General features: G+C 29.7%; 2 protein-coding genes across 4 annotated transcripts in view; both read left to right on the forward strand.

The window, feature by feature from the left end:
• Positions 1 to 5,835: 5,835 nt before the first annotated feature.
• On the forward strand, positions 5,836 to 35,814 carry cnir (cornichon-like protein). Of its 2 annotated transcripts, none has more exons than XM_075369549.1 (5): positions 5,836 to 6,030; positions 14,281 to 14,349; positions 17,403 to 17,515; positions 25,187 to 25,327; positions 28,104 to 35,814. In XM_075369549.1, the coding sequence occupies exons 1-5, from the start codon at positions 5,959 to 5,961 to the stop codon at positions 28,162 to 28,164; spliced, it is 456 nt and encodes a 151-aa protein (XP_075225664.1). In that variant the 5' UTR covers positions 5,836 to 5,958; the 3' UTR covers positions 28,165 to 35,814. The 2 variants fall into 2 exon arrangements, with proteins under 2 accessions (XP_075225664.1, XP_075225663.1); XM_075369548.1 differs by having other exon boundaries at positions 5,838 to 6,030; positions 28,205 to 35,814.
• Positions 35,815 to 47,460: 11,646 nt separating this feature from the next.
• The window catches only part of Plc21C (Phospholipase C at 21C), a 275,613-nt gene continuing 250,984 nt past the window's right edge, over positions 47,461 to 72,089 (forward strand). For both annotated transcript variants that reach the window (XM_075369551.1, XM_075369552.1), the window contains exon 1: positions 47,461 to 47,913. In XM_075369551.1, coding sequence (XP_075225666.1) covers positions 47,815 to 47,913 — 99 coding nt within the window. In that variant the 5' untranslated portion in view covers positions 47,461 to 47,814. The remainder of the gene's footprint in view (positions 47,914 to 72,089) is intronic.

Consider the following 72,089-nt stretch of genomic DNA (forward strand, 5'->3'; position numbering starts at 1 on the left):
CTATCGCAAGTTGTTTTAATATTATTTGAATTCTAAATTGAATTAATCTTATATTGTAATTCGTGTGCTACTGAGTTATTGATAAGTGATAATTATCATTTGTAATTATTTCATTGTACGAGTTATCTACTCATTTTTATTAATTGAACTTTATTGTAATCTTATATATTCTCCACTTGTAATGGTGGGAATGAGTGAAGCACAAAACGTTGAATCCCTGACAAATCTCCTCGCCTCTCCGACATCAGAAGTGGGATCGTCTCCATCTGGTCCATCACCTGATCAGTGGAATACATTGTTTGAGTTTATGAAGTGTTGTATGCAAAAGCCATTATCGACAAAGAAAAGTGTTGCGTTACCACGATTTAATCCAGAGAGTGCGGGATCGGATTCTGTTGCTTGGTGCTCTGCAGCAGAATTGTGTCTATTAGAAAATCCTCTTCAAGGCAGTGAATTGATATCTGCGCTTAGCAAAGCTTTGGAAGGTTCAGCAGCCGTAGCGGTCCAGGGAACAACAAGGAGAATGGTAGCGTCGAACGCCGTGTGAATCTTTGCACAGTTGCAGCCCCTACTGGTATTCTAAACCATCTTGGTGAGTCGCTTCCATATTGTTTTGATTCAGGAGCGGAATGCTCATTAATAAAGGAATCGATAGCGATTAAGTTTTCTGGACGTAGAATTAATGAATTAATAATTTTGAAAGGCATCGGAAATGTTGTAGTAAATTGTAGCATGCAAATTTTATCTATTGTGATTATGGATTTGTTTACATTAGAGATTCTTTTTCACGTTGTCCCAGATGAATATTTGAGTTATAATATTTTAATTGGTCGAGAAATTTTGAGCTTGGGTTTTGAAGTAAATATTTCTCAAAATAATTTTAAAATCTGTAAATCTAAAGTAGTAAATGAATGTAGTAAATTCGAAATTATAAATTTTTATAATTGCAGATACGATAGAAGAAGCGTTTGAAAGACTTCGAGTGGTATTTAAAATTCTTATAGATGCGGGATTCTCATTTAATTTTTCAAAATGTTCTTTTCTCAAAACATCTGTTTCATACCTTGGGTATGAGATTCAAGAAGGACAAGTTCGTCCAAACCGTCGTAAAATAAACTCTTTAACAATGTTACCCGCTCCAAGGACCGTTACTCAGCTTAGACAGTTTATTGGCCTTGCATCTTATTTCCGACGGTTTGTCCCTAAGTTTTCACAAATCATGAAACCATTATATGCTCTTACCTCAGGTAAAAAATATATTGAGTGGACTGAGACACATGAAAACGCCCGACAAAAAGTAATTCATACTTTGACCAACGAACCCGTCTTAATTATCTTTGACCCGGATTACCCTATAGAACTGCATACCGATGGGTACGGAGCAATACTCATGCATAAAGTAGACGGTAAAAATAAAGTTATTGAATACTTTAGTAAAAGGACAAGCCCAGCCGAGTCCAGGTATCATTCTTACGAACTCGAAACTATGGCTGTTGTTAAATCTATTAAACCTTTTCGGCATTACTTGCATGGACGACAATTTACTGTTGTAACTGATTGTAATTCATTGAAATCTTCTCAAAATAAGATTGATCTTAATGATAGAGTCCATAGGTGGTGGGCTTATTTACAGGCTTTTCAGTTCGATATAGTTTATAGAGAAGGCAAACGTATGTCGCACGCGGATTTCTTCTCTCGAAACCCTTTGTCCGATTTACCAAAACAGGTTAATAAGTTTAAAATAGGAGATCACGTTTTGATTAAGAACGAAGAACGTAATCAAACGAAACTCGATAGGAAATTTAGAGGTCCATTCGTAGTAACAGAATTACTTGATACCGACAGGTACACACTAAAATCTTTAAGTAGTAGTAGAAGTTATAAGTATAGTCATGATAAGTTGAGAGAAATGCCTGAGAATTATATTCCTAATGAGTTGGATGTTTCCTCGGACAATGAAAGTTGTGCCGAGGAGACTGTTGATGTTGGTCCTGAAACAGGGACTATGGTTTAAAAAGAGACCACCAATGACGCAATGCACTAATGGCTGGCAGCAGGTCGTGGACCTGGAATTTTTATTTTTCGCACATGCATCAGTGTGTAGTCGTAACTGCAAACTAAATTAGTGGCTAATGTTAGTTTGATCAGGGCGCGATGGGCACCTGATGATGTGTCGGGCAGGTAGTTGTGGCAACTACAGAATATGTATGATACTGTATGTGGCATACAGGGTAGCCTAGAGATAGTGCAGAGGTCTATTGGTGGAGGAAATAAGACTGTTGATGTTGGTCCTGAAACAGGGACTATGGTTTAAAAAGAGACCACCAATGACGCAATGCACTAATGGCTGGCAGCAGGTCGTGGACCTGGAATTTTTATTTTTCGCACATGCATCAGTGTGTAGTCGTAACTGCAAACTAAATTAGTGGCTAATGTTAGTTTGATCAGGGCGCGATGGGCACCTGATGATGTGTCGGGCAGGTAGTTGTGGCAACTACAGAATATGTATGATACTGTATGTGGCATACAGGGTAGCCTAGAGATAGTGCAGAGGTCTATTGGTGGAGGAAATAAAATCTTATTTGACAGTTAACTGATAAGGAATAATGATTGATGGCTTTTCGATCTCTTGAGTACTGTACGATGACTATTTAGGATAATGAATAATTAATGGATTTCTGTTACTCGAGAGGACTTCTGAATCTATCTTTTGTACTTTTAACTATTGTAAAATGCTTTATAATGACCGAGGTCAGTTGAAAACAAAAATTAAAATACCACTGTAACTCAATGTTTTAGATACACCCGAGGGCGTGTGATTGTCAGAATGGCCGTGTCGGAGAATAAAGTACAGTGGAGTATCTTCCGACAAAACGATGAGAATATTCTTTAGAATATCTGTATTTTTAGTAGTTTTAAGAAATGTACCATTACTTGTAATGTTTTGTAAAATAAGGTTTAAATTGTTTTATTGCGGTAGGTTTAGGCCTAGGTAGGCACATGGTTGTCAACGTAGTCGGGATCCCAGGACGATAGGGGTATCATAAAATTAACAAGGAAAAGGAAATATGCAGTAGGTATATTATTTGAGAATATGGAGAAAGGAGAGTCTTGCTTTGGAACCCAGATCGAACAGACGTCCTGGTGGTCGCGAATTCGTTATTTCCCTGAGCCTCGGTCTATCGCAAGTTGTTTTAATATTATTTGAATTCTAAATTGAATTAATCTTATATTGTAATTCGTGTGCTACTGAGTTATTGATAAGTGATAATTATCATTTGTAATTATTTCATTGTACGAGTTATCTACTCATTTTTATTAATTGAACTTTATTGTAATCTTATATATTCTCCACTTGTAATGGTGGGAATGAGTGAAGCACAAAACGTTGAATCCCTGACAAATCTCCTCGCCTCTCCGACATATATATATATATATATATATGTAATGACTTTGATGGATTAAAAAAGTAACAATTTACTTATTTAGAAGACCAATATAATAATAACAGAATGATCATAAACTCAATCTAACAATATAAAAAGTATCTGTAACAAAATAACATAACAGTAATAAAATTCCAACAAAAACAAGTAACAACTATAGGCCTATAACAAGATATAATGACTATAAGGTTATATCAGTAATATAATCTTTATGAAGTTATCAATTACAAATTAGCAATATATTTCCACAATTCAAAACAATAAAAGGAAGACATGTGATAATGGATGACTTTAATGCAACAATAATAATAATAATAATATATATTTACCTGAATAAAATAGGTATGTGAAAACTTGTATTGTATAGTTCTTTTCATGACACTTCTAATATGCCGTTATATGATTTTAAACACCTACAGTATAGCCAGATTAAAAATAAACGCTATTAGAAACCTATGAAAACGTGTACCCCGTTGGGCACATGACGCACTTTACTTATGGGCAGAGTGCGCCCCTAAGGGTATATGATGTTGTTTAAAAAAGAGGTTGTGTACCCGTACAGGCAGTCAAGCTCGATCGGATCCTAGATGCAGCCCAACAGGTTTTTGAGGCAGTGTGACGAGCAGAAGTCCACAGTCATTTTTCACATCATGTGATCCTTCTCGTTACATTGGAAATGAAAAACGCTTTGAACTCTGTACGGTGGAGCGATTTATGTTTCAAGCCCTGGAGCATTCATTCCAAGTACCTTGCCTTGACACCTCATTAGAATAGTGGACACATACCTGAAGAACCGCAGTCTCATCTAAAAGACTGCGGCAGGCTAGTGTAGAACCACGATCACAGGACGCAGGGGTCGATCCTTAGCCCCGACCTTTGGAATGCCATCTACGACGGCCTGCTGAGGCAGAAATGCCACAGATGGCCTCGATTGAATACGCTGACTTGTGCTACTTATTATTGCAGACCGTGGCGTGGAGCACGCCCAACTGAGGTTCAGCCAAGTGATGCACAGGGTCAATGCCTGGATAGATGATCATGGGTTGTTTCTAGCCCTCACCAAGATAGATATTGTGATTCTAAAGAAGAAGCTTATTGACGCTCTCCTCTGTTGTGTGTTCTTAGCCATCAGCCAATAAGAGGTGGTTGAGGTTTTTTCATCAGATTTTTTACTAAGTGAATGATTATTCCAGAGCAGATACACATTCCCAGGGACATTAGACTGCAATAGAATCTGCAAAATCATTCATGGACGGCGTTCCAATAGTCATCCAACTTTACTAGTCTTCATGAAAATGAATAGAAAAAAACAAAAAAGTTAGACAATTTACACCTAATTCTTGAAAACTGTTGTTACAAAATTAATTGTTTTTTTTAAAATAAATATTTTATTCTTCCTTTGATTATTGTGTATTATTGTGTATTATTGCATAGCAATCCCTCTCTCATAACTACCCTTCCCCCCATGAAAGAAGTTAAATTCAGAAGGCTGCCCCCCTTCTGTTTGAGCTGTATATGCCCCTGGTAACAAAAGCTTAAAAAATTTACTGAGCTTAAAAACACACTGAAAATGTATTTCATTAGCACATCTAATTATTACTCTGTAGAGCAGTATCTAAAACCAAAGTAAATATAATTATCATTTTTCTGTTAGCTGATTAGCACAATGAAACACAACAAACAACAACAATTTTAATGGCTTTCTTTTAAATGGTGTAAAGAATTTTTGTTACAGAAGATATTTTTAAAGCTAACATCATACCAAGTCAACTGTAGTACATAGATTAAATAAATAATTCATTATATATTAATTAAATCTCCCCATTTTAAGATGGGCAACATTAATAAAAGTTGTGCTTAGGTCCGTACTTAAGTCTACTGATAAATTAGCTAAAAAAATATATCTTCTGCCTGAAAACATTCCGTATAATTTGAAAATAAAATGTTACAAATTTTTTATTGTGTGCGATTACAGTATTGTTGTATTGTGTTTTTATATTATTTTAAATTTGTTCTTAAAGTGGAGAATTGAATAATTATAAATTCTTTATTTGCCTAGAGATGTTTCAATTTACGGTTCGAAGAAAACTCTGCATGAACCGTGTAAATATAAACGACTGTGATATTGTTATGTGCTGTTGCATGTTGAATTGCGTAAATTTATGTATTTATTTATAAATATCAAAATGGTTTTTTATTTTTTAAGAAAATTTATAGTAGATAATTATTATTACTTAAAAAAAAGAAAGAAAATTGCTTGTTTCAGCTTTTTTTAAACGTTCTATTTCAAGAATTACATTCTTTAGAAACGATTAAAATGTGAAACTGCAGTATTTGTTAGTTTTCGTTTCTTCGATGTATCACTATCGTTATGATCGAGTTATCGTAAATTTTAACCTAACTTGCTTCACGGTAATCGAGGTGTGAGCTGTGCTCGTGTAAAGGTTATGTTTTTATGCGTGAGATTAATTTGTTTATGATTTTATTTTGTAAGTATATTTAAATTATAGCGATGTCTGAGGCGTTGATACTGGCCTTTTCTTTAATGAACACCGGATCTGTGCTGTTTTTAATTGTGTATTTTGTATCCTTGTAACTTAATTAAGTTATGTATTTTAACTATTTTCCTGTAGATCATTACTTTTTATTTTTGTTTATATACCAAATATAACATGTAAGTTTTACAATTTTTTCTAATTACTTTAATCTTCATTTTTATCAACAACCTAGCTGGTTTGATGTGCTTCTACATTACTTTTTACTGTGTATTAGTATAATTTGAGCATATTTATTACGTATGAGTCAGTTATTTACTTTCACACTTGCATTTAACGCTTAAATCAGAAAGATATCTCGGATCTCATATATTTTTTTTAGAGATGACCTCTTGAATAGTCCCCACCAAAACAGTTGCTGTTAACTTAATTTGCATTATAGTTTAGTTTTTTTTAATAACATCTTTATTTATACTTATATTAATTATTTTGTTGGTATTTGGTATTTCAGATGTTAAAAAACTGGTCTTGTTATAATGAACAAAATTAAAAATAAGTTGTTTCTTGAAAAACCTAGTGACACTCAAATTTGTTATCCTGGTAATTTTAAGTTTTAGTTATATTGCTTTTTTAATTATTACTACTGCATCTTTTGTATTCTTTCATTTTTTTGTTAATACATGCTGTTTGTTTACTTGAAAATTTCAGTGTAGTTGCAGAAGGAAACTAAAAGTAATTATTATTTGTTATCTGTGATAGTTATTGTTACCGACTTAATGTAAGATAGCACATTGATTGAAAAAACAATAAAAAATTCTGGGTGTTATATGATGAAGTATTTCAATGTATTGAATCAGTGAAAGATTTCTTTTATTACTTCCTTGCAACCCTTTTGTGGAGTATAATTTTTTAAATTAATCCTTGTGTATCACGCCTCGCAACACTTCTAATGAAGGAAATGCATAATATCATTGATAAGATCACCTAGAAGAATATATTCATGTATTTAGATTGGTTCTAACATTTCTTTTAATTGATATATATATATATAATATAAACTTTGCTATTTTTTTATGATGTGTGCTCCACCTTTTTATTAAATTGTTTTTTTCATAATATTATTTAATGAGGTCAGAAGTAACAACTTTTAACCACTAATAAAACTATTAAAAAAAAAAATGAAAAATAAATTAACAAACATGTGCATTCTATATAATTTATTTCTTTTGAAGTGGATATTTTATATGAATAATAGATAATAATTTAAAAGATAAAATTAGCTCCATTAGTTCAGGTATTCAAATGCTGAATCCCACAATATTTATGCTCTAGATTATTATTTTCTTTTTTTATTTATTGTTATCAATTGTGAAAGAATGAAAACTACATGTTTCAACTTAATGTTTACAATTTGAACTATTGAATAATAATTAGAAACAGGAGATAATACATAGATACTTTTTAAAATAACTTTGAGTGGTTGTATCACATGACTCGGAGACATATACAAGCTGCGCAGTGAATAAATAAATATTTTATCAATTTCCGAGTGATCTGTCTCATTATTTCAATCCCTATGTACAGTTATTGGATGGTCTGCAGATCATGGCTTTCACTTAACTTTACTTCTTTACTGCTCCAACTCAAAAAACATTCTCCTCCTTGGTCGTTTTTTTGATGCTCCTAATGCAATCTAACCATCCTTTTCTTTGTACTGTAGATCTTTGTCATATTATGTTTAGATTAAAAATTAATTTTGATACTATAACAATTTGCATTTTCTTTAAGCAGCTAATTTTCTTTAAATCATCTTGCTTTGCCAAATCATTTTGGACATTAAACATTTTTTTTTTAAAAACGACAAGTTACATTGTGTTATAACTGTAAACGATTAAAATATTGTGACACTTCTTTTGTCATAACTGCAGTTATTAGTTTCATGTTTTTAAAAAAAAATAAGGGCCGTTGCTTTTTCTTTGTATTACTACTTTTAAATGGTTTGTTTCATCTGTTAAACAATGTGTAAATGTAAAACAAAAGTTAATTACTGTTAATTTTTATTACATTTTAATTGAATTGTGTACTTATGATTTAGTTGAATGTATTATATTGTTAGTTAGTTATTCAGTTTTGTTAATTTCATATGATTTTATTTTTTGAATATAATAGAATAAAGTTTGTTTTCTCATATTTTATGAGTTTTCTTCTTCTTTCTTGTATCCAGTTAGCTCATACTTTTTTTGGGAGAGGATTTTTACCAGAATCCTTTAATATTATTTTATAATTTTTCCCTATTTTTAATATCTCGCATGTTATTTGTTCTTTTAAATCTAGAGGTTTTTGCAGACCATTTTAGTTCCATTTTTTATTTGTGAAGTGATCAAATATTTTATTTTGTTAATCTATTATTATTCATTCTATAAGGGTGCCCTTAAAATTGAAGATTTTCCTTTAGAGAATTTTTCAGTTTGTTCATATTGTTTTAAATCAGGTTGTATTTTCCAGCCTTCTTCGCTTTTTGTAGGTGGAATGGTTTTATGTAAAATTCTTCTTTAGTAATTGTCTATTTTTTCTACTAAACCTTAAATAAATAGATAAGCATTCAGAGGCGTATAAACTTGGTTTTTATATTGTTTGGTTTAATTTTGCATTTCTAGATAAGGATTTTTTGTTTTATTAAAGTTTTTAATTAATGGATAGACTTTATTAAATCTTTTTATTATTATTGTTACATTGAGAGTAAAAATGAGAGATCTGTAGATCTCTCATTTTTAATCCATTTTGTTCTATTACTTCAATAAGATATTTGAATTGATTGACTTTTATATTTCATTTTTAAAAGTTTTATTGCAATTTTAAATATATTTTGTTTTTTCACTGGAAATTTATAGATCTATTCTGATAGTGATTTTATTGTAGATTTCTGTTTGTTTTTGCATTGATTCTAAATCTTTTGTTAAGAAGGCTAAATCATTTGCAAAAACTTAGCATTCTACTCGTATTTCTAAATTTTGTATCCTAAGAAGATTTTGTTAATTTTTGAGGTTTTTAGTTTTTTTTATTCTCTTATTTTTTTTTTAACTCTGTTAAATAGAATTGATGAGAGAGAGGCTTTCTCATCTCCCTGCCAAACATGTGTACTTATCAGGAAAATAGTTAAAGATTTCTCTTATGAATTCTACTTGTACTGTAAGATTTTATTATTATTATTGTCTCGCCATATTTTAATTTATAAACTGCTGTATTTTGGTTTTAGAGAAACTTATATAAAATGAGTTTCTTCTTATCTGGGTGGTAGATCTTTCTGTGTGCATTTTGGTGGTGATATTTCAGAATCTTACTTGATGAAATCTGCTGTTCCTCAAGATTAATCTTGGACCTCTATTTTTGTGTTATATTTGTTTATATGTTAATTGTGGAATTCAGCAGTATGCTGATGACTTAAAACTTTATGAGGAGATCAAGACAGAGTCAAATCAACAAATTTTACAAAGCAGTAATTATCGAATGAATGCCACTAAATTAAAAAAAAAATAAAATTCATATCCTTTACAAGGAAAACTAATCCTGTGTGTTATGATTATATTATCTCTGGGGAAACAATAAGCAAAGTAGTTGAAACCAAGGATCTTGGTATTTTCCTTGACAGCAGGTTACTACTAGTCAGTCATGTGGAGTCTATAAGTAGCAATTTCTTTTAGAAGAAATTTGGAATTGGACAAAAGTTATTCAAAATCCTAACACCTGCATCTTACTGTATAAGGCACTAGTAAGAAGCCATCTTGAGTATTCCACCTGTACTTGGAACCGTAAGCAACTTTTCTGGTAGGAATTGATCGAAGGTGTCTGGAACAAATTTGTATCATGGCTTTGCTGAAAGTGGATCTTTCTGAGTTAACTGTGACCAAGCTCTAGCATTGATTTGATATTCCTGCTTTGGCCTTGAGAAGAGAAACATTTGATATTATGCTACTTCATAGATTTCTGCATGATGGGCGTCCCCATTGTGTTGACGTCAGCATAAAAGTTCCCAACAGATCAACGTTAGTCCATCAATTATTCCACCCAAAATGGAATTCATAGTTGTCACCTTTTGAAAGGTGTATGGAGGAAAAGTGATATTGAAGTTGATCTCTGGAGCTACTGTGATGATAAAATATTTAAAAATTACTTGCATGCTAGTCTTCACCTGCAGCTGCTGTAGAAGGAAAAAGAGAAGAAAAAGATAATAAAATTTATATTTTTCTCTACTTTCTTATACATTTAAAGCATACACACAATATACAAAGGCTGTTTCGCTATTCTGTTGCGTTTCCTTTTCCCCCCTAAGTTTTGTTTGGAGGTTAGGGGTTCAATAGTAGTGGAGGTGGAGGAGAATGTAAATTATAAAAAAAAGAAGATTTTTATACTACTTTATATACTATATAATACTTTATAATACTAGTAGATAATAATAATATATTACATAAATACTATTTTATTGGTAAAGCAGGCATTTCTTTTGTCACAGAAGGTGATGTCATTAAAGCTACTGCAGCGCTCAGGCCACATACTGCGGCTGGCATTGATCGAATCCCTCCATTTATATTGAAAGGGACTGCAGAAATCATTTCTCTATGCCTTGCTTTCATATATAATCTCACTTTAAAATTTCCTGTTTTCCCAGATTGCTGGAAAACTGTGCTGGTATCACAGTTCGGAAAAGAGATGACTTATGTGATAATGTGATATAAAAAATTATAACCAATCTCTGTGCTGAATTCAATTGCAAAGATTTTTGAGAAAATTTTTTACAAGTAGCTTTATGGGATTCTACACAATGCTATTGATCCATGCCAACATGGTTTTATGGCTCAAAGCTCTATGGCCATAGATTTGAATGAGGTGATGTCATTTGTAGCCTCTGAAGTTGAAAATAGAGGACAGGTTGACATTAAATAAAAAGTAATTGATTTTAAGAAAGTAATTTTCATTGTGCCTCACAACATAACGTTGTCCGCATATGGAGTTACTGATGCTGTGCTAATATGGTTACATTATTACCTAACCAGTAGGTCTTTCCAAGTCAAGATCACAGGAAGAGCTTCTAAATGATATGTTGCAACATCTGGGGTTTTGTAAAGCTTACATCTTGCATCATTGTTATTTAATGTTTTTTAACAATTCTGAGAAAGGCATCAGTCTAACATCTTGCTAGTTACTGACAACCTCAAACTTCTTGCAATGTTGAATAATTATGATGATTTTGTTGTTCTGCAAACAGACATTTTACACAATTGGTCTAATACAAATTGTACACCATTAAATTTAGACAAAATTGACATTTTTAACGTTTTCATGAAAAATCACTGGCCAACTATCAATATAAGATCTCTTATAAAAGCATAAATCACGAGGAAGTAGTATGTAATTTGGGTGTACATATTGATAGGAAGTTACATTTTACTAACCACGTTGACAAAATTGTTACCAAATCAATAAGACACCTTGAGCTGTTGCTTTGGATTGATCGCAATTTCCAAACAGTAAACACTATCTTACACGTATATCTCACCATTTTTGATTATTCTTGAATCCTGCTACATGATTTGGAATTACAAGAAGGATGATACCAGTGAAAATTGAAGAGAAGACTGTTTTCCAAAATGCATTATCGTGGCTTACTGAACATTTTCCATCCTACGAGGATGATTGCAGATGGTAGAGAATCATGACCCGTATGTCAAAAAGAGGCTTTGGGATGTGATGTTTGCTTCTAAGGCTGTACGGATGTATTGAAATTGATATTTCAAGCATTGGTTATAGGGTGTCTCATGTGCTTACAGAAGATTTAATTAATTTCATTATACCCAGTATAGTCAACTTACTCCTTTGGTAAGATATTTAGCATTGCTTAATATAGTCTGCTATGAATTCTTTCTTTTCTAACAGTGTTGGTGTCTACAAGAAGAGAGTAGAATGATTGATGTTCAATTATATGGAAGAGTTCATTTATAAAATTACCTATTATTTTTATTTTTTTAAATTTTACTATTTGTTATAAAGAATTGATGTGACTTTTTTGTGCTAAGACAATATACCGAGGTATTGCTACTGTAATATTATCCCAAAATCAATTAATATATATATATATATTTTTTTTTTTTGTTATTATATGGTCTGAATTATAATGAGAATTATTAACTGTTTTATCATTTAATTATTCTTAGCTAGGAATATAAGTTTTATAGCTCCTTTCTTGTATGAAACATTGAACTATATCTGTTCCATTGTATTGTAGTATAAACTGTGACTATTCTCAGCAGAATTAGAACTTAATGTTTTTCTGCTACAAAATCAACATTTGAGCTTAAACTATCACTAATGCGCATTTTGATCCATTTTCTTAAATACATTAATACCATGTAATAAAAATGTAGCTCTTATTGTTGACGTCTAAGGATGAAAGAGGTCATCCATATCATTCTTTACTGATACATCTTCAGTAAAGTTTCATGTCAGGTTTGGTGTAAAGCATAATAGTGCCACAGTATATTTCTACATGTTTTGGGAATTGAAGCTTGTTGGTTTTGATAATAGTTGAATGTATAAAGGTCATAATAGTTAACTTAAATTTTTTATTGATGTTAAATGTAGTGCCAGCAGAGATGCGTCCTGAAAGGCAGCCATAACAGAAGTGGATGAAGGGCTTCTACTCAACCCCTCCTTTAAAACTTACATTTAAAATTAACTTAAATCAGCAATTGCGACTCCTCCGGAGAAAGGGGCGCATTGCTCCCTCCATATAGTTAGTGCCCCGTTGTGGTGTATTCCTGCTAGCCTATGAAGCGTTAGCACCGAAAGTGGACGGTCTGAAGGGGAATTACGTCGGGAGGACAGGTTTCATAAGCCTAGCCTTCTGCGGTCGGCCCATAAAATGGGTTTGATAACGCTGGTTTAACCACGGATTGGAATGCAATTAAATCCGTCCTTAAAAACACAAAATATTAAATAAGACAAAACTTGAAAAATTAGACCCGTCACTTAAAATAAAACTTTAAAAACACGCCCGATACAATCATCCAGCAGCAAGGGACTCTGTCCAGGTTCTGCGATCCATAGGGAGAAACTATAAACTCCCGCCAATTTTGCATTCCATTCCATTCCATTCCAAATGTAGTGAAAATTATTTTATATAAAAAGTGTGTGGTGGAAATTTCTCAACAAGATTTGTTCTAAACCTTCCAACTTTTTTTAAATAGTCTGCCAATGCAAAGCTATAGAAATGCTGCTGCATTCTTTGTGACTATGGTAACATCAATTACAACATCATTCTATTGTGATTATTCATTGATTTATAGCCTTTTGTTTATTAGTATGTTTTGTGAAATTCAAGATGACTGAGATATGAGAATGAATCAACATTAAGATTGCTTTTGTTGTAGACTTTTAAAGATTCATGGAATGATTGAACAAATGTATTTTAATCAATAAATGAGCTCTACATATTGCTGAGAGCAGTTAAAGTGATATAAAAAGAGCTGTCAGCTAACAGTTGACCTGTTTTTAGGACAACCTTCAATGTCCAGTGTATATTCATTAATAACAATCATACGGATTATCCAAAATTTCATACTAAAGAAGTGCCTCTTGACAGATATATATATATATATATATATATATATTATTGATAAAGTTAGTTCCATTGATCCAAAAATCTGTTATATCTGTATTTGATTACCAAATTGTAACGAGATTTTTTTTTTCTTGAGATTTGTAATCTTTAAGCAAGACTGATTTTTCTCACTTAAAACATTTTTAATTAGTATTTATTTACCCAAGGAATGAAAAAAAGTTAAATAAGCCCAGATTACATTTAAATACTTCATTTCAATAAAGTAAAAATTAACCAATAATTAGAATACAATAAAATAATAATTTCAGTTATTGAACACGTAAAACACTATTAATTGAAATCAAGGTATCGAGTTCAAAAAGTAAAGTGCTTAGCTTTCAGTGTACATCTAACAGCAGTACTCTTTGATTTTAGTATTATCAGTTATTTTTTTAGCCACAATTTGTTGATATTTCATTATAAACATAATTTGAGCAAATATAAGTAAGATGTAACCGTATTACAATATCACTTTATGAAATTGATATGTAACACTAGTTATATTGAACATTTAAAATCTAAAAATTGTTTTCTGAATAAGAAATCACATAAGCTTTAAGAACTTATATTACAGAAATAGCTGAATTTTTTTTTTGTTTTTAAATATTTTTGATCAAATTTATTTTATGAGAAATCATAATATTTTTTTTTACCATTGTTTTTCTTAATTTATATTGAATTATAGATTATTACCCTGTCAGATTTGGAATGTGATTATTTAAATGCTCAACAGTGCTGTTCGAAATTAAACTTTGTAAGTATAATTTTTACCATTAATTTTTTTGTTTATAATAATAATGTTATTTAAAATAATTTTTTTTTGTGATGACCACATTGTTGAAATAGTGTTAATTATGCCTATCTGTAAGAGTTGGGAGAGGTATTTTTTTAATGAATTATTGAACTGCTGTCTACATAAATAACTAAATATTTTATTCTCTTTAATATTATCAACATAATATTATTTCATTACATAATAATGTATTATATGTAGATCATGCCATAAATAAATAGATTTTTATTACTACGTGGTTAAAAAAATAGGACCTTCCTCAGCATTTGCATGGATGGATCAAGGGAAACTATGATAAAACCTTGATTAGAGCAATATCATAAAGTACAAATTATTTATAAAAAAAAAAAATAGAAGTGATTAGAGTATCTATTAATTATTTAAAATACAAATACCTGAAATAATATTAAGGTAAACTCATGAGGATATTAAATACAAAAAATAACTGTGAGCAAGTGTCAATTCAGAAAGCATTAATGAAAATTATTTGAATACATATTTATGTAAATTTTGAAAAGAAAAAGAAAATCTTTTAATTGTGCATGGTTCCCACAGGTAGTAAAAATCAGGAAATATAAAACTTCGGAAAAGTCAGGAATTCTTAGAAAATCAGTAAAAAATTTCAGAGAATTGCATTTTTGTTGACAAATTAAGATTATGTTAGTTATAATTAATAAATTATTTTTTAAGTAATGCCAAAATATATTTGATATACTTTCCCCATATCGGGAAGTGGTCATCCCCATCACCCAGCTCATTGCAACTATGTGTATCAAGCAGCCATTAACATGTCCTGTTCTTACTTACATTCCCTAATTATTATTTTATATTAATGGAGGAATATTCCAAAGTGCAGTTAATTTTTTCACTGGTGAAATTTTAACAAAAAATTACCATTGAAAAATTTAAAGGTTGTTAAATGTTTTCCTGAAATTTCTCTCAAACCTCCATGGATTTGTTTGTATTTTAGGTAATTAATTGGTTTTAAACGGCATCTAAAAAGACTGTGTTTAATGACTGGTGGTTAGATATAAACTCACACCCAGAATTCAGTTGGTTGAAAAGAAATAGTGTATCGTGTTTTTTGTGATGTATGTAAAAAACATTTTGTTCTTTACCTGGATCTTCTGGTCAGAGTAATAGCATTTCAGCAGCAAATGATACATTTGAATCCTCGACTTCATTTACACAAAGTAACAACACAATTACATCTTTTTGTTATAAAGACGATGTTTCTAAGGTGGAGATTATGTAGGTTCTCAATGTACAAAATAAGTTACGCTTAAGTTCATGTGAAGATAGTGGTGCAACTTTTAAAATTATGTTTCCTGATAGTTGTACAAGGTCAAAATTCCAGCTTGGAGCTACTGAATGCTCTTATGTCATTAATCATTGCCTTGCACCATACTTTGTTGATATTCTGCAAATACATTAGAATAATAATGACAAAATATTTTTCAAGTAAATGTTATTAATGTTTGTTTTCTGTACAAAATAAGGTGTTCTGTTCTAGTTTTCCTTTAAGTTATGATCATACAACCAAGTTTTTTTGTGTGCAAACCAAGTTATTAAATATTGTTTTTTGTTTACTTTGCAAAATAATATAGGCTAGTTTTTGTGAAAAACATTTAGCAATTTTACATGCGAGCCAGTTATTTTAAAAAATTGATTTAGTTAGTTTTTATTTCTTAATCTAAGTTATTTTAATTATCTCATAATGTTCATTTTTATGCAAAAAAAGCTTATTAAATATTGTTTTTTTCTGTACTTTGCAGTGTAATTTACTGAAACAGTTTATCACAAAAAATAGCTTAATTTTAAATGTATATTGTAAAACAAAAATCTTTAAAAAATAAACTTTAAAAATGAATGTAATAATAACTAATAAAAAAAGGTGTGAGTTGGGCAGCTATGAGGATGGTGGAGGCTGCAAAAAGATAAAATATCTTTATATTTTGTGGAGTAAGTGACAATAGCTAACATTGTGAAAGTCAGGAAATTTTTACTAAATTGGTTAGTAAAAGTCGGGAAAAATGAATCTTAAAATTCGATGGATACCTGTTCTTTAAAAAAAATCAACAGGAAGATTTTTCAGCAATTGTTAAAAAATTAGTATCTATTCTTTTTAGGGAAAAATAGTATATTCATAAATACAAACACATGGATAAGTTCCACCGGAATAGAATTCAATACAAGTTTAATCATCAGTTACCCATATAATATCATCTGACCTATTCCAAGTGTTGCAAAATGATCAGGTTGTAAGGAAGTGTAATTTTTTATATTATTCAAAATTCTAGTTCAATTTATTAATTGATTTTTTACTGCCTTTTAGAGTTATTGTGGAATAGACTATCTATCTCAGGCTTTCATATGACGGTGTGACACTTGTAAATACTACAAGCACCACTTGTCACAGTACCTTTAACTGTGAGAAATGATTTTTTAATAAAGTTCCTTTGATATTCAGAGGTCATTTTTAGAGCTGAATATTATCTACATTTATTGGGTTGGGCTTGTTGGAGAATGTAAAGGAAAGTCACTTTACTTCTCACTTTTCGTAAAAAGCTGGACATGTAAAAGCTTTGTATTCTTAAGAATAATTGTGCTATTTTTAGGAGTAACATGTGTAACTCATTTTAGATCACTTATAACTATTAATTTCTGGCATTACAATCAGTATTTTATTGTTCTACAGTTCTTTATACTATGTTTTTGATTTATATGTAATATTTATTAGCTAGTAAATTACAACAATTACTGTCCATAAACTGTTTCTGTCATTATTTTGTTGTGTATATTTCTTAGGAAGAAAGGATTTAGTAATTAATGATAATTTTTGCTAAGTGCAACTCATCGTGGACTGTTTATATTGTATAATTACTGTTATTGGCAGTTTTGAGATTCAGATTAACCTTCAGGCTGCTGGTATCTTGTACATATATACATTTACTTAACTTAACACTATTAATATAAAAAGAAAAATTTATAAAAAAAATTCTATATTGTTACAGTGGATTTTACCAAAGTTTATTGCTCATTTGGCCCTATTGGTGCTTTTTATTCTTTATGGTTTCTGGTACTTGGCAATTGGTAATTTACCAATTGTTTTATGGCTTGGATATGAGTAAGTACAATAGTTTTACTAATTTTATTTATTATTAGATAATAGTTTTGACATTTTTGTAAAAATTTATTTTATATTTTAATACTTAAACTATAAAATTTGTAAAGGAATTTGATTCACTGAAATGTATGTGTTAAATTCATTTAAAATTATTTTATCTTTGATAAAATTAGTGAACAAACACAAAAAAAAGATCTTTATTAATTAAAAAAATATTTTTTGTTACGACAGACTGTTGAAGTGGCTGGCCTCTGTGGCGTGAGTTGTAGCGTCTCGCCCTTTCATTGGAGGTCCTGGGTTTGAATCCCGGTCAGACACAGCATTTTCACATGCTACAAATCATCCATCTCATCCTCTGAAGCAATACCTAACAATGGTCCTAGAGGTTAACTATTGGAGTGGGATGGGGAAAAAAATTTTATAGTGTTTTGAAGGCCTGTTGATGAAGAAAATATACATGCAAAAAACTCCCATTAACATATTTTGTGAAACAAGATATAGCTAAAAAAGAAAATTATATAAAGGCGTTTTTTGAGGAAGTGTAGAATATTAAATAAAAATTTTAGTATCTATCTACCAAGTTAGAAGAAAATCGGTCAACGGGGTCCAGAGTTGTAAGACCAAATACAGGCCAATATACATATGTACATACCCATAAATGTCCATTAGATAAAAATAGATTTTTTGGACCTAGAGGAGCATTGGACTAAACATTTATTTTGCAAATTATTTACAATTTATTTATATCTATTTTTTTTTCTAAATGCCTCCCTAATGCACAAAACTTAAAAAAAGACCAGTTTTTTTTACTGATCTACAAGGGTTATCTCTAAATTAAAAACTGTTGGGAAATTTCTTATCTTAAAGTTGGCCATTCATGGCCACACTAGTAATATATACACTGCATTGTTGTCTGTAAGTTGTCGCATTGTAGTATCTTTGATTACATGTGAGTTACGTTATAAAATTAATAGGAAAATCGATTTTGCCGCTGACTGTGAAGTACATGGAATCATATGTTTTTATAACCATTAAAATGTTAAGCCAGCTGAAATTCATAGGCAATTGGTTGCTGTGTATGATGATAATGAATGAAAGAAATGTCTGGAAATGATGTAAAAGGTGTGGAAATAACAGAATTAAAGTGCATGATGAAGAATGTTTGGAAAGGCTTTCAATAATCACCAAGGACTTGTTGAAACGTGTCGATGATGAAATCAGAAAAGATCGTCTCTTAACGATTTCCAACCTGGCCCTTCTTTTTCCTGATGCTTTAAGAGCTGTTATTGGTCGTATTTTTCACGACCATTTAGGTTTCGGAAAAGTTTGTGCATGTTGGCTACCATGTCTTAACGGAACGTCACAAAAAAATCTGAAATTTTTTACACTGAAACTGTCTTTACTTTTGAGATAACCTCTTGTATATACTTTCTGTTATTGCTATAGCAGTATAGTTTGCTCTAGCCGGAAAAGTAAGAATAATAATTTGTAACAATTGTTAAAAAATAAATTTTATAAAGTTCCTTGCTCAACCTCCCTACAATTCTCTTTATACAGACCAAATGCATGTTAGTAAAAGTATCAACTTAAGATGTAGTTGATTGTGAAGGTCATCTTATTTTATGTTTTTTTTTTTATTTTTCTACGCCAATCCAACCATGTATCCCCTTAAAGTTTAATATTCTAACTTGCAATATTGCTGATGTCTGATTACATTATTTTTTTGGGTTTAATAACTATTTATTCTGTTCAATATTTCGATGCCATTTGAGAGTAACATTAAAAAACCTCAACACTGTAAAGTACATAAAAAATATACATAAATTGACTCCTAACGTACAGATTGACTCCTAATAAAAAATGCATAGAAAGCTTACAGAGAAAAAATAACTTACATAAATATGCACAAATAAGTATTCAGAGAAAGTATTACATAAATTCAAAGTATAAACTGCAATATAGCTTTCTAGACAAAAAACTAACACATGAATTAAAATCACCCAATTGATATTATGATATGTATAGGAATGTATACTATTTCTGCAGGTATGGAAACTTTTTCATTGGGCTAGTAGGATGCAACTTCAATCTAGGATGTAATAGGTTTATAAAAGCATTCTGTTGTAACATGAGTAAACGTTCTACAACCATCTGGTACAAATAAATCTCAAATACACAAATCTAATTTATTATGTATGTAATTTACATATGAAGTATTTTAAATGAATAAATTCAGTTCAAAGCGAAATACTTTTTCAATCCATTATAAATTTGTGAAATAACAAAGAAATTATCAGTAATATTTTTGACGGGAAATAGAGCTTACTATGGAAGGTTGCAAGAGTAAAATGAAAGTGCTTTAACACCCAGTTAAAAAATTTGTCATTTAAGATTTTGTTTGGCTAGTCATTCATAGAATTCAAAATTAAGTCTATTTCAGGAGAGCAATACAGAATTGCTCATCAAACAACAGAATTTGTATAAACAATGTCCTTTTTTCTTTTCTTTTTTTTCAGCTTTAATTGTTATGTGAGTAAACAAATTTTATAGCATGACTTGTGTTAATTTGTTTAATTGTCAGTGATTAAATATGATATTTTTCTTGTCTAGAAATTCTTCATAAGTGATACCTGTTAGGTATAATTTTATCTCATTTAGCAGTGCAGTCTGTTCTATAACATTTATTCTATAGGTAGTCTTTTGTAGAATTTTGGTCCTACATATTCAAATTTTCATTGAGCTAGTGCTCAATTATTATTTGGGAAATTCACATTCAGAATATTAAATCTAGTTTTGACAATGCAAGGAGCTGGAATTAATTGATATTTTTTCAGCAAGTATGTCAATGTTCATAAAGTGTAGATCTATCTATTGTAAGTTAAAAATAGCAGTCAAATGATTGTGCGAATGGGATGACTTTTGATACTCCATATATTAATTTTAGAATTAAATTTTTAGCTAATTGCAAATTTTTTAGATGATTGTTCAAAATTCTGCCCCAGCTCTATTAAAATAACTTGATGTAGAGTATTGCTCTATAAACAGTCAAATAATTTAAAGATTTTTTTGAAACCTATGCATATATTAATCTTAATATATTTTTGAGGTGTTCTCTATGCTTCTACCAATTAACATGACAGTCTATTATAATTCTCAGATATTTAGTAGAGGGATTGTTCTCTATGAAGAAAGGAAGATACTGTCTGGAGAAATCAGTGTTTATTGTCGATTTACAGTTAGATGCAGCTGACCCATTTTAGTTTGAGAAATTAGTACAATTTTTGTCTTATGTGGTTTTTTTTTAATTAGTGATTTGCAAGCCAGTTTGATATAATATTGACAATGGAATAAGGTCTGACTGATTACACTTTTCCCTACAAGTGTCTGAAGTAATGATAAAAATATTGTGTGCAAATCCTATTATATTTGTGTTTGGTCAGTTAAGAATCTATAAAAAGTATATATAAAATAAATGACATCACTGTTCCTAGTGGTATTAAACCTAAACCATAACAACTATATTTCTTCTTGTCAATCTATGTACTATTTATTTTAACCGCTTGTATTCTATTATTTAAATAAATTTTGGAAAAATTCAGAACCCCCAGTAACTCTTACATATCTTAAATACTTGTATTCAAATTTTGCATTTATATGAATCAAATGATTTAGAAATATTCCTAGAAGTTTATTTTTTTTTATTCATCAGTTTATTACTTAACTCATTAATTCTACAAAGATGTTGGTCTTACTCTTTCAGAATCAAAACTGATTTGGCGTATAAAATTGTTATTCTCTAAGAATTGGGTTATCTAAATTTAATACATGTTGAGAATATTTTGGTGAATGTTTTTAGTAAGACTTTAGATCTATAACAAGGTACTATTTGATAGTCATCAAATTTAAATATTGGATTATTATGGCTGTTTATGTTCATCTTAAAACATTCCTGTATCCATGCAAAAATAAAGTAGCCAGAGGCTTCAAATATAATCTGTGATTTTTTTCAGTAAAGTCATTGTTCTGCAGTTCTGCAGTTGCTATGTTTCTTTTCAGTTTTTAAATGACTCTGACTGTTTCATGCTCTGTTGATTTAAATAGATTTAATAAGCTTAGGTTATAGATTACATAAAGTAAAAATATTTGTACTCTATCTGATATATTTGTCTTTGAGTTTATATCAGTTACTATTTTTTTGTCAGCATCTATAAAATAATCATTAAATTTATTGGTTATTTCTCTAGATCTTTGATCTGTACTTATTAGACTGCCATTTACAATTTGGTGTTTTGTATGCTTTTGTTTTTATTTATCCGTGAATGTTTGATAGTTTATCATTTTCTAAAATTATTTTGGCAGCTATCTGCTTGATTTGTTCTTAATTTTATTGTGCTAATTTTATTTTTAAAGTATTTCTGTTTTTTAAGTTTGTTAGCCTATTGTTAAAAGGTTCAGTCTTCAATTTCTGTCCCAGTTTGTCCCTTTACTTATGGATTTTATAGTGGCCTCTATGACTCATGGTTTTAATATTTTTAAATTTGGCTTGATTGTTTTTTCTATGATTGCATCATTTACATCATTAGTTGGAGTCTCAACGTATTGATTTTCATCACTGTATATTTGATGTTTTATGTTCCAGCCAGTGTGTTTTCAAACTTTCACATAATTTTTTTTGTAGTTAATGTGTTAGTTGTTATTTACTGTTCCCTCATGTATTCCCCATGTAGAGTCCCACCATTATATCATAATGATCTTGATATGAATTTTATGAATCCAGAAATGTGTGCATGTTATTCAAATCATTAATTTTATAACTATGTTTTATAAATGTAATTTTATAAATGCATGTTTTACTTGTTTTGTATCGTTGTAGGTGTATTACCAAATCATTTATAGCATTTGTTACTGTATACTGTGTAGTTAACTTAATTCTTCATTTAACCCTTTCAGTATGCCAGTGTTTGTGCCTCTTAATATTAAAGTCTATGCCAATGTTTCATTTAGAGTCTAGTTTTCTATATTCTCTATAAATTTTATTTTATCTCTGTTGGAGGCTGTGTAAATTCCAGGGATACAGATATTAATTTAATCTTTCAAAATATCTCTGAAAAATATATTAGAATGATTTATATTAGATTCCACATATGCTGTTTATTTTATTGTGAATATGATTCCCTCACATTTATTTTGGCTATTTTTTTATGATGAATAACAAGCAGTTATAATCTCAAATGTGGCAGAAAATTTACCATCCGATAAGGAGAGACTAAGAGTGATCAAAGCACTAACGTATTTATTATAATTTTGTTGACAGAATTGTTTATTAGAGTCTTACTTTTACAGGTTTTAATAATCATGAACTCTGTACTAACTGTTTGTTGTCAGTTGTATCTATTGTGTTAAATGTTTGTATTAACCAAACAATCATCTATTTGTTTTGTAAATTGACTGGAATTTGTCACTTCAATAACATTTGTGGTCCTACTTTAGGTTTTATTAATTACGTTGAGTGTGTCCTGTTTGTTAAATAGTGATAATTTTAAGATAACAAAGATCCATTTTTCACTGGTACACTAGCTTCATTTCTGTTAGCAATCAGATGGCGATATTTCCACCAGACAAACGTCCATCCTTTATCCATTGCCGATTTCCATTAACAGGAGAATTATTTTTGGAGTTAGTTGGTCAATGATTGTGAATCTTCCTTCTAGAAGTGATTTGTTGAGAGCTCTAAAGTACAATCCAAACCCATTTCCAATATCTCATTAACTTTTTTGTTTTCTTTAATATCTTGGCTTTAAATTTGTTCATCCACTTCTCTTTTGTTATTCTCGTAGTAAATCTAATTGTTATGGCTGGACTAATTTCCTGTTCTTGCTTTAGTTTTTTTTATTCTTGATAAGATGTCTATGGGCTGCATTAATTTCATTACTATAAAATGGAATATAAAATACTTGAACTATTTTTCTAAATATCTCAAAATTGTCCTCTCAGAATGCATGTATAAAATATTTTCCTTCCTTATATAGGCATGAATATATTTATTCTCCCCCTCCAGTTTGTGTAATTGTGTTTAGATAAAAGTTTTCACAATTTTTGAACTCTTCTTTTTCCACTTTATTTAATCTATCTTTATTTATTTTATTTTATTTGTTAAAACAGTGAATTGTACGATTGTTTTTATTTGTGAGTGCCATTTTGTAATAACAATTTATTGCTTGATTGCAATCTTTCAGATTTAAATGGCTGTAACTATTCTGGAATTTTTTTCATGTTCACCATTTGATTAATTCTATTGTTGTTTTATGATACTTATACATTAAATTTCATACTACTTTTCCTTCTGTCAGTGATTCACTTTTGACCTACCTATTCATTTATTTTATTTTCTGATTGTAAGTACTGAAGATTTTCTAAGTTCATATTTCAACTTGTTATTAAAACATGTAGTTCATTCAGGCAGTCGAAGTGCTGAATCATTTTGCTATTTCTAGATAAAACTTGGTAGCAGCTTCTAAAAATTACTAGCACAGTGTGGTCGTAGTTGAAGTACAAAAATGATGAGATCAATAAAAATTATTAAAAATATTTTCATGATTATAATTTGTATCTAAGTGTAAAAATTGTTCATTTACTATCGCTAATTATTTAAAAATATTCTTAGTGCTTATCATGGACGTGTTAATTTAATTAAATTTTATATTTTATAATTAAATACTTATTTAATTACAAAAATGGATTCTTAAATACTTAATTACTTTGAATTATTATAAATCATATTTAATTAATTTAAATAATTTCTGAATAGTTGCCAGTGTTCAACAGACATATCTCTTCTTGGTAGGTGTAAGTGGTAAAGATAAAAGTACTGATATTAATAGAAAAATATTTTCCGAATGACTCAATGAATTCAAATTTGTTGTATTCTTTTGTCTCTTACTTTCATTCTTCACTCCCAATTCCTAATCATACCAAAGTTCAACTTATTTCACTGTTTTAGGTTTTAAAATTTGTTGAATAAATTTAATTGCATTTACATTTAATTATTACCAAACCTCTTAAGTGGTTTTAATGTAGGCCTTGGTGTAGTATAAATTTCTCTTCAGTTTACTAAAAAACATTTATTATAAACCTTGATTTAAAAATTTAACTCAGCAATGACATTTACCTAGACATGGCACAAATTGAAAAACTTTTTCAATTTTGCAGAAAAAAGGATTTCTTCCAGCGCTTATAAAATTAAAATAAAAACAACTGTACTCAAAAAAATTATATGGAATCTGGTAAGAGAGTTCAAGTTAGAAGTGTGAAGTCAATTTAAAATACTTAATCTCTCTACTCATTGTGACTGCTAGCTCTAATACTCACCTATTATATTGTATTGGATAAGATACGATCTACCTCAAGAAAAATAGAAGTAGGCATCATAAACCTTTAACCATTATAATAGATATCTCTGTAATAAATTAATTTTATACCCAGTTCCAGACAGTTCTGAGCACAGCCACTTTCCATAGCTTTTATTTTCTTATAATGAGCCAAATAGTATTACTATCTTTATCTTTTTTTATAAATTGATATGTTAAGAAAATTATTATTTTCAATTGTATTTTTTTTTCATTCATTTGCAATCTATTCTTAAAATCATAAAAATTAAAATTTTGTTTACAGATACTTTAGAGTACCCTCAGGTAACACTGGTGTTTATGATCCTACAGAAATTCATAACCGTGGACAATTGAGAAGACATATGAGAGATTGTATGATATATCTTGGATGGTATCTGCTGTCATTTTTTGTTTATTTATACTGGTCAGTAAGATGTTAATACAGTTTTAGAAAAATTATTTTTTTGCTTTATTATTGCTTAAATAAATTTGCTCTAAAAACTACCCAGATATGTTTATTTTATAAATACTTTTTATATTAAAATGTATTAAATTTTCTTCAAAGTATTTTCTATTGATAGCCACACACTTTTACCAGTAGATGTAAATTTTTGCGGAAATATTTCTGGAGTTCATTCTTAGAACTGAGCTGCTTCATAATATCGGTGATCACATTACTTGTGTGGCTTTTTTCAGTAGATTTTACAGTGAGAAATGAAATAAAAATTAGCTGTTGTCCAGTTTTGAGGGTGTGATGCTCCAGATACATTACATTGTACCATAATTAGTAAGATCAGTCTTCTTACATCTTAAGATACAGTGTCATCTTAAATCATTCAGTGTAAAAAATGCAGTCAAAACTTCCTACTTATATTCTAACTTTTGACACTATTTTCTTAATGAATCTCGATCTTATCACTTTGAATAGCACATCAGAACACCTTCACTTTTTTATTATTTAATACAATAGATGAACACTCGCGATAAATACCATCCTCCACACTAATGTAATCCTCATGAAAACATAGACGTTTGCTATTTTCATTGTTATCTCACTATATTTAAAAAAAACCATTTACATTTCTATAATGGTTTTGAAGCAAAATATAAATTTAATTACCCATTGTCAGGTATTTTGTACTGTTTGATGTCATATCACATTACATAAACATGGTTGTAGCTATTGTTGAAGAAACAAGAATGCCAGAGAAACATTGCTATGAAACAGTATATCTGGTAAGATTACTATTTCAAACAGAAAGTGTCAATTCTAGAAGCCTTTTTTAAAAACTTTCGTGTAAAAACTGAGTAATGTAATTATAAATCTGATTTTTATTTACTAATTTTTTTTTTCATTATTGAAGGGCTGCTTTCTATTATTTCTCACAAATTGTGGCTGTTATGAGCTTAGAAGAACTGAAAATAATTTTTCCTCTTGTTGGGCAGAAGTTGTATTAAACAGAACTAGTATTTGACTTTTTTTAACTAGAAAAATTAATATATTATGATATTTAAAGTTTATGATATTAAAAATTTTAATGAAGTAATTTTGTTTATTCACTGTTTATTTCTCTGGATAAATAAAAATAATATATTCATTGGTATAAGTTATTATTCATTGTTTTTTTTTTTTGTACTTACCCAGCTGATTCTAATAGATCAGATAAAAATAATTGTGACTCAGAACCTTAGGAGAGTTCTACTCTAGGTTATGAAGTAACTTAGAGTAGAACAGAAAATAAAATTGATATATTCAAACATTGGTTGAGAGATCAGATGTTATAAAAATTTTAATTATCCTAATTTATGTTATGGAAAATTTATTTAACTCTTTCTTCTAACCAGCCACATTAGCTGGGCTTGCAAATATTTAAATTTCCTTTTTTTTAAAGCAGGTGTTTTAGTGTATATTTTTCTTGAAGGTAGGTAACAATTTTTTTAAAAACTAAATTAGGTATTTATTTGGTGGTAGTTGTAGTAGAGATATTTTCCATAAAACATAATATTATAATTTTGTAGTAGTATTGCATGTTAATTGTACGCTTTTATTGCCTTCCTAAGCTTATTTAAAGTATTAGTAGATCTTGATAAAACGGAATTAGCTTGTGTATTTTCTACCTTTCATAACATAAGGTAATTGAAAAAGATTGATGGCCCAAATGAGGATGTAATCTTTAAAAAGGTTTGACATTTCATCTATAATATCTCTGTGAAGTGTAAATCATTAAATAGCAATCTGAAAATCATGTAGCATGTGTGTAGTTGTGTTATCTGTATCATCATATTTTACATACTCATTTTAATCATTTAGAGTTGCAATCCTTGTTCTGTTCAGTGTAGCAGTTGCAAGTCTATAAAATGAGGAATATAACTTTGGAATGTTTTACTGAACCTGGATAAATGCTGCAGATAATTTAAGTATGCTGCAGCATGTATCTTGAAATACCATAAATAATTTGACCTGTGCAGAAATACTGATGATCATCGTGTCAAACCCTACTAACAATAATTCTATGATTACTACTTATCATTTTATCTTTTCTTCTGTAAATAAAATGTTTATGATTTCTGACTTGTGGTCCATATTAAAACAGAAAAAATCTATTTCTGAATAGTATCATGTTTTTTGTGAATGGGATTGATAGCATCAGTTAGATGATGATGAAATTTAAAGTACATACTGTATGTTTGTGTGTGTGTAACATGTCGACATATCTTTCATTACACATCAGTGCAACCGTAGCAGTGAATGAATTAAAAATAGATGATGAATTTTAAATCAGTAATGTATAAAATAAGTAAAAGTTAACAAGTCATAAACAGTTTTGTATGTGATCATATTCTATACAGAATGTTTTGCCATTATACAAATTTATTTTTTATATCATTCATTGAAGTTTTAGTTGTGTTCTTTTATTTTTTTAATCCATTACTTCCTCCAGTTCATCTACCCTTAAACCCTACGTTTAACATATTATCAATTTTCTTTTCCAGTATTGTTGCAGGTTCTGATATGTTTGATGCTTCCTCCCAATCTTATGCCCTTTTTTCTGTGTTTACTAAACAACGCTACATGAAGTTTAAAGTACATATTGTATTTTCCATACATGAAATGTATTATTCCATTGTAACGTGATGTTTAGTAATTGTGTAAGTGTGCATGCATTTTTACATACAACTATGTGTATGTTTTGTTTTAGCATGATAATTGCAATATTGAAGGATGAACCGAAGGAATATAAAAATTTAGCAGAATTTTGATCATAGTCTGAGTATCGCATTATTATTCTTTGTTTTACAGTATGATCAATTGCATGTTGAAGGATAATCCATTAGAAAAGGAAGATGGTGAACACGCCAGTGAATTCTAACTCGATAGCTGAAGAACAAAAAAAAACACAAAACACTTAAGCGATCAGTAGATTTGTATATTCATAAGATATAAACTAATTTATTGTAGATAATGATATTTCTATGATAAAATTTCTAGTCTGTTATTTGTAAATACATTCACACATTTTCTTTTATAAATTTACTTTTAAATTTGTTCTACATTTATTTCAGATTAGTTTGTGTGACATTTTTATAATATCAAAAGTATCTTTCTATAATATATTTAATGTTAATTTTTTTCATGTAATAGTTATTGTTTATTTTTCAGTTTCTCTTGCTAAACTCTGTAAAATTCATTCTTGAGAATTATTTTAACATGTGATTGTATTGTTCTATATTTAGGTTAATCATGTATATATATTAAACTTAATAAAATATTTTTTATTCATTTATTTGTATTTAGGAAATAAAGATTTTATATATTTATTGCTGTTAGCAAAAGTATTTTTACTCGTTAAGTTTTACAGTTGTTTAGTCTACTAATGTATCTTTCATTTATTACTAATGAGTAAAATTTTTCAATCTCAGCCTTTTGGCATTAGTTATATAGAATGATAACCTTTCTCGTTACCTCTTTAAGGAAATTTGATCATAGCTTCCTTTGAAGATTTCCTCCTCAGAAGATTTAAAATCTTTATTTTTATTTATTATTATTTAACCTTCGTTTCCTCTTCTGTTTCTTCAGTGATCATGCAGGTAAATGTAAGCATAACATGAAAAACTTAATCATTATTCCAATTACACATATTTTGTTGCTTATTCAGTTAACGTTGATAACATTTTTTCCTAGCATAAGTCCTGTTGTCCTCATTATTCATTAAATCATTGCTGTACAAAAAGAACTCCTTTTCATTTTACCACCTTAATACTTTTGTATCTTTTCATTCTGCATTTGCAATTTAGTTTTATATATATAGGCCCAAAACCCGTTCTCTTAATTTTGCCGATTTTGAGTAAAAAATTTAAGTCCATTTCAGTTTTACAACATATTTCCAAGATAAAGTTATTGGCTCTTCACGCAGTCCCTGACTTGTTGACGAGGGCTTTTGTTTACTTGAACATTTTATTTTCTTGTTATCTTGCTTATCTGATGAGCATTTCCTAATATACTTCCTGAAGAGGCACCTGATATCTAACTCACAAAGGAAAGCTTGGATCTTCTAGAATAAAACTACTTTATATAATCCTTTAACAATACATTTTAAAGATCTTTAATTTGTTTTTGTTCTCGCAGTTTTTTTAAGTTATAATATTAAAATGAAATGCTACTTGGAATCTTTTTAACGAGTAAATCTTTAATAAAGTAAGGTACTGTGTAATTCATTTAAAAATCTTCAGAAAATCTCATAGGCCTTCAGCCCTATAGCAGGAAGAACAATTAATCCATCAAATTGAAATCTTACTGTTTATTACAAACATAATGAATACATATCAAATATATATTTATATTTGATCAGTCATTCTAAAATTGCAAACTTTTGTGGTGTATATTGTATTGTATATTGACTTGTATGAACCTGAGCTACAGATAAGTCCACCTCTAGTTCACTTTAGCCCACTTCATAAAGGAAATGTTTTGAAGCATAAATCAAGATATCTTAAAGAGGAACTTATTTTGCAAAGAGTATGTAACTTATCAGTTAGTTCAAGCATCTTTCAGCAAATTGTAATCAAAAATGATTCCTCAAAATTATGAACTGTTGATCATCAGTTGCAGCCCCAGATTGACATTTTTATTAAATGTTCCATGTGTATTTTTATTAAATTTCCCAGCATCCCAAAAAAAAATCTTGTTTTAATCATATATGTACTGCATGAAATAGTGATTCTAAACCTTTTAGCAGAAAAAGAATAATAACAAGAAATATATTTAAAAGAAATAGGTCATTAGTCTACTCAGTGAGGTGGTGTCTCCTTTCTCAAAGGGACCAAATCAGGATAATCTTGAAATTTAGATATTAGGACTAGCCTGCATATGGCAAACACTTTCTGTGTAAGTTTTAAATTCTTGTTTTGTACAAGCAAACCATTTTACTATTTTCAAAAATTTAATTAAGAGTTTATATTGACTATAAAACAGAATTAAAATATCTTAAGAAAAATTTTATTTTAATGTCATAAAATTTATGCTATTCATTAAAATAAATTATTAGAGAAAAACAATTTTTCTCTTGGTCAAACACTTAATTGCATAATATTTTGAAACTAAATTCAAGAATGCAAAATTTATTTTGATGAAACAAGAACATTATTATAATATATACAGTTGTTTATACAGTTCACAGTTCATTGTGTCTAATGTACTTAAAACACTTTTTTTTTTAATCATCAATATACTATATAGTTCGGCAAACAACTTTTGACTGCCTTGGTGACACAGGCTGTTGCATGTTTGTTTGCTATCTGAGAAGTCACTAATGACTTTGAAATTGGTTTGACTTAAAAACTAATTAAGAATTTTGGATTGCAAAATATGAAAATGAATATTGTGAAATTGATTCAAAGATGTTATGGAGTATATTTGATTCATAGTTAATGCTAATAAAAAAAAATTACTAACAAATATCTTGAAATAAAAAATAACTAAGTAAAAAAACAATCCAAAAAAACCTAACAATCCATTAAAATAAGTATATACGTTTGCAAATTTACTCTATTCATTATATTTAAAACTATATTTCTGATATCTTTTAATTGTATTTTAAATTAAATATTAGTTTTATTTTATTTATTTATTTTAAGATCTTTTCCTTAGTCATTATGATTTAATACAAATGATACAAATTATTAACCTAGGGATTAAAGTTATTAAATGTTATAGTTTTCAGAATAATAATAACACTTTTATATCTTTCTTTTTAAAAAATAGATATTTAACAGTTATAATTAAAAATGCGAATAACTCAATAAAAATTATTTTAAAATGTTAACTCTACAATCTGAATTTGTGAGAAGTATTGCAGACATTCTTAAAATCAAAATATCTAGTGAGGGCACTTTCTTGGCTATTGAATCCCTCTGTGACAACTTATGTGAATTTCATTTTCTAATAGGAAGTAAATCTACTTTTCATAATACCTATTATAAGAAATGTACAACCACCCAAAAAACTAAACCACAACCAGTGCACGTACAGAAAGGACAGATATAGTTTAATGTATTTTTTAATGAAGTTCTAATTATTTCTCTCAATTAAAAATACGTAGAAATAACTTAACTGTACTGTAGTATACAGAAGTTAGCAGTAACTGTGTTGGTGAACATTTTTTGATGTCTGTTAAACACATAAGTTGCATATAAGATTTAATGTGGTTCATTCATATATCACATTAATTTCTATTTATCAGATAATTATTGTTATTAATATTTTTCTTTGAGTAGAATATGCCACAAGTACGTACATCATCTACATTTTTTTTAATCTGCAAATTTTCCAGTCATTAAATAAATTCTTAAATGATTTGCTTCTGTTATATTTGAAATTGTAAAAATTCAGAAATTATTTTCAGAGCTAATTATATAATACGACACCAACCATCAGGGTAGACATTTTTTTAAAAATAATTTGAAAATATGTAATGACCTAGGTTTTTTCATAAGTACATCTATTATTATATAAATTTTGATGTTAGTAATAAACTGTAAACTTATTATGGAGATAGTTTTCCACATTAAAACCCAAAAAATTAATTTTAATTTACAGAACCAAGTAAATCTTTTTTTATCTAAAGATTTAAAAATCTTCACTTGTTCAAATGGAATGGGAATGTGTAATTTTTACAACACTATTGACTGTGGTTGTATTTTTGCTTTAAACATTGTATATATCCATTATATAAACACGGTATATATTTCTTTAATTATCATTGTAATAAAAGCCCACCTTTACTGCTTTTAAATAGTTCTTGAGCACTTGTAGTGATCAGACTTTTATACTTTATTAGTTGAGCATATTCAAAGATGAGCACAAAAACATTTAAAAAAATGAATAACTATAAAATAAAAAAACATCTGCCTCCTGTTATTTAACAAAACTGATTATAGAGTACTAGCATTACTTATGTTTGTAGATATTAAAACTAATGATTTTGTTGTTTGTTTAAATGTAAAGTTTTAAATTAATTATTGATTAAATATGTAATGTTTCTGATCCAGATATCATTGTTTAATTATAATTTCAATAATTAATTTTAACTTTAAATTATGTTATAAATGAACAACCAAATCATTAGTTCTAATGTCATACAATTATAGAAGTATATGATCAGTTTTGTTAAATCACTAAGACAGATGTTTCCACTTTAAAACTATTCAATCTTTTAATAATTTTAACTTAGAATGTTTTCATCTAATAAAGCAGCGATTTCTATGAAATCACTCATCGTACTTTACAAAAATTATTCATGTAACAAAAAAAAAGAAAGAATGAAAATGATAGTAATTCTAAGCTGTAAGACTAACTCACAGTGCATATGCTAAGCTCAAACAAACTTCCATTGATATAATTAATCTATGTGTTGCATTTTATCATGAGCTGTTTAGTATGTTTTTCTATTTAAAACAGAAAAAATACAACATATTATATTATTATTTTCATCTATACATGCTCATGGTTGATTAATAACTCATTTTTTATTAATACAGGACACATATATTTTATTTTAATTTTTGCTTTTTAATTAAAATAAGTGTAATATATATATATATGCACAAGGTGTAAACATACTGTGGTAATCCTTGCATAACTTTTCAGCCTCAAAACCATTTATTTTCTGGTATGATACACCTCCCCTCCAAATCACCAGGAACCCCCATGGAGGGAAACCGAAAAATATTTAATGGAATGATAGGATTTACAAATCATCTTTTAGATAGGATATTGAAAAAATTATTTTGATGTAAAAATTTTAGGTTACAAGACTTTAACCAAAAGAGTAGCCATTTAATGATTTTCACAACTACTTTCAAAAGTGGTCTCTTGAATAATTAATCAATAATGAAACACTAAAAAAACGAATTTAGTAAATGCAATTGCCTCAGAATGATTATTTTTTGATATTGATACATACTGTAGGGCACTTTTTAAACTACCTGTGAAAAATATTAATTGTTGGCTACTTAGGGTAGTTATCATACCTCAGTGTTTTTTTGTCAAAATTTTTGTTTTTCAATGTCTTTAAAATGATCTATCTCAAACCTTTTTGTTTAAAATTCTTGAGTTTTTCCGTAGGGGCTTGTTGATGGTGGTCTCATACCAAGGAATAAATTGTTTCTAAGTATGAGCATTTACCAAATTTCATTTTTCTATGCAGTTAAAACGTTATTTAAGGGTTGCCCCCCCCCCACACATATACATACGCATATAACTTTTTGTATAGGTATGTTTTAGGGAATAAAGTAACAGGATTTTATTTCACATCTTGACGTATAGCAATTTTTTTTTAATGTTGTGTAGTTTTATATAATGCAGTGGTTTATTGAAGTCAAACACCATTTTCCTGCAGTAACTATAATATAATTAAGAAAAAATTAATATATAAACATTTCTTTATTATTAATACATTAAACTATTTAATGCAGTATACAATACACTGAATTAGTGATATAGTATAGACTTCTTACTTCTACTAACAGCCATGTCATTGCAGAATGCCAAATAAAAAAAAAAAAAAACAATAAGTTTCAAGGTAAAATATTTGTTCTTTTTGTTTATCGTGCTTCTTTTAATTATTTTAATTTAATATGATTTTAATCATTGCTTGATAAAAGTATAATAATATCCTCTTCTGCAGTTTTTTATATTTATTTTTAACTAAAAGACAATTTTAATATTAATAAGAATATTATTTTAATGGTTTAGCTATAAACAATAATTATATTACAAACTTAAGTAATTATCTTAATAGTATTACCAAAACAAAGTGCTTGCAGAATATCTATCATAAATTTGATAACCATATATACCATTTTTTACCATACAAGAGAAAAGTAAAATCTTTTACAATTTCAATAACAATACAGGAAATTTTTATTATTTTTTTAATTTTTAGTGCAACATTTTTAGGTTTGATTTATAGTTAATTTTTGTGAAATTCTTTGGTTGATGTTTTTTTTTTGTTTGTGTGTAAAATGAACCAATCCATTAAATAAACTCAAAATTTGGGATGGTAAAATGGTTTGAGATTTTATAGTGTGTGAAAGTTGCCAACCTTGATAAGAATTTGAACCCAGGACCACTTGATAAAAGGCTGAGATACTACTAACTCTCCACCAAAAAAATTAGCAGAATACATTTTATTTTGTTATTATGTATGTTTTGTTCAGTAGAAGATTGTTCATTATTTTAAACCACAAACATATTTAAATCTTAAAATGTTTGTTGATACAAGCAGTTATATAATTAGCTGTCATTATTAAAGCAACTTATTTCTTTTGTATTGAAACGAAATAGTCTCATATTATTTTTCAATATCTTTAGAATTTAAAATTGTATTTTAACTAAAAAATGTTTATTTTTTTAAATTTTTGTTATAGTGATAAATATTACCTAATTTTCTGTATAATATTATAAAACAAATATGATGTGCCTATAAAGTTCTTTTTAATGCAGTTTTTATTTATCAGTTCCTTAAAAATGATATGTATCCAGTTTTTTTCATTTTTCCATAGTGGAATGTTCTTTTATATAATATTCAATTATTTTTCATCATAAAATAGCTTATAATGTAGTTTTTGAAAAGTTTACTTCTAAATTACTAATTGTATGATTATTGTAGTAATTTAAAATTTTAATCAAATATAAAATACTATTTCTTGGATAATGTTAATAAATTAATTGTGCAAATCCACATTTATTTCTGAAGGCATTATAGGGTAATTCTCAAAAGTCCAGTTTATTATTTTTCTTTCTCAAAGTGGTTTAAATGATGTGGGGTTTTCAAGTTTAGAAATTTAATATTGTATTAGCTGATCAGAAAACATTTTCTGTTAAGAAAATAAAAAAAATAACATTACCATTTTTTTATTTATTAATCTTGAAGGCCATTTCCAAATTGAATTTAATGGTCATAATGAAATTTTTTAAAAATCATGATTTTTTTACTAATGAATCACCACAGGAAGCTTGGGCATGGGAGTATTCTAAATGTTTTTAAATTACCAAATTCCCTTATGGTTTCATGATTTATTAATAAATATGTAATAATAGATATATTTAGCAAATTTTTATTGAAGTATAGTTTTTTTTAAAATAAATAAATAAACTATTTTTATGCAGGGATGAAATTGTGTTTTCTTTTATTCTCTTATTTTATACTAGAGCAGTACTGTTAAGCATAATTAATTATTAAGTATTAATAATGATATGTAATTTATTAAGTATTGATGCATTCTGTCAGTGGAGTTTATAAAAAATAAAATATTTGAGGTATGCTTTGAGATTTTTAATATTTAAGTTGATGAACTACTGAAAATTGTTAATCCTACATATAGTATATAATAAATATGTTCTACTTGTTACTTTAGCTTTATTGTTAATATATAAAAAAAGACATACTCTATGATTTTAAAATAATTATAATATTTTATATTGTATCAAAGTAATTGAATATTAAATTTTATTTTACATGTTTTATATATCTATATATATAAATTTATACGTGTGTGTGTACATATGTATAAATTTTAAGTGAATCTCTACCATTTTCTCTCATAAAAATAAAATTTTCCATTTTGTATAAATTAATCTGAATATGAATTTCCTTCAATTTTGAAGGTAATGTTTTCATACCATGACCCATAATTAATCTTCATCGTGTCATTAGTCAAATGTAAAAATTATTAAAAATGCATATTTTGAAAATGTCACTGATGTTCATTATTCTCACAGTTGTTTAAAATCGTTAACTCTCACAGCATCAGTTCTAAAGAAAAGTTAATAACATTTAAAGTAAAATATTAACGTTAAAGTATTTGCTGATATTACTTTCCTAGTTATAACATATATGCTGCTGTAGATCGATCAAAAAAGATCCAAAAAATTGGTCTTTTTAAGTTTTGTGCCTTAAGGCATTAAATTTTGTACAAATATTCCCCATAACATAAATGGTAATAAGTACTAAGAAAGGGATTTTCAGTTACTTAATCTAGAATGATAGAAACTCAAAAAAACTTGTTTAACTTTTATTAAGTTTTGGAGATATTAAATTTGGAGCTTTTTAAAATTGATTCCCTTACCCAAAAAAAACTTAGATTTTTTTTAATCAAACTGTAAATATTGTAAACTTTATCAGATAATTTTTTTAAAAAGATTCTTTTATTATTACTATTATTGTATATGTAAAACCAATAGCTAGCTACATTCCAACAGAGAGAAGTACTGATGCTTCACTTCTCTGTGTCATCATATTGTAGACAGGGCTTTTAATATCTAAACATGAATTGAGCATACTCCTCCTCCCCTATCAGTAACCAGTATTATGTCAATCAGTTATTCAGCAGTTATTCTTGCATTTATGAAATCATGATTAGCACTAGATAACCAAATAATATTTTCACTCGTGGGTCTTTATTCAACAGTTTTTTTAAGAACTATTTATTGATATGATAATTTGTTTTTTTCTGTTCAATTTTTGTTCCTTTATATAACTAATGTACTAATCTTATTATTATGTTTATTTAATCAGCAGTACTTTTCAGTTTTCTTATTCAATTTCTTTTTTAAATTTAACTTCCTTTTTACTAATTTACTGATGTTACTCTTATTTAATTCCATTTTAGATCAAAAAATTTCTCATATGAGTACAATTTTAAAAATTGTCTTTTTACCTCTTATTCTTATTTATTAATAGTTTACTGTGAATTTAGTTCTGTTATTTAATCATTGGTTCATTTTGGATCTAAAACTATCCTATTTATTTATTTATTTTTTTAAAATTGTTTTACAATAATTTTATTGATAAAAGTGGAAGTATAGTTTAATGATGAATGGAGTAAGAAACACCTTATCATATCAGATTTATTTAGTGTCTACAACATATCCTGATTTAAACCATTTTTTAAATGAAAAACCAGTGGCTCAGTTATGTGAATGAACTATTCTTATGCTAACAAATGCAAGACATTTGAGATTAATGAGGTTTTATTTTATTAAAATACATTTTTACTGAGAGCTTGTTGTTCAACCCTTCAACAAAATATTTCATACTATTAAAATTGTTTACTGTCCTGCTAAGTTCCTTATTACTCTCAAACCTCATGGATCATATGCCCACTGGCTTCACTTGAAGATAGAGTTTCCCATCATGCTACTGTAAAACTTGAGCCCACTTAAAATCTTAATGGCATCAAGCTACAAATCTCATAGCTCTCCATAAAAATATAATTAAAATTACAATATTCAATAGTTAGGAGGATCCACATTCATTCTGTAAATACAATTAGACCCAATGAAGGCTCATTTTAAGTTCAAAAGTTACAATCCCCCTATGGATATATTTTTCTGTGACTAAAGACAAGTAACTGAGTTAGTCTTTACAACAGCTAACTTAAGAAAAAACTGTTTTATGTAGCCTTCTCAAATTAATTGAATTGTTTTTTGAAGTTTAAACAAGGAGGATCTTTTCAAAAAAGGGATGTATATTTTATAATTACACATTACTTGTTTTCTACATAGGCACTATATTTAGAGTGATATTATTTAATGAACAAAAATTGAAAAAATTACATTTTAAAGTAGTTATTGCGAGATAATATAAAGTCTATCGTACCATTGTTTAAGTTATTTCGTCAGATAATGCATTATGAAATAATTTATCATCACCATTAAATAAAAATTAGGGTTTTTTTCTATTGGTAGTGTAGACCACTTAAGTGTTTGATAGAGGTATGACCGTATCCTAATAGTACTATGACCCTACTGATTCTGACAATGGTCAGAAATTTAGCAACTAAAGATTCAAAGCTTGCAGTATCCAGCATTATTGTCTTCAGTCTGCAAGAAACAATTCATTGAACATAGCTTTTGCTATCAGCATTCACTTTACTTCACATATTTTATTTCCGGCTTGCACAACATCCGAGACATTTCCAGCTGTTGCAGAATCATCACATTGTAAGTAGAGATGTATTTTACCAATTACCCAGGTCTCATTTATTTTATATATATAAACTTTAAAAAAATAACCAGTTTATAAAAGTAAGAAAAAACACTTTCCAATAATTCTTTAAATTTCAAATTTTAAAGTTGGACCAAACTAAAAACATTTACAATAATTTACTGATTGTTAATTTGTCATCAATTTCAAAAGTCAAAATTTAAAGATTAATTGCAATTTTTTTGAACTTTTTGTATGTTTTTTTTTTTTACTTTTTTATTTTATATCTAAAGAATGAATAATCTCTAAAAAAAAAAATGCTGAAGAGTATCACCCCTTAGTAAAAATAAGAAAAGGATCCAGAGAAATTTAAAGAGACTGCTACCAAAATGAGAAAATAAGTATTAATTCTTAATCTATCTTTTCTTGAATGTTTGCATAAAAACATTAAACATCTGAATGACATACATAAGGGTGTTCACTGATTATATTTGTTTTGGAGATAACAGGGATAAGTTCATTAGTTTCATTAATTGTTTGTTTTTATGATGAGATAAATAATGTAGTATATGAAAAATGTTAAACCTACCAGAATTCAAATCCAGAACCTTCTTAATTAAAAAAAAAGTATATATATATATATATATATATATATAATACTTTTTCAGCCTCCACAAAGTACAGAATTAGAGAACACTCTTACCTTTACTTTTTTATGTTCAAAATATTTTCGGGTGTTAGCCCATCTTCAGTGATATTTTTAATAATTCTTCATCTGTTTACATTTACACATTAAATTTTATCTTTTTACTTTTATTTCATGAAAATTGTCATTAATTTTTTTAAAATTTTATTAATGACAGTTTTTACAAAATAAAAGTAAAAAGATAAAATTTAATCTGTAAATGTAAATAGATGAAGAATTATAAAAAAATATCGCTGAAGATGGGCTTAGGCCCAAAAACGTTTTGAACATAAAAAAGTAAAGTTAAGAGTGTTCTCTAATTATGTACTTTGCAGAGGCTGAAAAAATATTATATTATTTAATGTACAGAAGGAAAAAATGGACTATAAAAAATTTAATCCAAATAAATTAATAAATAAAAATATATGTATATATATATATGTGTATGTTCATTGTTTTTGGTGATAATGTAATTGTTTATTCCAGTAGTAATATGGAAAAACTTTAGAGACACCAGAGGAAATTCCTCTTATAAATAAAAACAGAATCATCAAAATCAATCCATTTGGTGAAGAGTAAGGCTTAAACTTATAGTAAAAAAAAAGAAAAACATACAGATCAAATTAAGAAACTTTGAGAACTGCATTTTTTGAAGTCTCAAAAATTACTGTTTGCTCTACATACACATTGCATATACTTGCTTTAGATTTAATTTTAGTAAAAATAATTTTTTTTTTACTGTTGTTTTCTTTTAAAAGGGTTGATTAACTTACTGCTTCTTAATCACTCACCTTATTACCTTACTACTGTACTTCATTAAGCTTCTTTTAGTTGTTTTACATAGACACTGATTGTCTCAGCTCGGTTAGCTAATATATTTATATGTTATTTATTACACATTACGAAATATGTTTTATTTATTTTAATAACAATTTAATAATGAGGTGGATAAAACTGATATGTTTGTTTAGTGCTAATAACATTTGTCTGAATTAAATCAGACAATGTCTGCCCAAGGAAATAATGTTCTAGATTCTTTTTTGCTGAATGTGTTATTTCCCTAGACAGGTAGTATATCTAGCTAACCCAAGTGATGGAAAACAGCTTTTGTTAATTATTTTATAGGTTATGTTGGTTTTAAAAATATCAATGAATATTACTGTGATTGAAAAATGAAAAAACATGAAAGATTAAATAGTTGTACAAGAAGAATGATATTATAATCATGTATTATAAAGCAAACGGAGATAAACATTCACACCCATTTACAAATGAAAGAAATTATAGCAGAAAGTATGAATTACATGAAATATTTGGTTGCCAAAAAAGAAGAGTGTAAACATAATTTAAATTATGTTGTAGAGTTGAAGATTCTTTTAATATTACTGCATAAAGTCATTAGGTAGATTGATTGCCATGTTAAAATGATTTCTTTAATAAAAAAATTAACAATACCTTATTACTTGTATTGCAGTAGAAAGTTTTGCATTAGTTATAATGGGCAGTAACAAAAGCGATCAAAAAGATGCTGGTTTGCTTGTAAAACAAATGTTAAAGTCAGATTTAACTTATTTTCAATCTTGTACAAGTGGTGGGCCTGAGCCTCTAGTATTAGGAAACCAGATTTCTATACCTTAGGCTCCTTAAATAAAAAAAATCTAAAAAATGACATTTGAATTAGTTAATACTTCAAATACCTAAATTCAGATGCTACATAATAGCAGAAACTATTTATTTCAATAGCCCATAAGAAATTAGAATCTGGATTAGCCTAATTAGCTAATTAATCAAGCTTACTTGGTAAGCTAGGTTAGCTTAATTAGACTGTGCAACACTTCAGTAACACCGCTTGGGTTAGCATGTTACTCTTAATAAAAAACAATTTTCCTCCACTTTCTCATTAATTTTGCTTCTGTTTAATACTTTATAAGTACATGAATTTGTATACTTTAGAATGAAATCTCAGACTGGGGCTTTGCTACTCATACAATGAAAAATAGTCATTTCATTTTCCTTTGTACTTCTGGTACAAATATATTTTTATTTATTTTTCAATATCTTTTGACTTACATATTGTTTTAAATAAGTTTCTAGCTGGATGATTTCTTTCATTTCTTAAAAAATGGTTTTAGATGTTAAATTGTTTAACTTGTGTTTTATCAAAATCATAGATACAAATAATTTTCATTTTTGTTTTGAAATGAAATTGTTTTAAACAGTTTAATTACATGGGTTACCTCTTTACAAAGATGGCCAACTACATTTTTTTAAATTCAGGTTATGCTAAATTACATACAGAATTTGAATATAAAGTCTGTATCAAAAATGGGCAGGATAGAGTTGTATTAGCATTTGAAAATCGATAGTTACAAAAATGAGCAACTCTAAAGTTGTTTTGTGATTGACTGGCCATATTTCCCAAGAAACCAATCATATTGCTTGAGTAAAGTAGGAGTAGAATGCAATGAGAGCAAGAGTTTATTATCTCCCTACTAATTGCAGAGCCTGGAAAATGTCCCTTGCTGCTGTGTTTGTTTATTGGGTATGTCATTTATTTAGTGGTAGTTATGAATTTTTCTATTTTATTTATGGATGGAGTTTGTATTTGCATTCTGGTCCTTTAGAACAATTAGAAATAATTGACTGGAGTAGATCATGGGAGACTAGGCACATATGAGCTTCATGCTCCCGGCATGATTCCCCTTCAGTTCGTCCCTTGAAATCCTTTCGACCTAACAGGAATACGCCTTCCGGGGGCCCTAGTGTTTGGAGGAAGCAATGTGCTCTCCTTTCTGGAGGGAGTCACATGAACTGGCTGGGGCCATAATTGTAAGAATTAGGTAAAGAGGATGGTGGGTGATAAATGAGGTGAAGTTGAAGTTTGTAGTCTTCCTTCACTGGGGGCTGTCTTCACTGCTGTGTCGGGATTCCTCTTCATGTTAGCAGGCCGATTTTCATTCTTCTCTTCTTCTGTAGCCTGCCTTTCCATAAACCAGCAGTAAATAATTTACAAACCGTTAACCTTGAGTAGTCCCATGGCCCAGAAAGGGCAGGCCTCTCTTGTCAGGTGGCTGCTGGGCTTTTGCTGACCGCTGACGATCTTCTTCTTCTTCTTTCTTCTTGGATTAGGAAATGGGATTTTTGGGTGTCTTACAATTTTGTATCGAAAATTTTTGTGTTCACGTGTGTTGGGGAAAATTGATTAAATTGTTTTATTTGATCAAGTGAAGATTTCTTTGAGAAAAATTTAATTTTAAAATCATCCAGATAAATATGTGTCCAGGAAGGGTTTGGGGAATTGGTTAAGTCATGTGACTGCTATAAGTGCTCATGATAACTGCTAGTTTTTGTTACTGTATTTCTGCTGTTAAGATTGTGTTTTGCTAAAAAGCTGTTAAAAAGTAGCTAATTGAATTTAAAAAAAATAATAGCGTTAATAAAAGATAGAGATAAACATTGAAAAGACATCTGAAAGCAGAAAAAGAGCCAAGAGATATCTGAAAGCAGAAAAAGAGCCATCAACTTGGATCAAAGTAGTTTTCAGTAATTTTTTATGTTATATTAATAAATTATAATTTCTTTGGTAAAAAAATGTGTTTTTATTGCTTATACCTGTAAAATAATATTAATGACAATTTTAAACTATAATTTTACCCATTTAATATACATTGTCTGACGGAATATTTTAGTTACAAAAACAGTCAACTCTACATCTTAATTAAAAAGAAAAAAAAGCCAACTCCATATTTCAATCGTAATTTTTCTGCTCAGCTGTAAAAAATAAAATAAAAATATTTTGTAGATTGCTTTCTGAACTTGCCAGGAATATTAATTAAAAAATCAATTCTGTAGGAAGATAAAAATATGTAAAAATGTTTTTGGCCTCTCCTGAAAAATTTTAAGTTTGATATGTTTGTAACTAGGCTAGAAAAAAAATGGAAATTACAACCAGAACTTGTGCTCAAGGTCCTCTCTCTCTTATAAATAAAATCTGAACCTAGATCTTACTTTGTTTTAAAATTCTTATGTGACTGCTGGTTGACATATGTTAATGTTGCATATTTTTTTTGCTAGATTTGTCTTTGTAATACGTTATAAGTATGGGTGTGTAGTAATTAATGTACGCTAGTTATTTATTGTGTTGAATTCATTTTATTTTTCAGTTGATGTGAGTGTAAGAGTGATGTAGTGGGATAAAGCTCCTTGTTTTATTTACAAATACAGTTCAATTACAAGCTTACATTAAATTAGCTTTTTTTTTTTTTTTATAAAAGATGAATGATGTATTGGAAGATTGCATTGTAATTTGGTGTGTCATATATATATATTGAATATTCCTACATTTTGAAAGTATGCTTATTATTTATTTTGGATAAGTTTAGGTGCTGTGTTCTGCAGTAAACTGTAAATTTGAGTGTAATTTAATGCTTATTTAGAAGGGAAGTGTGGTGATGTGAGAATGCATAATATTGATCGTCTTGTGTTAATTTATCTAGCTGTGCCAGTTTATTTTTTTAATCTGTGCAACCATAATACAATAAAAATATGCAAATATACTACTTTTGTTTTTAAAAATACAAATTTATAACAAGGTGATGATAGTCTACCAGTGTTAAATTTAACAATGAATTATTTGGTATTATCCAGTTGCAGCTAACATCCTGGTTATTTGTTATATATATATATATATATATATATATATATATATATATATATATATATATATTTACTGAAATTAACCTTTTTAAGATTTATACTTCTGTACTGTTAAATTATATTTTAGAGTCTGTTAATATAAACCACCTGATACAGAATATTGAGATAAGACATATCTAAGCTTGATTTACCAAGAAAGTATTTTCACAGGATCTCGCATCCTCAGTCATGATTGAAATAATTTCAATCATGACTAATTTTTTCTTCTTTAACCTCCGGGATCACCGTTAGGTATTGCTTCAGAGGATGAGATGAATGACAAGTAGCATATGAAAATGCCATGCCTGACTGGGATTCAAACCTGGGACCTCCAGATGAAAGGTCAAGACGCTATCACTCGTGCCATGGAGGCCAGCAATTGAAATTATTTTAGTTACTAAATAGTTAACAAAGTAACTAAATTATTTCAATCATGACTGAGGATGCAGGATCCTATGAAAATACTTCTTGGTAAAATTAAAGTAAGGTATGTCTTATCTCAATATCATGTACTAGGTGGTTTATATTAATAACATTTAATATCCATATATATATATATATATATATATAATATATATATTTATTTATTCCAATATTTGGTTTCTTCTACAAATGCTTATGCAACCAAACTAAATCTTGTTGTAATACGTGGTCAACAAAGCTAGTTTTTTCTGCTGACAAAGTAGCAGACAATTCTGTATCTAGATTGTTTAAAAATAATGCTTCAGATTTAGAAAATTCTACCTCAAATTTCTTTCCTCTCCTTTTTTTAATATCTTTTCATTTTGTATTTTATCATTGAATCTAACTTTCAGCATCCTTCCATGAAACAATATTTCAAAGGTCCCTTCATATACTAATCCTTTTTGTTTTTACTACTTCTTGTTTTACTGTCATAAGTAATACATCTAGAGAAACATTTCCAAGAATTTCTTTCCAATTCCTTGGTACATTTGATATTAGCCAACATTTTTCTGCAAGAGAGCTCTGCTTATTTATGCCAGTCTGCTTTCCATTTACACCTGATTTTTGCCATTGTTTGTAATTTTAGTACCTGAATAATAACATTCTTATATATCCATCATTATGTTTAATTCCTAAAATTTATCTTTATTTCACTATTAATTTATTTTGAAACTTGATTTCTCTCTTAGCAATAAATCTAAGCCATTCAGAATTTCTTCTACCTCATTTTTTGTCTCTTCCAAAAGAACAATGTCATCAACAAATCTCAAAAATTTTATCCTTTCTTCTTGGTTAGTTACTCCACTCTTAAAGTCTTTCAATTTCTGTTTTGTTCCTATTAAATACAAGATAAAAAGACACTGGGGCAGACTCTATTCATGTCTTTCTTCTTTCTGAACAGGAAGTTCTTCAACATATACTTTTATTATTGCTACCTAATACTTATATATTTTGTAGATAAGTCCTCTTCTTTATCTGCATTTTAGTATAATTTTCCTGAAGCACTTAAGTTGACAATGACTGTTTTTACCATATCTATAAATTACTGTACATGGCTTTTACTTAAGTCTGCCTCTTAAAATTAGTCTGCTGAAGATCAGAATGTCTTCATTTGTATGATGCTCTTTCTGAAATCTAAGCAGTCTTCAACTAGTACACCTTCCACCAAACTTCCACCTGCTAACTGTTTGAGTAAGTATTTTTGTAATAAATTAACAGTGTGTTGTCATCCTTATCTGATTCGTGCTTATCATGCTTAGTACTTTGATATAATAACAATTATACTTTTTCTAAAATCAACGAGCAATTATTCAATCTCATAAACTCTGTATACTTTTCTACTTAGTTCTGCTTCTCCTAAATAAAGTTATAATTTTGATGTTATAAAATTATTCTTACTGTCTTATTTTTGTGTAAGATTTTGAAGTTTATCAAATTCTGATCTCAAAAAAATTAAATATACAACATTTATGATGTTTTAGATAGATATAAGTGAATGATGAAAAGTTTATTTACAAAATTATATTTTATTTAAAATATAGATAGGTTTAAAAAATGGGGACAAAATGAAAAACATTTTCAAAAAAATGCAAAGTCAAGGAAACTGTGTCTAAACAGAAATTAAAAAAGGAGTGCAGAGAAACAATTAACTACTGCAGAGCATGGGCTCTTTGAATTTAAGAATATATTTCTTTGTGGTTTAGTTTTTCTAATTAATTTTCATGAGTTTCAAATGAAATCAGGCTACATATAATCTTTCTCTAAAAATCCAGTACCTAACTACGATAATGATGCTGACAAACAAATATAAAATTCCTCTAATTGTTTAAGTAGACTGTAATGTTTTGTTAAAATAATCTGGAAAACTTACAAAAGGTTTATTAAAAGACTCTTAATAAAATAAAAAAATCTGATGTGGACACTGTATGACTTCCTTGTACGCCTATTAAATTACATATAAACAATTTTTAAAATGAAAAGTATATAACATTTTATTTTATTAATAAGTTTTGATATTTTTTCATATTTTTTTAATATTATTTAACGTAATTTTTTTTACCATCTGAGATTAATAATTATTAATAAAACAAAATATTTAAATTTAAAAAAAGAAGATTGTCTGATTCGAATTGATGGGCCCTTCCCCCTTGTAAAATTCAAATATTTCACTAATTAAAATTTTATTTGGTTATAACTCTGAAACCAATGAAAATAAGTACCACTTGATATATCAGTGAAAAGCTCTCAATGAGTGTTTATTACTGCAGTTAAGAAAAAGTCCAAAATCCAGATTTTTTTTTGGATTTTGGGCTTTTTTGGTTCAGTTGATTGCATTCAAAAGGGGATGTGCACAACTAGATTTTACAACAGTTCTAAATCCAAAATTTCAACATCTTAAGGTTAATAGTTTTTGAGTTATGCGAGATACATACATATGTACAGACGTCACCCCGAAACTAGTCAAAATGGATTCAGGGATGGTAAAAATGGATATTTGTGTTGAAATCTGAAAACCGAATTTTTTCGCGATCACAGTACTTCCTTTATTTTGTACAAGGAAGTAAAGATTATCGAAACTCATTATTTGGCGAAGAGAAAGACTTGAAAGAAATTATATACATGAATTAGGTAAACTACTTTACTAGTAGGTAAAAATTACGTTATTTTGTTTTGGATTAGTTGTAATTCAATTAAATACAAAATATTTGAATATGATTTCCATGTTAGTAAGTTAATATTGGATGAATGGTTTTTATTAAAAATATTACATTATTTGATTTTTTCAATATTTTAATTATGGCAGAATTATAACTGTTTAAAATATTTGTCATCATATTAAAGTAGGGTAGCTGTAATTGGTGTCAGCCTGCAATTGATATAAATAAATAATTTTGTTGTTTTATTAATATGTAAATAATACATGATTAATAACAGTGTACAAGTAGATAAGTCTATGGTCTTCATAAAGAGAATTATTGTTTTATTATAGTAGTATTATGTAGTAAAATTTAAAGACGTACGTCAAAACGCATGAATAGCAATTTTCAGTTGCGTCAAAACGCGTGAGTGCAGTTAGATTGTACTATTCAACAGCGCTAGGGAATAGCATTTCATATTTAAATATTTTCCCGGTTACTTATGCGCATGCGTTGACCAGCCTGGGACCTGTCGGAAATGGTCGGTTTGCTGTTGTCCCAGACATCCGCTTAGAGTTCGGTACGTTCGTTCTAAATGTCAGAAAGTAACTGGTCGATGTTTTGTGTTGTTGTTTCGCCGTTCTTCGGTAAATTTTTGTATTAAAAAATGGGTTTTTCTCAAATAATAACATTATTTAATGTTACTAGAATGTCTTGTTTTCTTAGTAGGCAGTGTAAAGTTTAAATATTCCTCGATAAAAGCTTGATTTCTGTTGAGCAGCGTATATGCTGGGCCCGTGGCTATCGGTGTATGTGTGTATCCTCGATAACCTATGAACTTGTGTAAGAAATGCAAGTTCCTCTATTTAAATCATTTCTTGTGTCGTGATGAAGCTGTGATGTTTTGATCGGAGGTTGTGTCAGAGGATTGTGTTCTTGTAACATGTCCGGTTCTAAGTCCGTTCCTTTAGCAGTCCAGCTGAAGACCGTTGAGGTCCCGAAATGTATGCAGGAAGGAGAAAAATTCATCAAGTGGGATGAGGTTCGTAAACACTGTTGCTTTCTTTTATCAGTATACGTGATATTCGTTAGATTCCTGCCCAAACCGCTGATAAGTAATTATGAAATTATTACTAAATTAACTCTTGTTTGTTGTGCGTGTTTACGCTATATGTTATGCAAGCCCTTTTTTATTTTTACTATTACATATATTTTTGTTTAATACTTTTAATTCATTTTACAATCTCAATTCTTATACATATTTAACCTATAAATATAGTTTTTCAATATCGGTATGGTGTTGATAAGCTCGAAATCCGTAAATTGTGGTTGAAAATATATTTTTTATACTAATGTAAATTACTTATTTAAACAAGGATTTCTTTATTGTTAATTGCTATAATGCTGGGAGTTAAACTAAATTTTATTTAAAATTATCAGGAAATATTTCTATATTTTGTCGAATATTAGATAGTTATAAAAATAATAACTAGCGCTAGATTTCATAACATAATGAATGTGTAATTCTATCGTTGCACATTACATGGACTGTTGTTTTGGTTTATTTTATGAATTATTTGATATAAAACAACTATAATTCCGGTTGGTGGATTTATTTTATTGACCTGCTGTTTCTGACTTCAGAAAATTACTTTTTCCTTATAGAAAAGAATTATAACAAATTTATGTTATCAATTTTTAAATTTGGTTGTTTTATGTATAAAATGGGTATAATTATGAAGTTCATTGTGTGTAGTGAAGATTTTAAATTGTCATGTACAGTACAGTTTATGATAGTAAGTAGTATTTGTAATATTAAATTGGCAAATATTGTAGGCAATATTAAGGCATTAAAAGTGTTTTCCTTGGCAAAAATATTATATAATTAAATCTGATGTTAATTTTTAATAATTATTTCTTTTCTTATTGGTTTTGTGGCTGTAGATGTTTTAGAATTATTCAGTCAGTCATTTCTAAACTTGCTAAACAACCAAAAAAACCTTTTTAAAAGTATAGTTAAACCAGTTTCATTGTAACTGCCTTTTTTGAGCTTTATGTATAGTGATTAGCTGTAATTTACTGCTCTTAAAGAGTTAAAACATTTAATATTTGTTAAAATTTGATATGTTTGGGAAAAGTATTAAAAATATATATATTTTTTTTAAGGTTTTTATTTCACTTTTTTATAGTACTTTTAATTATTGTGCATTTTTTTGCAGTAGTTTTTAAATTTTTTTACCAATATTTAAATTTGGTTTCATGTAGATTAGATAATACAGATTTAATTTTATAGGGTGTACTGTGTTTGTGATTGTTTTATTATGATTTATAGTGGGTTTACTTTAAATGTAGAGTGGTTATTAAGAGTGTTAATTAAAGCTGTCTTTTCATTTTTTGTTGTTTGTTTAAAGTACCCTTTTAAAAGTTGAGTATTTGCTCTTATTGTACCTGTATCTTAAGAATTAACATTGGAGTATACTGTGTCAGTAAAATTTATTTATTTTTTACTGATATTTTGTACATACATTATGAATCATATTTTTTTTATTGCCATCTTTATTTATTTTTTCAAAATGTACTTATAAAAACATAAATTATTGATCAATTATTGTAGTTAATAATTTATATAAAAAAGTAATACACACCATTAATCTTTTAGATGCTTTTCATCAAGATTTTTTTTAATCTGACAACAGTTAAACATTTGCTACACTTAAAAAGAGTTTTCTAGATGTGAACTTTATTGTAGTTTATTCCCTGAAAATGTTTTTATAAATGACATTTTTTAAATTATAATTCATTATTGTGAATAAATATAATTAAACATTTTTTATATATATATATTTTTAAATTGTATTTCTTGACATTAGTGAATTATACTTTTTGGTACCAGAAATATATAGATGTTAATGAAAGTATGATTTTAACTTACAGACCTATCTTTTATTAAAATCTTGCAGCTGTTGAATAGATTATTCCTCCTTATATTTAACATTTTCCAAAAATGAGGTGTTGGCTGTTATCTAAAAAAAACCATTTGAGATGAATCATTTGATATGATGCTAGTAGAGTTTTTAAACTATATTGTGTTAGATATTATATACAAACAATATATATCAGTTTCTAATACTTATAGTTGTTGCAAAAGTTTTTCTTATAATGGTTTATTTCTACATTTTTACTGTTAATAATGTAGTCAGTTTTTCTGTTGCCAGTTATACTGCCCTGTTACATTATTATCTTTTTATCTTTGTGTTATTTTTTTTTGTGTGGACTAGGCAAAAATACTAAATAAAAGCACAGCTAAGCCTGCAGAAACTAATTGCACAGACTAAGTAAAATATTTTTAACTGCTCATTAGTTATATTCTTTAGTCTGGAGATATTTTTGAGCAATTTATTCCACAGATATAATTTCCATTATTCTTTTCGTCAGCTACTCTTCTCAGGTACCTTACTTCCAGTACCTTTAATCATCCTGGTTGAGGATATTTCTGATCAATGGAATGTGTTATTCTAAAGTAACCTTCAACTAATTAATTTTTTGTTTCTAATGAGGTATAATGTTTCAATTTTTTCAATCATATTTTGTCAGTTTTTTCTTCAGCTGTTTCTTGTGTGGTGTTTTTTTATTATTCTTTTATCTATTTCTTGTGCTGAGATATTGTCCTTATTCTCTTACCATAAGACTTTCTGTTACCATAGCCAAAAAGCAGTTGTGTCTATAAGTAAACTAAGATCACCTTCAGTAGATGAGCAATTTTAATTTTTGTTTGCTACTTGAGCTATAACGTCTATGGTTGTGGGCCCTTATAAATATAAAAAAAAATATTTATATAAATAATAAAATCATATCTGTTCTCTGTAGAATATTTTTTCCAGTCATTCATTTTTCTTAATTGTTTACTTGCATTATTCCTGGAAATATCATTTATAGAATCGGGTATCAAGTATAAAATGCCAGTGGGTTTAAATTAAAAAAGCCCATTAAATTAAAAAAAAAAAAAATTGTGCACATTTTCAGTTCATGTCATATGGTGGAATTTATTTGTGGCTAATGGCCTTATTGTTATATGCCTTATGGATGCGCATATGTATGAATGCCGTAGCAGTTTTATCGGCAACATGATACTAACCGATAACAAAATCAGCATACTATTTCCAAAAAAAAGTGAATCTCATATGAGGCTTACCCTGGAAAGGTTTACTCTGAAATTATTATTTTTTTATTGCCTCCTTCTTATATTGAGGATATTGTTGTGCCATGTCCATCAAAATGCAGGTAGTATTCAGTACTGCTTGTGACACTTTCACTTTGCTCACCTATAGCTATGTTATGAACATTATCAGAGAAAGCATCTCTGATTTGTGCTATTTTTAATTCAATGCTTTACACATATGGTAGCCTTGGTGGGAAAGGTAGTGATGTAAAGCAACCGATTAATGCACTTTGTTCTCCGGAAAACAATCCACTTATTAGAGGGAATTTAATATAACAGCAGTTATGGTGAAATTATAAAATATTTCTGTTATGGCAATTCATAATGGTGATTTGCTCTTCTCAGGTACCTTACTTACAGTACCTTTAATCATTCCAGTTGAGGATATTTCTGATCAATGGAATGTGTTATTCTAAAGTGAACCTTGAACTAATTAATTTTTTGATTCTAATGAGGTATAATGTTATTAATTTTTTCTGTCGTATTTCATTTTTGGTCTTATTATTATTAACATTAATTTTTTTTTTAATGTAAGTGGTTTTTGTTCATGAAAATTTGTGTAGGGTCAGAGCATTTCACTTTCAATTCTTACTTAAGGTTAAATATGTAGTACTAAAATAAACAGTTTGTTCTATCTGTTTATTTGTATAATTTGAATTCATAATTTCTATTTTATTAAATATTTAATACTTCCAGTTCTGTAAGAAATTCATGTATTAATTCTCTTATAAACTAATTGTATAAATCTGATAGCCGGTCTAGCTTGCAGTGGTATAACCGATGAGAAAGTGGAAGGTTATGCTTATCGTATTGCTTGTGCCTGTCATTAGCTTAGAAATGACGAGGTAATCTGTTCCTCATCCCCTGTGAGTTCAAGGTTAGCTCTGTGTGGTAAATTTATTTGAATACATTTGTTGGTCCTCTGATTTCTTTTTTCCTTCATTTTCTATCATTAGTAGGGTTGTTGTATGTGCATCAATAATGTAGTAGGCAATTTTCATTAGGTGAGAGACTGTTGTAGCACTTTGCATATTAAAAGGAGATCAGAGGAAAAAGATAGCAAGTTGTAACTGTGCAGTAGTTTCACTGAATAGACTCATTAGTGAAATGAGATGCTGTGTATATTTTTATTATTATTTTTTTTTTATAAATAGGAATTCAATTTATTGTGATTGTTGTCAGTTTATTTATTATATATTGTCAGTTCCTCAGATAATTTAAACTGCTGTATTTTTCATTCAGTTATGAATATTATTACATGTCGTATATAAATTACAAGTTTATATAATTACATTATATAAATTACAAGTCTTATATAAATTATAACTGATTTTATTTGATTTGGTTTAAAAATATGTTCCTGTTAACCATTAGAAGCATGTATTTTACCTAGACTGCAATGGGTTAATGGGAAGTTGTGCGTGCATTTTACCTAGACAACAATTCCCTTTTTGTACAAAAAAATTGTTTTTAATTTTGTAGATTTTCATGTTTGGAGTCACTTTATATCTGTTCCAGTAAATCAACTATAAATATTTTTTTTCTAGTATTCAAGGAAAAAGGCATGAATTTTATTTTAAATAGATTTTGTGAAATAAGTTGATCTCTCAATGTTATGAAAGTTGGGAAACTTAATTAAAAATCTGAAAGCTTTTTTTGTGTATTTAGCTATTAAATTATTTTTATTTTTGTTACAGCAAATAATTATTACTTCAGACCAAAAAAAGTTTTTGTTTTTTGTGCAGTTCTGCCAGTTTAAAAATACTAACATTAGATTATTGAATTTTTTGTGCTTGCTTAGCTTTGCATCTAAGGAGTAGTTTAACCTACAGCTATGAAATTTGGTGTTTTGCCCTATATTATTTGTAATGTGTTCATTCTGTTACATTTTATAAAAAATTGTGGGATATGTTGCAGATTCTATAACTTAAAAGGGGATTGGATTTCATAAAAATGTTAATTTTCAACTGTTTTAATCTGTTGACAGTACTTATATTTTCAGAGTGAGACTTTATATTGAAAGATTATCCGGTTTAAAAATTAGAAAAAGAAGTCCGGGGAGAAAAATGTTCTATTATCAGAAATGCGGTGATTGATTATACACACAACTAAAAGTTGAAATTTTCTTAATATTTTACTTTTTTATCCTTTGTTTTGGGTGTAACTATAATGGTGATTGACATGATTCAGCGCCGCTTTCGAAAATGCCATTCCAATCCTAAGAATAACAATAACCCCACGTCAGGATTACCGAGAGGTGTAAGGGAAGGAAGCGGTTTCCTGTCGCCGTGTTCACGAAACCGAATATACTTTTGCGTATCAGTATAGCAAGTCCGATGTGATACCCGTAATTATGTTTACCACATAATAGCTATTTAATGATCACGGTTACTTTCAGAGAAACATCCGTATTATTACCGCTTGTATATTAGATGCATCTTTACAACGTACCTCAGTTATGAGAAAGGCGGGTACAAGTAGTGCAAAGCCATAAATCGTTGTACCCTCTTCTGTGGGAAACGATGCATAATACACTTCTCCACACTCGGTCGGGGAGGTTTTTTCCCGTCTGATCAAAATGTTTTTTTTTTCTAAATAAATTTTCAGGGTGGATACGGTTTTAAAACCAATTAAAGGATCAATAATAACAAATCGCGACTTTAAAAAAAAATAGGAGTTCTCTAGTATTTTAACCTTCCATTGCTTTAACGTTCGACTTGAAATTTTTAATATTTTCTAAAGAGGCGTTCTTTAACAGCGTGGAATTAGTTTTTATCCTTATCGCATTGATAGAGAATGATCTTTAACACTTTTAAAAGTAATTTTTTGTGCAAAAAAGCTTGAAATAAATATAGTTATTTGAGGTGTCATTTTATTTTCATTTTTTTTAATTTGCATAATTTCTTCATTCTTCGACCAATTTTCGTATATCGGATTTTTGTATCCTCTGTAGGGAAGAAAGAAAATTAAAAAAAAAAACATTCATCAAAATCGGTGGAACAGTTTTTTGCGTGATTAAGTAACAAACAAACAAAATTCCAGAATTATATATTAGTACGAGTACGATATGATAAGTTAATAGTTTGTAGAAATTTTATTTATATAATTATATTTTTGTAAAATTGATTTTTAGTCTCAGATATGCTTTTACATTAAATGTAATAGGGAAGATTAATTAAATCAGATGGGTGAAATGGTAAGTGATAAATAACAATGAAATTTACTAGATTTTTAAAAATATTTCTCTGTAATAAATGAAGATATCAACTTGATTCTTGGTGTGTGTAATCTTCACGTGAATATCTAAAAACCGATTTCTAGATTTTTCGAAATTCGACCTCGAAAGGGATGAAGAAAGGTAAAAACAAATTTAGTAATGATTGAAGATTTTCCGCATTTCCGACTATACTTAATGACATATTCACTAGATTTGCACTTGCAAATACTCTTCAAATAAATACCTAAAATCCATTTTCGGTTTTTTCACGAATTTCGATTTTTAAGAGGTGCGACGGCGTTCGGCGATGCGGCTTAACCGACACTGCCACTGTTACTGAATGTTCGACGCGACTGGCTGCTCTTGCCTCCAGTTGCATAAAATAAACATAAACATAAACAATTGCGTTTCGGATTACTTGCGCAATGGGAAACGCAAGTAATCGTATAGCGCGGTTGAAACCGCGACGGCTATGCTAATTTACTATATATAATTTAAAAATTTTGTAGTATATTATAAGAAAACCGATTCCCACTTACTCTTGATACTGAAATGCAATTTTTAACGTTTAAACACTCAGACCTAGCACAAAATTCTTAGTAATTATTATGTTTCTTGTACTGAGGTTATTAATTGCAATTTTTCTCTTCTCTAAACAATGATCCTGAAAAAGGAAAAAGACTTTCGTTATCGATGAAGAAATTTGACGATTAAGCATTTTTTAATTATTTTATAGTACCGTTGATTACAACTGGTTTTTTTTTTAAAAACTTTAGTCGTTTCTCTTTTAAATCTATGAGCAAAAATCAGTAATTAACTTTTTCCAACTATCGGTGTTAAAGGCTTTCAACATTTTCCGATTGTAATCACGATTTATAAGTACAATAAAACTGATACCTGAATTGGAGATCAAGAGTGGAATATAATTTTAATTCTTGTTGGAAATGAAGGCCAACGTGGCATATCAGCAACTTGTTGGTCTTGTTTTAACTTACTTGAAAAATTCAAGAGTCGCCGTTCATGGTACGACTGGTATCAGTAAATTATCATCAACAATGTAACAGATACTCCTCTACCAGTCACGGCTCCCCTTTTGTTTTGACGTAGTTAAGTAGCTATTGTGCAATGGCAGTCTCTTCAGAAAAGATGGGATAGAAAATAAAAAGGGTGGGTGGTAATCAACCCTTAACTAGAGCAGCTCAAGCCTCTGGAGAAAGTTTATTGTTTTGCCTTAGATCAGAATCGGTGGTTAATGCAGTAAATCTTAATACTGTTGATTTTTTTTTCTTTTCTTTTTCATTTGATATTGTTTTTTTACTTTTCTTTCTATTATATCATTGAAGTTGTCCTAATCGAGGCTAGTTGACCAGAGAGAGATTACCGCAAAATTTATTTTGAATCGATTGAATAAATACTGCTATTGAAATGGTTTTTATAAAGTCTTGTTTTTATAAAAAAATAACCGCCGTTCGGTTACTAAAGCCAATGAATTTTCAAGTTACAAAAATGAGATGTCAGATTTTTATTTGACGATCATAAATGTGAAACTTGTAGACTGATATTTGATAAAACCTTTGTGTTTATGAATGTCCAGTTTTGTTAAAAAGAATAGGAATTTAATCTTGTAGAATAACTAACCATACGCTTCTGTCAGATCAGATAACAGAGCTGTTTTCATATAATCCGATGCAATACTTCGGCTTACGGGAAAGGACGTTACGGTTCTGTTGTCATTTTTAATAAATTTCCGAATCGTTTAATCTGTTTATTTATAATAGAAAAATGTGCAAAAAGACCCACACCGTATTCGAAATCACGATATTTGTTCGATATGTCTACCGTCGAATTCCAGACAAATCTATAGGCGGATTTCAGGTTGTTAACACACTGCGGCCGTGATATCTACAGCATAGCATTCGTTCTTCAATCCTGATGCGAATACCGCATCGCGAATCTTCACACTGCCGTGCCTTCAGATACACCCGAAATGAAAAGTCTACTGAATTCATATCCAGTGACCGTGGAGCCCATTCAACAGGCCCTCTTCGACCGATCCAGCGTTGAGGAAAGGTTTCATCCGGCCAGAGTATCACAACGTTCGTTTACTGTGGTGGGCTTCGTATTGAATGAACCGTTAATGACGCTTTCCAGTGGTATCCAACGGGAGCGTCTACCAATCTCTAAGCGTTTGCAGTTTTTTCACCGTCCTTATTTCCTTCAAAAAAATACGGGGCAAAGATACGATCGTTTCAATCGCTACTACTGTAGCGGGTTACTACCCGCTACACGATCAGACCCCTGCTGTCTGGAGGAATCGTACGGATGGGATTATCTTGTTACAGTAGCGCAGATTTTGTTTGATGACTCCACCTTTCGCGTAAAAATTAGCCTCGTCAGAAAATAATGCAGAGGATTGTAAGTACGCATTATCCTCCATTCTGTCAAAAAACCATCCTCACATATTCATCCTATGACGAGGAGCATCTTCCGATAAATGTTGCAGGAGCTTGAAATTTAACAGGTGAAAATTTTCTTTCTTCAGGATGTCGTGGACGGTGGAACGTTCGAATTCCAGTTCAGAACGACTACTTTTGACCGCCGTAGACCTTTGTAATTAACCCACCGGATTGGTGTAGTGATGCGCTCGTCATCGCAAATCAGACGATTTCAAAGTCGAGAGTTCTAAGGTTCAAATCCTAGTAAAGGCTTACTTTTATACTGATTTGTATACTAGATCGCGGATATCGGTTTTCTTTTGCGGTTGGATTTCAATTAACCACACATGTCAGGAACGGTCGACCTGATACAGTACTAGACTACACTTCATTTATCCTCATTCATCCTCTGAAGTAATATCTTACGGTGGTCCTGAAGGCTAAACAGAAAAAAAGACCTTGGTAATTACTGCTTCTTGTATTACATTTTCAGTCCGTGATCTTCCCGATCGGGGCAAATCGGCAAAGCCCCGTTCCCTTAAATTTTCAAATAATCTTTCAGCGCGATACTGCTTGGTTATCAGGATGACGTCCGATTAAACTCATTACTAACATCACGGTGCGAATAAACTTCACGGCCACATAACAGCATAATTTCCACACGTTCTTGCGACAGCATTATTATTTGCAACCGAACAAAACGAAAGATAGATATTAGAATTTCGCATACGGTGGGGAACGTTTTGGACACTTGTAGAAAGACTTTCATTTACAGAAAGCGATATTATTCTGTCGACGAGTTTTTAAGTAATAATTTAAAAAACAAATCTGAATCTTCTGCATTTTCATTTAATCTGTACGTAAATGAGCGCTCAAATAGTTCTCGTGCTGAATTATTTGCAGCTATTTTATTTATTTAGTTCCTCTACGTATTTAATTTCTTATTTTTCATTTATATTTAAATTAGTATTGTGTTGACTAACCTGTTCTATTAGGTAGAGTTTATAAGAAAGCTACCTGTTTTAATGGGTACCATGATTCGATTTTCGGAAAATTTTGACATATCTTCGCGTTTCACATCTTCCAGTCACCAAAACCATCGTCAGCTCGAAAGTTTATATACATACATTTCTTGTGGACATGATGACTGCCGTAATTTTTCACCAGTCACTTTAAAATTTTTCGTTAAAAATAACTCGTCCCAAAATCTCGGTCGAGTTTGTTAACGGCCAAAATCGGACCAAAGGGGTGGAAATGTTGGGGGGGGGGATTCTTCGGAAAAACAAAACATCGCCATAACTTTCTTATTAAGTAAAATATCGAATTCGTTTAAAGTTCTTACTATTCTTTGGATAAGGCACTAAAACTACTTATGTAAAGTTTTTTTGATATCACCAATCATTGGCCCAGGGGGAAGAAAAAATTAATTTTTGAAGACAAAAAAAAAATCATACCTTTCATAATAGACACAGTATCGAATCGGTTTAAAGTGTCGTTAATCTTCTAAACTTTACCTCAAATTTTTGTCTGAAACAATTTTTGATATGACCAACACTTGCTGTAAGGGATGACCAAAATGTTGTTGAAATTGTAAGAAGATGGGGCTTGTATGTTGAATATGTAAACTTTTTTTCATTTGCAACCGTTGTCGTATTGTGTAAATTTGACGTTTTTGTTAACTTTAAGGTGGAAATTTTTTTAATCCTCATCTTAGCACCGGTGAAATGTTGACGTGATCCGTATAATATATAATTGTGTACAGATCTGAATAAAATATTTATTTATTCTCATGCAGTTATTTATAATCCTTTTTTCTCTGTTTAAAAATTATCTTTAGTTACGTTATGTAAAAAAATCCACTAAATTTAAAAAAGCGATTAAGCTATCTGCTATCAAACAGTTTATTTATTTTTGTGTTTATTTTTAGCAGATACCATTATGTGAACCGTTTTAATAATGTGTAATTATCATAAAATATTAGAAATAATTATATCATTTTATACTTGTTTGATACTGCATTCAACTGTCTAGCATCTTACAGTTGTTTAAAAAATTTGATGCGCGCTGTTTTTTTTTTTTTCAATTGCGATTCTCATTTTTAATGAGTTAGAAAATGTACAGAACTAGCATGTGTTGTAAATTACGCTCCCTCTTCTGTATGCATAGGTTAAACAACAGGAAGATGTCCTTGTTAGCTTTCATTAAATATGCTCTCTCACTCACAAACACTCTCATGATGTTGTAGTTGTTTTAGGTTGTCTGTGTATGTGGGTGTGTAAATTTTTATAACTTTTTTCAGATTTAAAAAAAAGAAAAACATAATGTAAAATTCTTTAAATATGGCTTCATTATCTGCATTGTTTTAGTTCTTAGTTTTATGAAAATAAATGAGACATATATTTTTAAATATGCAAAGCTAACGTTTATTATTCATAATTATAATTAAAATTATGTAAATATTTTTTAGCTGTAATATTTTTCGTAATCGGATATTAATGTGTTTTTATTTAAAGTTGCACGATATATCTGTTCTGGATTACGTTAAAATAGTTATAAGCTTTTGTTAATTAGTTGTATAATGTATTATCTACAGTTGTTTTTGAAATAAAATTTTCAATAGAAAAAATACTATTACTTTTACTTTTTAACTAAATCTCGCTTAATTTTTAACTCCTGCTGTAACAATTTGTCCGTCAAAACATTCAATACGATAGGTCTGTCAATTTTTTTTTATGAAACATTCTATGTTTTTATTTTAAATTAATCTAAAATGTTTTTTGTAGTTCGTATATAAACGGTATTATCCTCTGATAAAATTTCGTAAAAATCCTAAACGTGACTTTAACTAATCTTAAATGTGGTGGAATCGGTTTCCTCAGTTTTATGAAATAGTTATCGACTTATTTAGTCGCTCTAGTGATACGGAAAGGCAGCGATTCCAAAATTGTACGTCGTCGCCACTTAAGTTAATCTTTTTTTTTATTAGATATTCATTGACAGGATCTATTTTAGCTTTTATTTATACACCGCCTAAATGTTTTGTAATAATTTGTATTATTTCTTAGTTTACGTTTTGATTAAATTTACGAGGTCTGTAAATAAACTAATGAGACTGGTTCAGAAAAACTTTTTATTTACAATCCGATTAAACATGGACTCAATAACCTTCGGAATAGTTCCCTTGGGAAGCCATGCAACGCTTAAAACGGTTTTCCCACTCTTCATAGCAGTGTTGGATCTCAGAAACCGGAATATCCTTCACATGGTCGGTTACATTTTTCTAATGTTTTCTACTGTTCCAAAATGGTTTCGTTTGAGGTGTTTTTTTAAAGTCGGGAACAGGAAAAAGTTGCAGGGACTCCAAGTCAGGTGAATAAGGTGGTTGAGGAACTACAGGAATGTTTTTCTTTGCCAAAAACTCATTAATTAACACAACGTGTGTTGTTTACAGTGTGACAAGGTGCATTGTCCTGATGCAGCATTCAGTTGTCATTGATGGCTGGTCTCATGCGGGCGACTCTTTTCCGCAGTCTTTCAAGAATTTATCGTAAATATATTGATTTACAGTCTGTCCTATAGGCAAAAATTCTTTATCGATAATGCCATTACTATCGAAGAACCAAATTAGGATGGTTCTGATTTTTGATATGCTCAATTTGGCTTTTTTGGACGTGGTGAGTTTGAAGTGGGCCGCTCCTTGCTCTGGCGTTTTGTTTCTGGGTCGTACTCAAGTATCCAAGATTCATCACCAATAATAACATCTTTTAGAAAATCAGGATCAGTTTTAATTCGTCCTAGAAGATCGCGGCACACTTTCACCCTGTTGTTTTCTGTTCAGCAATTGGGTACTGATTTTGCACAAACTTTTTTTATGACTGTGGTACGGTTCAAATTCAATTATTCTGCAATCATTCTGACAGTTAATCGCCGGTCGTACCGTATCAAGTCTCTGATTCGCTCAACATTGTCGTCACTTTTTGACGTTAACGGTCTTCCAAAGCGTGGAGCGTCTGAAACTCATTCCCAGACACCTGAAAATGCTTTAAACCGCCAAAAAACTTGGGCTCGTGACAGAGCGTCATCTCCATACGCCCTTTTCAATTTTTAAAAAGTTTCAATAGCATTCTCACAGAGTTTAAAAAAAAATTGATTGCACAACGTTGCTTATAATTAGTATCGCTCATTTTTGTAACGCACAACAAAAACTCTTTTCACGAAAAATTTGTTTACTTCTCACGTGGCAGCAGTAGACTAAATTTATTAATACCTAATATAAATCAGCTGTTCATATAACCATATGTTTACTAGTAACTTTACAGTGTTGCCGCTTTTTCTGACAAAAATCTAGTCTCATTCCTTTATTACCAGACCTAGTATGTATCAGTTATGAAGTAAGTTGTAGTAAGACACAGCGGACGAGGTAGATTCCATATTACGGCTTCCATTTACTTTTCTTTCTTTTTCCTGTTTAGCCTCCGGTAATTACCTTTCAGATAATACTTCAGAGGATGAATGAGGATGATTTGCATGAGTGTAAATGAAGTGTAGTCTTGTACAGTCTCAGTTCGACCATTTCTGAGATGTGTGGTTAATTGAAACCCAACCACCAAAGAAAACAGGCATTCATGATATAGTGTTCAAATCCGTGTAAAAATAACTGACTTTACTAGGACTTAAACCCTGGAACTCTTGAGCTGATTTGGGAAGACGCGTTCACCATTAGACCAACACGGTGGGTATGGCTTCCATTTTCTAGGTTACGCTTTACGCACGGCGTATTTTATCTATTTCCAAGAATACGTTGTTTAGATAATAGCACTCGCCTAAGATCACACGCGACGTTCAAAGTTTTCTTCGAACTTTCGGGTATTGGACCCAAAAGTCCTAGCTTGTGTTCAGTTCGATCGTAACATAGATACGATTTGCGTGGCTACTTAACGTATATATCTTTTGCATAAAATGAAAACGCTTGGACACCTTCCGCATACAACAGCGTTTTTTTGGAACCGAAGAATATTTTCTATATGCTTTTTACTATGCATTTTCTCTCTGTATACGTATATTCTCATGGCTGCACCTGGACGTGGATCAGCGACTTTGTAAAACTAACCTTTTCACCCGTGTAGTAAATTGCTATCACACGGGCTGAATTGTAATTGCTAATAATTTTACATCAAAAAGCAATAAAATGTGGTTTATTCTATTTGAACTAATACAACTGAAGTAATCGAATATCATCTATTGTTATAAAAAAAAAAAAAAAAAATGTTTAAAAATATTCGATTGTAGGATCGCGTCGATATTATTAACAATACTGATCAATTCAAATTATTATTTCTGATTCCACCGGTACTTGGGGGTCTGAGTTTTTTTTAATGTACTTTATTAATACTTTTTCATCGCTCTTTGTACTTTGTTGCGGATCAAAAGAAAGACTTACAAAACATGTAGATACTTGATTGATTCTCTTTAAAAATAAAATGGTCCTATTTAACTCTCCTCTTTTTTGCTGTATTTTATTTGTTGATAAAACTTCTATTAGATAAAATGTTCTATCGACTAAGCGAGCAATACACCAAGATATATGTCGCATTGAGGTGATTTGGTAGTTTTTTTGCGAAAATTGACCGGGTATATTAGAAGTTCTAAGAATATCGGCAATGAGAGTTATTTCTAGAAATATTAAACGGTATTGTACAACCTAAGTATTGTTAAAATTATTCAAAAGAGAAGGTCCTAATTCCATTTGTGTTCGGTTTCATTAAAACACACACACACACACACACACACACACACACACACACACACACTCAAATTGCACACCAAAACAAAATATTTCATTTACTGGTACATCGCTATTAAATAAGATTAACTGTATTATTGTTCTTAACTGAAGAGTATATGGACAGTATTAGTATTTGTGGAGAATATTGGTATTAGAATTTGCGGAGGCTGAACAGGAAAAAATGAATAAGACGACCGCAGTCGGTATCGAAAGATCAAGAAGCGTCACGATTCTTAGAAGTTTAGAAAAAATGTTGATAAATTTAATGTGATAGCTGATATTGCAGCGTACTGCAAGGCCTATTTCATTTATCTTTTCTTATATAGGTGACTGATAAATACTGCTTCAAAGAAAAAAATTCTAAAGGCCAAGTAATATCTCACTTTTATTTTTTTGTGCAATTAAAAAAATTGATGTGGACTTCCTTGTATGCCTCTTCAATTTCATATACATATTTTTTTAAAATGAAAAGTACTTAAAATTTTATTTCATTAATAACTTATATTTTTTTATTGTTATTATTGAATTATTATTAATCGTAAAACCTTTTTTACAATCAGTGGTTAATAATTATTAATAAATCAATATATTTAAATTTAAAAAAAAAGAAAGTTAAAATAAAAAAAAAGATGAAGTCTGATTCGAACCGATGTGTCCTTCCCCTTGTAAGATCCAAATATTTCAATAATTAAAATTTTGTGTGGCTATAACTCTGAAACCAATGATAATAAGTACCACTTATATCGTTGAAGAGTTCTCAATGAGGGCTTATTACTGCGGTTAAGAAAAAGTCCAAAATCCAAATCTTTTGGATTTTGGACACTTTTGTTCAGTCGATTGCGATCAAAAGGGGAGGTGCACAACTAGATGTTACAGCAAACCTAAATTTCAACATCCTACGGTTAATCGTTTTTTGAATTATGCGAGATACGTACGTACAGACGTCACCCCGAAACTAGTCAAAATGGATTCGGGGATGGCCAGAATGGATATTTCAGTTGAAATCTGAAAACCGAAATATTTTGCGATCATATTACTTCCTTCAATTCGTACAAGGAAGTAAAAGCGTGTAAATTTTACGTTAAGACAAGCAAAACGACTAAAACAGTTTCTCGTCATCGGAAACGAAACATCAGTCAACGTTTCCAAAAAAAAAAAATATATATATATATATATACGTTTAGTCCATTACCCAGTAATTTTATGAACCTTAGTTTTGTATTAATATTTACAGTGTTCTCGAAGATGACAGCAGACAATTATTTTTTGAGCTGCAAGTAATCTATTAGAATGTAAAATGTGAAACTAATCTAATCGATTGTAAAATATAAAACTTTTTTGCTTACGTCAAAACGTTTTCATCTATGCGTCTATGGCTTTCATCGGTGATCGATTAAGATTGCTGTATCTTTATTGTCGATTGTCTGATGTCGGGAAACGCCGATTTACATACTTAGTTGAAAATGTTTTGACGTAAATAGAGAATCTCCGTTTTGTTTAATATCTGGTTCAGACGTCATGAAATAATCGTTCCACTTAACTTTTTTTTTATTTATTTTTTTTTTAACTTTCTGTTAAAATTCATTTAAGAGATAGTGAATTATCATATATGAGGATAAGAGAATTTATTTTGTTTTTAATCTTGTAAAAATATTTGTGCGATACGTTCTTTAGAAAGCGAAAATAGTCCCAATTTTTTATTATTTTTTTTAATTTAAAAGTGAAATTCGAACTAAATATAAGTGGCTCATTTTTAATTAAAATAAAAGATAAATATTTGTCGGGTTTTAGGGAAAATAAATCATATTTTGAAAAAAAGGAAGACACTTCTGGTCTGTTATCCGGTTTCCCCGTATTTGTGCTGTGTACTGTGCGGTTACTTTGACTTTGACGGACTGAGTAAAAATGTTTTAAATTAACCGCGGAGAGAGAATTTTTTTAAGTTTATTCTCTTTAGAAAAACTAGAAGCTAGCATCCAATTATAGTTATTTTTTAAATGACGCGGATGAGTGGTACGTGTACATACCGTGTGAAAAAATATCGAGCCTGATCGGATTTGAACGCAGAATCCTTCGGTTTAACACCAGTGAGACAACCGCGTACATATATTTCATATTTAAACGTATTTCTTGAGAAGCTAGTAAATTCTTGTCGAAATTGGCTCATGTATTTACTAGGTATTAATAACATTATGCTATTTAGAAAATTCAAGAGCGAATTTACCGTTCAGGAAGTATCGTATGAACAGAAGGATATAGTGATTTTACATCACGCTTTTTCAGTGCACAAACTGAATAAGTCAGGAAAATCGGTTATTTAATGCGTGCGCTTACAATATAATATTAAATGTGTAATAGGTAAGGTCGTTCAGGTGGATATAGGATACCCGATTACGCGTTGTCCACTAAAAAACTGTAATTGTGTAGAGTTTTTTTCGAAACTCCTCTTTTTCATATCCCTCATCCGACTTTTCAGTTCTCACGACTCTTTTACTTGGGGTAGTATCATGTGACGTTGATTAAAATTTTATTAAGTTTATTCTTCACTTGGTGGTATAAAAGACAGAATAATATTTTTTTTTGCGAGTTGAAAGTGATAAGTAGTCTGGATTATATAGAATAATTGATGCTATTAACCCAGATTGCTCATTAACAGGGAAAACATATTCTTACCGAATACGAAAGATTGTTTGAGGTCAATGCCCCGACAGATTTTTTAATTCGGATTTTGCAAATACCAAAATTTTCAACACCTCACGTTGATTTCGCACAGGGATTTTAATTCTGCGGATAAGGATTTTGGGTGGCTGCAGCAGAATGTATCATGTGAATCGCTTTTTTGTTTGTTTGTATGCAGGTATATCGGCTTTATTTCATTTTATATGTCAGGAACGGTTTAACATACAGTCATAAAATCTCTTGTGGTATTTTATGTAATGGCCGATTATCTTCATTTAAATCGGATGAGTTACGATAAATGCAGTGCGTTCGGAAAGTCTCTGTTCAGTTTGCGTTAGAATTATTTGATGCATTTTGACCTTTTGGCGTTAGGTTGGTTACCCTGCGAGTTCGTTGGGCGTTACTCGGTAATAAATCAAGACGTCAGTTGTTGAGTTGTGATCGAACGTGATTCAATTCGTTCGTTTTTTTCGTTTATCGGAATCAATAGTTGCGAGAAACGTAACTTTCTTTCGGTAGAGGAACTTATTTTTCTCGTTGACCACATCTTTCGTGAAGTTGACTAGTGTATTGATTAGTGAAGCACAAGTTTTCTGAAAAGTTTTCAAATACTCCTGTTCCTCACCGCAATGCAGTTCGAAATCTTATCGAAACATTTTGAGCGACAGGCTCTGTTGAAGATGCCGATCGAAACGGAATATCACCTAAACTAAACCAGCTGCTTGGTGTTTATGATGCTGTGGCCGAAAGTTTGTCAAAGTCGATGAGCACAGTGGCAAAATATCGGACTTATTGCACATAAAGCTAATAAAATAATAAATAAGTAAGAAAAGACCCCCTACATAGTAATGTATGTTGAAGAACTGAAAATTACAGATTATGCGAAGACTAAATTATTGTCAATGGCTTAAACGTTTATCGACCAAAATTCCGTAGGTGTTCTCGACATTACGTTTTTTACAGATGAAGCGTAGCTTCATGTGAGAGGGTATATTAATTCACAAAATACCCGACTGTGGTCGACTCCCATGAATTACATGAACAATATCTTCACGTCGCGAAAATTGGAGTCTGGGTCGGTTTGAGTAAACGTAGAGTACGGATAAAATCGTTTTTGAAAATACAGTTAATTGTGACCGTTATTGTGCTGTTTTAATAAACTTCATTAGTCAGTGGAAACAGAAGTGGAATCTAATCACGGTTGATTCCAACGAGATGACGCCACAGTGCACACAGCTAAAAGATCAGTGACCTTTTTACGAAATGTTTTAGGTAAACATATCATTTCGAGGGCTTTCTGGTCTGCACAATCGCCCGATCTGATTCCCAAAGCTTAGTTTCTATGGGAACAGCGAAACAAGCAGTGTATCGCACAACAGACCACGCACGATTGCGAACTAAAAACCGCAATAATAGCCTACGTACGAGACATTCCAGTACCTCAGCTGGTTAAAGTGTTTGAAAACAAATTGAAACGTGTGCAGTGTTGTATTAATGTTGGAGAGAGGTCATTTTCAACATTGTATAAACTATTCCAGTTATTGCAATATCCATTTCTATAAAATAATTAAATAAAAATACAAAGTAATAATTAAGAAACTTTCGTCATTACACTTCCGTAATTCCAGTGCACAGCAACTTTCCGAACGTTCTGTATAATATATTTACGTTTTTTTCTTATACGAATGAAGTTTTATGAAAATTCTTCGTGTGCTTTCTTAACTTATCTATCGATTATACCGTTAGATTTTCCTCCACTCCTAATGTGAAACGTTTTATAAATTTGTCTTATTTATTATTTTAACCCATCTATTTGCAAACTCTTTTTGTTGTTTTACTTAATCAGGATGAGAATATTGAGCTATCAGAACGAGAATAATTTTCAGTTGTTATCGCCAGAATACGGGATACATACAAATGTAATTTACTTATTCAAATAATAGAAACTATGCAGTATGAATGTTAATCGTTCACTGGAAAAGAATGCTGTCGTGTAATCGGTCGATAAGTCTAGAATACAATCTTATATTCTAAAAATTAAAGTTCTACCTTGCATTTATCGGTACAGGTGTTTTGTTGAATTTCATGTCAGGCGACTGAATTCTTTACTAACAGACGGTCGAATCCCCATCCTTTTTAACGGAGACTCCTCCTTCCTTCACAGCCCTTTTACCATCATGTTCTTAATTTAAATTATTAAACTTTGTAGGTAAATAATAGGTTATTAATTAAAATTCGCATTGAATGGAAAAAAAATAATAAACTGAAATAGCTTTTTTTATAATTAGCGGCCAAATTAAACATAGACAGTAGGAGAATGCTTTTAATATTTAAACGATAGGTACAGACTACATCTTAAAACGCGTAACACTAAAATACATACAAACGGACACACAAAAACACACAACGATTGCTAAATAAATTGACACTTTCGAACACTTCGAATGCGCTCTTTATATGTATCTCCGTAACTAAATACAAAATCCCTTTCGGTACGCCGGAAGGCGGAGGTAGACTTCACTGGTGCTAAGTAGGGGATAAAAAAGATATACACCTTAAAGTTAAGAAAAACTTCATATTTACTCGATACGATAATGGTTGCATGTGAAAAAAATTTCACATGTTTAGCATACGACAAGACCTATCTTTTTACAATTCCAGCAACATTTTGGTCATCCCTTTTCGTAAGGGTTGGTCATATCAAAAATTGTTTCAGACAAAGGTTTAGAGGACCGATAAGTATCTAATCGGTTTAAACCGATTAGATACTGTGCCTATTAAGGGAGGTATGATTATTTTTGTCTTCAAAACCCCATTTTTTCCACCCCTTTGACCAATAGTTAGTGATGTCAAAAAACTTTAGTTAGATAAGTTTTAGGCCCTTATCCAAAGAATAATAAATAGGAACTTTAAACGAATTCGATATTTTACTTAATAATAAGTTTTGGCGATATTTTGTTTTTTTTTTAAAAGTCCCCCCATTTCCTCTCCCATGCTCCGATTTTGCCCAACGAACGTTACCGAGATTTTGGGTCGTTATATTTTACGTATCAATTTGAAAGTGATTGGCGCAAAATTACGACAGTTATCGTGTCCACAAGAAAGTGAATATATAAAACCTTTGAACTGACGGTAGTTTTGGGTTCTGGGGGATGTGAAACGCTAAGATATGTCGAAATTTTCCGTAAGTCGAATCATGGTACCCATTACAATAGGTAACTCTCTTATGAAATGTCCCTAAAATTCGTCGGTAGTAACATCAGCTAAAATTACTGGGAAATCAGTGGGTCGGTCTCAAAAAAAAGTTAGCAAAAACGATTAAAAAAGTTCTGAAGTAATTCTTTAAAAACGTTTATTATTAGTTTTTGCTGGTTTGTAATCGCTAAAATTTAAAGTCTATATCATCACTCGCTCGTCAAGGATAAAAATATTTGCAGATGTATTTTACTATACAGCATATTTTCCCTCCTTTTCTGTTCGATAAGAATAACTCATGACAGTTTGAATCCCACAAGCCGATAGGAAAGTATGGTTATATAGTAAAAACGTGATGTATTTCGAGTTATTTCATTTCATTTAAAGTTTGATAACTGAAAAAGGGTATTCCGACAACGTTGCAAAATTTATTTTTAATCGATCAGAAAATATGGTGCTCCTTAAATTCCATTTTATTTTTATTTTGTTTATAATTTAGTTATATTTTATGAAATGTTATCACCATTAACTTATCTTACAGTTAACACCGTTAGTTAATAATTTATACTTTGTAAATCTTGTGTTATTTGCAGTCTTGTTAATGAAAGTTTGCTTAGGTTATCAGCGTTAAGAGAATTTATTCGATAAATGAACGGCTACGTCTCTGGTTTATATCTTAGCTTTTTAAAAATTGTAAAAAAAAGTCTTTTATTTTCTTCTCTAGCTGTAAATAAGTCGTGCACCCGATCCGTCTTCGTTTCATAATCAAAAACGCTTCGTAGGCGATTACACGTGTCCCTCTTCTCTCTGTTCATTTTAAAGATTAACGTGAAAGCCGGCCGACATCATGACATTAGCGAAGTGTTCTAATAGTGAAAACAGATAGCACGACACGGTACCGGCATGACCCCGACACAGTCGCAACATCGCCCTAATAAGTGAAAACTAAGCTTAACGGTGTTAAGAGTTTTTGATATCGAACTGTTGTGTTTAATACAGGCTTACTTCGTGTTCTACTTTCATTAACCGTTGCAAATGCCCGTGATTCCTTCCGTTTTTACTAACGAATTAAACATACGTTTAAGTTTAAACTAATGTTTTAACCGCTAATGTTATACATTTTAACAAATTTTAATATTATTTAATATAACTTGCTACGTTAGAATAATATTTTTCATTAATTGTATCTTTTTTTATTGAGTTTTTTTGTACCTTCTTAACAAAATAAAACTATTTAGCGGTACTATGTCTTTTCCGATGAGTTTGAAGTATATTCTCAATAACGTAATAATGATTTGTAAAAATATCGTGGTGCTCGTATTTTGTTATTTAGTATTAGTTCACAATAGCAATAACGTCTTATATGCTGCTTGTAGAAATTTTATGGCTGTCAAATCTGTTGGTTTTTGGTTCTAGCTCGTCTATAACATTTTACTGTGTCATCTATAACATCTTCTAATGTAAGATTATATCTGTTCAAACGGGTTTTTATCTTCTTCGGCCGCTAAGGGTTGTATAATATAAATGAATTTTAGAAAAATTAATAAATATGAACCGGTCATCAACATATTCATATGTAAAATAATGATTCGATGTAATGTTATCGTTTTCACTTTAAAAAAGCCGGCAACGAATTTCATAATTTTACCGGATTCGCCCTTGACAGAGCTTTATTCCAAATACATAATCAGGTTTTTGAAAATCGATCGAATAAATTACGAAATACACATAGGAAACGGTTTTGGAAATCGAATTTAGATAACAGATTTAATAAACGATTTTAGATTTCGGTTTCTACAGAGTGTTTCTGAGGTTGTGGCAATATGTCACTAGCTGGATTGAATGTACGTACCACTTTTACATCATGTAAAAGCTACAGATAATAGCTTAATATTTGTGCTAAATTTCAACTTTTTAAGTCGATGGGTTTTCTAAATATAAGGTAAAAACTGTTTAAACGTTTGTAATTTTAAATAACTTATTAAGTACTTTCATCGTACTAAACTCAATTTCTACAACTACTAGATAAAAAGTAAAAAATTCGAAATTGTGATAACTATCCCTCCCTCTATTAATTTTTCCACATTTAATGTCATCGATGCCCCATGTATAGAACGTTTTTGAACCGTTCTCGAAGAATTTATGTCGAGCCACTCAGTACATATTATATAATACAGGCCAACATACGTGTGTACGTACATACATACATCTTTCGGAAATTTCTGTGGTTGCGAAATAATCTGACCAAGTTTGGTCAAAATCGGTCCCAGTAGTTCTGGAGATATAAGAAGTGCAAGACCGAACACACACATGTACATACGAACATCCGGAAAATTTCCATCCGATTTTTTGGGTTTCTTAGGTATCAAAACGTCAAGATCCAGTGAAAACAGCATATGCCTAAATTGGACCGATTACAATACTTTCCCTTATAAAGCTGTAGCTCTGTTATAGCGCTAGACGGGAAAATATAAATTGTACTTTAATTTTTTAATATATCGTAAGTCCCAAAATGTACTTGAAAAATAATTTATATGTTTTTGCCTCTTGTTATCGATGGTGTTCTGGAGAGATTTTATATCAGAGAAAGATAGTTTTGATGTACATTTTGTGGTTTATTTTTAACTTGCCGATGATAGTACCGTACATATATACAGTGAACAATGAACGTGTTTTCATTGTTGAGTCGTACTTCAGTACGAAATCAGTGGTTGCAGTGCAAGATTTGTTTCGCCATAAGTACCCGGATAAACCAGCTCCTAACAAAGCATCAGTATTAAGGTTAGTTGCAAAATTTAGAGAGACTGGTTCTGTTAATAAGAAGGAACACAAAAGATCTGCGTCAGTGTTGAATACAGATACAGTCACTGAAATCAAAGACCGATTACTCGCCTCGCCAAATTAATGGATCAGACGTTTGTCTACTGAAATTAATTTGTCTAAATCGACTGTTCATCGGGCGACCAAACAATTACGACCTTATCGCATTCAAACGGTTCATCGACTTCTTGAGCCCGACAAAAAAAAACGGCTGCAATATTGTCAACGGTTCCGTCGATTTCTGCGCGAGGGAATTAATGTTATGAAATCTTTATTTTTCACAGATGAAGCACGGTTTCATTTGGATGGCTACGTAAACAGCCAAAACAGTAGAATTTGGAGTGCTAAAAATCCCCACGTTTATCACGAAAAACAATTACACCCGCAGAAGTCGGGCGTGTGGTGCGCGATATCGCGGAAGAAAATAATCGGTCCTATTTTTTTCGAGTACACCATTAATGCAGAACGATATCAGGATATTTTATTTCAGTTCATCGCACTCTTGGAAGAGGAAGACAGACACTGCGGGCTACAACATGACGGTGCGACATCGCACTACGCAGGTTTAACTTCTGATTTCGTCGAGGAATTCTTTGGTAATCGTGTTATCGGTCGAGGCTTGTTGCCACCTAGATATCCAGATTTGACTGCGGCGGATTTTTTTCTATGTGGTTACCTCAAAGAAAAAGCCTACAGCAACAAACCACGAACACTTGAACAATTTAAAGTCAATATTGAACAAGCTGTATTAAATATTCAGCCACAATTTTTGAAAAAAGTTGCAAGAAACGCTGTAAAAAGAATTGAAGCTTGTATTCAAGAAGATGTATTTATGAATTTTATTGCTTTTAAATAATACTCTTATAAG

This window comes from Lycorma delicatula, chromosome 6, assembly GCF_047948215.1.
Source record: "Lycorma delicatula isolate Av1 chromosome 6, ASM4794821v1, whole genome shotgun sequence".
Lineage (NCBI taxonomy): Eukaryota > Metazoa > Arthropoda > Insecta > Hemiptera > Fulgoridae > Lycorma > Lycorma delicatula.

Coding starts and splice junctions, on each gene's coding strand:
- cnir (XM_075369548.1), top strand. CDS start 5,959: ATGTCTGAGGCGTTGATACTGGCCTTTTCTTTAATGAACACCGGATCT. Junction 14,350..17,402: donor GCTGTTCGAAATTAAACTTT/GTAAGTATAATT, acceptor ATATTGTTACAG/TGGATTTTACCAAAGTTTAT. Junction 17,516..25,186: donor GTTTTATGGCTTGGATATGA/GTAAGTACAATA, acceptor TTTTGTTTACAG/ATACTTTAGAGTACCCTCAG.